This window comes from Rhyacophila brunnea, unplaced genomic scaffold (genome assembly GCF_057557595.1).
Source record: "Rhyacophila brunnea isolate RB1 unplaced genomic scaffold, BYU_Rbru_1.0 scaffold_3, whole genome shotgun sequence".
In the NCBI taxonomy this organism is placed as follows: Eukaryota; Metazoa; Arthropoda; class Insecta; order Trichoptera; family Rhyacophilidae; genus Rhyacophila; species Rhyacophila brunnea.
In genome coordinates, this window is record NW_028232965.1 from 6,103,627 (window position 1) to 6,175,715 (window position 72,089).

Sequence of the window (72,089 nt, forward strand, 5' to 3'; positions counted from 1 at the left end):
CTTCCACTCTTGCATGTTGCGAGTTATGACTGTCAATATTATTATAAATTACGTTCCCGTTTCGAGTAGCCTTAGAAATACATTAAATTTGATAGGTAGGTTCCTGTATTAGTGTCCATCTCTGAAGTTAGTGTGACGTGATGGGTTGGAATAATTTAAAATTCGGCAAAAATTATATGTTTCCAATGACGTGTTCTAACAAGAGATGGATCGGGAGAATGGTGTTATTGGGTGTTATCAAGATTGGAAAAGGGAAAATAAATAATATTACTATATTGCCGACTGATAATATAAAATATTTAATAGCTATAAAATAATTTGAAAGTGTAATGAAATATTATTTTTTCATCTGGCAATACCATTTCCATGCTTTGCTTTGACTGAGTGACGCCATGTTGCGTCCATTTTCGGCGAGCAATTCTATTAATTGATATTCGTCAAAATATTGAGTATTAATCTGATTTTATTGAGCATTTATTATGTTCAATCATTACACCGTTGAGTAGACTGCATAATCCGCCGTTTCAAAGCATTGAAGTGACTGTGACACTTCTCACTCTTTATTTTATTGATTGCGCGCTAAGCGCAAAGCTTCATCATTATGTATACGGTCAGTATATTTCTAAATTATAACACTTCATTGTCGCAAATTGGAAGATCGTGTGTTATATTTTATAATGCATCTTGTTCAATTTTATTTACCTACAGGGGACCACCGCGGAGCAGGATAATCGCTTCAGCGACAAAGAAAAAAAGCTGCTGAAGCAGATGAAGTTTGGTGATTGTTTAACACAGCAAGTAAGAATTATTATAACAAACGTTTCCGTTATTATACCGTTTCACGATTTTTGGTGCGCTATGTTATCTTAAATTATTTTACTTTGGTGCATACCTAATGTGGGCTTTATTGTCTAAAAATAACTTCCAACTGCTTGGTTGAAAAATGACTGCATTTCATTTATTGAGAGGTATATCGGTAAATCATTCAACACTAATGGCACCAAGGGCGATTCACGGTTCTCATAGTATCGTTTGTTACAATCCCTGTTTCACTGCTAGCAGGCAATACCGATACAACTGTGAATCACTTTTACCATACCTATGGTAGCACTGTAGAATAGTTCACCTACGTAGCACTGTAGAATAGTTCACCTACATGAGCTTGATTAATAAAATCGGCGCAGAAATTTAGGAAAACGTTGTCTACTAGACAGTCTAAATATATAGAATTGAAAGAGATTGCTATTATGACAACTATAACTAAACTTGAGGTGCCGCAGTTTGGAGACCTTCCTGATGCTACAACCCTATGTCTTGACCTCATTCAGCATCTCCCAAAATATTAATTAGATCACTAAACATTATAATGCAAATGTAACCTGTGTTAAGGACATAAATATTATACGTAGACATGCGGCAAGTGCGCAACTAATTACAGGCGGCCCTCAACTTTCGTATGTAATTGTTTCATGAAAATGACGTTGAATAGAAAAAAATATCGAAAAGTGTATTTTTATAAAATATTTTTTTATCATGTGTATTAAATCCAGTGTTTTCTTTATAAACATGTCAAGAGAGAGTTGAATAGAGTATCCGCCACGTAACTTTGCAATTGTACACAGTGACAAGATTTGTGTGTTTATTCACTACGTATTAGTGTATTAGTAAATGCCAGGTGCCTGATTGGCTGATTTCATCAAATAATTCAAAAAAATCTATTCCAAATTGCAAGGTTACATGGAGGGTAGTATATACCACCCTTTTTTTCCTTTTCATGGTAAAGAATTTTATAACTAGCTGTCTTTATCCATTGCGATTGCATGGAAGTACAAGTCGAGGGCCGCCTGTATATAGAATATTTAGATGAACAACCACAAAATCGTACCTACATGTTATACTGTGTGTGAATTAAAAGATACAGATAATCGCTTTTAAATAAGCTTCAATGGGCCAACTTACAAACTAAAAAAATATGGCTCTCGATTCAGCCACACTAAAAACATACCAGAAATGCCATTGAGTGCTGTAATACTAAAAATTCTTAAGGCGCCTTCTAGTATTTATAAAGGTACATCATGGTTTTGTCAGTTTGAGTGAAAAAATCTTTTTTACAGGTTGACATGTCAAAGGTGAAACTGGACGTGCTGAAGCCGTGGATCACGCAGAAGATAACGGAGATACTCAAGATAGAAGACGACGTGGTGGTGGATTACGTCAACAACCAACTCGAGGAAAAGGTAACCTCTTGTGCCGCCCTCTCTCATGCTACACTGGCTACGTTGACCCTTCAGCTGTTATGTTTCTCTTGACATTCCGAAAGCGAAATGGTTCAGTTTTAATCTGTTTGAAATATTCCCAGCGCTCTTGGAAGGGTCAACGTAGACGATCATTAAATGCATATACCTCTGGAAATAATAAAATAATCCGAGAGGAGCGTCCGGCGCCCGCCATAAGTGTCTAATGATTGAGTGTGTGAATTGTTTCTGTACCCCGATTAGCTCTGTATGCTATTTGGTCGAGAAGCGAAGCGGAGCCGCGCCCCGCCGCCGCCCTGCCGTCGCCTGCTGCCGCCCGCGATGCCGCCCACCCCGACACGCAACGGTATTTCCGGGACACATTCTTAAGGGACCCCGACGTCGGGAAACTGTTCTCTCGCATTCCAGACGTCACTGTAGATAGTGTAATTTTTTTGAATCTGTCACAGTTGCCTATATCAATTTCAGTAAATGTCACGTGCCAACGGTGAAAACCTAGTAAACGTGCCGACGGGCCGATCCGAGGCGGTGCCCGGCGCCGTCGACCCAATGATTCGGGAGCCGCCGTCGAAGGGCACACCTTCCAAATTACTCGGGCCGACAATGCCAACCTTGCAGATCTGGCGGGCGACGTACCGCAGTCTCCGTGGGACACGTCGACCGTCGCGGGCCGCTGCCTTCTGTCGCCGACCGTCTCGCCGCCTGCTGCCGGACACATAAGCTGCCACCGTTGCCGTCGCCCGTCTTCTGCTGTACATCGGCGCTTCTCTCCGACTCCGCCCTCCTCGTTCCTCGACGCCTTCCTCTCGACGACCGGCTCTAGATTTCTTCGACGGCTCCCGAACTAGTCGACGGCTCGGCACTCTTGACTCACGTCAGTTTTTAAATGTATTCTGAACAACCGCTCGCCCGTACGTCGCCTCGATCGGTTCGTTGCGCTCTCGGCTTTTTTATTTTTGTTTTTATTTTTTTAACATCGGAATTGACAATAAATAATTTATACCCCCGTAAGTACCCTTCACTGTGATATGAATTGTGCGCCAATGTAAACTGATAATTTACATCAAAGTATATTATAATAAACATCATTTCGTCTTGCAAAAACTCATACTGATGATGATCATTCAGATTCAGCGAGTATTAAATGTATCAGCGTATAGTGTACAACTGTACGTGTTAGAGTGATCATTGCTGAAATTGGCGTGCATCTTTCCCACGAGCTCAAGCAATAGATGTATGCTTTCATATCGTAGCAATTTGATCAATTGTTGCAGTTATAAATAAACACAAAAAGTCTACTCTAATAAATAATCGTCTACCTACAGAAAAGCTTAGTATTAAATGGTTTTATAAATATTCAATCTTGATTGTTTTTTCATATAACAACTCGTCCATACAAATTGGATTTTATATATTTTTGTCTTATGTTCGATAAAAAAAAGGATTTTTTAAAATAACAATAGTAATATAATAATAATAATAATAGTGTCTCAAAATTGTGTTATCGACACAGCAGCACTCGCATTAATTCTTGATTTATCAAAAAATGGAAAAACATATCTAACCAATTCATTCAGAATGAAAAGTTCACTTTTTAACTATACTATTTCTTAGTTTTATTAATTACTCAAATTATTTCAGTTTCTGTCTTCACGTTTTACAAAACTTCTACTAAAGATATGAAGTAAATGAATGTAACAAAATGTTACGACTTTTCTCATCCACCCGTTTTTCTTTTAATCAACAAGCATAACAATTTTCATCACTAACACTGCAGCCTTTTAACTGTTTAACTGCCGAAAGCGCGTTAACGCGCAGTAATTACACCAATTAACTAATTGCGGAATAGAAAGGATTAAGAATCGTTTGCCAGTCTTCAGAAACCCAATCTGTTTTAAAGAAAACTTCACCCATATGTATATGAAGTGTAGAATGTCAATGCGAGTGTTGCTGTGTGAGGAACAGATTCAGTGAATTAATTAATTTTAAACATTGCAGTGAAGGGTAAACGAATACCACAGGAATAATTCTTACGCGAGATGAATGATTCATCGATTTCAAAGAATATCACGAGCATGTTATCCCGGTCGATTTCCGTTGTGCAATTTCCATACACGGATGCTAATTCTTTTTTGTCTTGTGCGTGTGTTTAGTTTCCATGTCCGAAGAAAATGCAGATAAATCTAACGGGTTTCTTAAATGGGAAAAATGCACGTTTGTTCATGGGGGAACTGTGGGACCACCTGCTCAGCGCCCAGGCGTCGGACTCGGGCATCCCTGAGACCTTCATGCAGCAGAAAAAAGATGAAATCAAGAAGAGAATGGTAAGCGCATTCCCTTAATTAAATCAAATATTCAGACTTGATTACACATTTTTTTTATGAGAAGCCAATCACGATATGTAGTATATTAATAAATTCGGGTGAAATTTTTCATTTCGAGCCATTTCACATGTGACACGTGTGTCGAGAGGTTGCATTTGCCTCGTGTGTCGTGCCACGGATACACTGTCCTGTCGGTGCCTCACTCGAGGTGCCAAAACTTTATTTATTACTGCTGCCAGTTTTTATTTTTTTTATTTCGCTACTGCGGCGTTCATTTATATAAAACAATGAAGGAAAGGTGACTTATGCAAAAACGTGGACATGTAACTTTAGCTATTTGGTTGCGTCGAGTGGCTGGATACTTCGGTGTCTAGACACAGGCATCCCGTGTGAAACGGGCCTTAGGTGTTTACTAAAAATATTTGAAAATTCGATGAAATTTTTAATGGATGGTGCAGCATTGATTAATGTGGTTGTAAGAAAAATGTGATTATATGTATAGGAGGACGAAGAAAAATCCAAAGAGAGCTCTCGGGGCAGCGGCAGAGATCGCCGGCGAGATCATCATCGCAGCCGATCCAGATCGCGAGATCGACGTTCCAGAGACAACCACAGGAGGTAACGCCGCCCATTCACTCGATAATTACTCTTTTGTGCAATATGTGAATGAATTGAGTTTGCACTATATTCAACTAATCATTGGCAGCTTGAAGTTAGAAGCCCTGCTGTTAAGATGAAATATTTGGAATTGTTACAAATCTCCTTTGCCTGGTTCCTTTGTTCATCGCTCTTAATATTATTTTTGTGTCGTCAAAATTAGGATAATATACATTATAGAAACACCAGTGTGCCAAGAATTATATGTTTCGAATTATATAACTGTCTGATTTTTAAATTTAAATCTGCACAGGTCCAGATCCAGGGGTCGACGAGATTCCAGAAGTAAGAGTCCGGGATTCGGCAAGAACGAGAGGCCCCACAACAACGTTCATCGGAGCCCACATGCCGACTCACCCGACTTGGCCAAGCATTCCAAGGGAGACGACAAAAGAGGTTTGCATCTCATTGATCTTCACTTTCTTATCATTTTATCATGGATGTAAACCGATGAATCACCCATCGAAAAAGTTAATGGTGTACAAGCAGTGGATGGAACATCTGTTGCATGGAAAAAATGTTAATCTGTACAAATGTAGGTATATGGAAACCTCAAGTGAAGTTACTATAAGAATAGATTAGTAAAGATCATTATTGTTGTTTTAGAAAATGGAAACAAAACGCCGGATGACTCAGGTGAGAAAATCAATGATGAAAACAAAAATGGGGATGAGGTTCAAACTGACGGCGTCAACAACAAAACTGGACCGCTTTCACATCTGCAGAGCAAACTCATGAATCTGGCTGGGGCCAAAGATGACAAAGTCAATTCCAGCAGAGATGCTTCCCCACATAAGTCTCCATCCGGAAGGTGATTCTCTCATGATTGAACATGTTTTCATATAAATAATTATATATTTATCCAATATTACAACGTTGCATGATCATGGACAGATAAGTATTGCATATTTTTGGCGATCTACACGAAATAAAGTTGTTATTAAAAATATTTTTCGCATTTTCAAATCATTCGTTATATTCAAGATCTAATACACACATATGCGAATGATGAATTAGAATAGTCACATCAGCGGCAATATTTGCTCCATAACTACCTGAAGATTTTGGTGAAAACAAAGAAAAAAGAAACAAAATAAACATCATATTGTAAACTTTGTAAAATCCATAATTAACTAATGTAGCATTGCTAAAAATCCGATGACATTTTATGGGACGAGGAAAATAACATACATAACATACGAAAAAATTAAATAAAAGGGTCAAATCATTATATTGAAATTTGAGGTAAATTTGTTTAGGAACGATAACTTTGTTGTTTACCCGATCGGCGCGTAAAGTTTCCATACAAAAGATGTACTGTCCGTGGTCGGTTTTTCGAAATGTTATTCTTTGCTGTATTATAATAAATATGGCAGTTAAAAATTGTGGCTACAACTGTTATCATGCCTAGATACATAAGGATCCAAGTGCCACACTAAAACACATAATGGAGTGTTGAATTTAGCCATGTTTACTTTAACAAAACTACCGTATTGCTTTGTTAAACTCTGTAGCCATTTTCGATGACATAACACTCGACTTCAAAACAAGATGAAGACAATTAATCACTGACTAATTTTATTTTACTCATGTTAAAAACACTTAAAAATGCCATAAAAATTATTGAAAATAATAGCTTTTATTGGTGACTTATGAATTATTGTTAATTAGTGTAAGTTTTATTGATGACAAATCCATTAAAATTGGATGGTAGTCCCCAGTTTTATTTCGTGGCATAGATTGTGTCAGCATTTTACATGTTTTATGGGCCATTCTAATTTAAGCATAAAGGTGAGTCCACACTGGTTGAAAATATTATAATAATTTTTTTGTTATTTTTTTTTTTAGTTACACTTGGATTTTGTAGATTACTTTTCAGTTTTATTGAGTATTGTGTTATGTTAGTGATTGTCATTTTATGTTTTGTAAAAAAAACAATATTTATTTTTTAAATTGCGTAAATTTTGCTTCTGCTATAAAAACTTTTTTTTGGGTAAGGTTTTAAAAATTTACAAGCATTAAATTGTACGCGAAGATAATATGTAATATAGTTGAAAAGTCAATATTCCATGATTTATATTTTATATTATATTGTATACCTACCCGTGTGTGTTTTTTTATCAAAAATTTATACGTTTTATATATTCCTTCATAGTAATTCGTAATTTATTGGTAAAACTTGCAATCCTCTAAAATATAATAATATATATTTTTTCATTCCGTGTGGAGGCATCTTTACTAAATATTTACGACTTTCAATAATGAGCTCGATTTATGACTTTGAAACAATTAGGGAGACACATGAGTAATAAATGACATAATCCAGAACACAAGTTCAAGTACATTTTTAGAAATATTACGACAAATTTCTTTTCGTTTTTTGGTTGTCTTTTTCGTATTCCCGCACATGATGTAAAAATCGCGGTGAATTCAACTTTACACGGTAAATACTCGGCGCACACTCAACTCGAATGAAATATATTTTGTATACCTACTGCGCAGCCGCGAAAAACACCGCGTAGATTTGAACTGATGCAATCGTACCGGCGAATCTCGAGGGGGTTCGAAAGATCGATGTTTATGAAATTAAAACAACATATTTTTGACAAAGTTATTGATATGGCGGTACGAACATGAATCGGAGCATCTTTCAATACAAAAATCAATACTATGCGTGAAGTATTTCCTACTTTACCGACATTTCAATTTTCGATATCAACAGTTGCGACATCCGCCCAGTATCAGAGCTTATGTAGAAAACAACATATGTCCCATCCGCGGCGATCGCGTTAAACTTGTCTATTTGGTTAAAATTTAAAAAAAAAATGAGTGAATAAATCAATGCAAGGAGTAAGGACCACTAATGCATTCACTGATTTAAAAAAACAAAGTGAAGGTATTCATGAAAAAATGGAGCTATGGAAATCAAAAATACAAAAAAAATAAGTTCGTCATCTTTCCACTTTTAACCTATTCCTCGCGCGCGTCATGTAGAGATGCCGGTGATCGCCGTATATGTGAGCCGCGAGCGTCGCCTAGAGGTGACAGTAAGTTTCTACTGCTGTATTTTCGTTATTTGGTAAGCAACAGAGACGAAATTTGTTTTACGAACTTGCTTCATTATTATTCTACTGACATCTGTTGATTTTTGTCATCCAAACATTATGAAATAGTTCGTAATATAGCAAAGACTCGACCCATATCGACTTCCTTCAAAATACAAATAATCAGTTTTGTCGATTCAAATATCTCCGCTAGTTGGTTGCGCAATATGCGCAGGCGTGTGATGTCATTTCCGACTTCGGCTTTGTTTGGAATAGTGCGGTGATACTATTTCAACAGTGTGTGTCTGGTTTCGTACGGTTATCGATACCATTCAGTTTCGGCTTTTATAAAATTACTTTGAATACGCGATTCTGTGATTAAGTGTAATTATTTTAATCATAATATTGGAGATTTCATACATTTTACCCATTGAAATTAGTGGAAAATGTGTGTAAAAGTAGTATTTTAAATTTCAATAATATAATTTCGAGTTCACAGATTCTTCATATATATTTTTATATACATTTGTAATAGTGACAATAAGTTCGTGTAGGTACATTGTGTAGTGAAATATTTAAAGTTAATTTTTGTACATTGCGATCAAAATGTCTGCGCGTGATAGTGTATCCGATGAGGAAGCCCAAGAATCCATTGAATACTTGGATTCCGATTATGAAATGGAAACTGATGATGAAGGAGAAACAGGGCTGGCAGAACCACACAATATTGACGACCCTTCTGATGTTGACCATAATGTGGGAGAGGCTTCCACTTCCACCTCTGGACATGAAGCACCAGAGGTTTCCACTTCCACCTCTGGACATGAAGCACCAGAGGCTCCACGTCAACCGTGGACCGCGGGACCATTTGTGCCAATTGTGTATGACTTTGACAGTTTTAACACTGGTGTTAATCCAAGTGTAGGCTTGAATGAGAATTCAAGTGAAATGGAGTTTTTCACACACTTTTTAAATGAAGATATAATGGGTAAAATAGTGAACTTTACCAACGGCTATCACGATCATCTGACCAACACACAAGTCCACACACCTAACGCCCGAATTCATAACTGGTATGATACTTCCATAAGCGAATTGTACATATTTTACGCTGTTACCCTATTGATGACGAGAAACCGCCGTCTTACAATAGAGGAACACTGGAGTACCGACCCTTTGTTAAATGCAAAAATTTTTAGCCAAACAATGGTCAGAGATCGTTATGAGCTAATTTTGCAAATGCTTCACTACTCTGACAGTGAAACCCCTGCCGGTGATAGACTTTACAAAATTAGAACACTTCTCGACCACTGCAGAAATTTGTTCAAAGACTCGATGTTGCCGAATGAAAACCTCTGTATAGATGAAAGTATTATAGTATTTAAAGGACGACTTATATTTAAGCAGTTTATACCTTCAAAAAGACATAGGTTTGGGATTAAGTTATTTGTTATTTGTGATGTTGAAACTGGATATATTTTAGATTTTATAATTTATTGTGGCGACGGAACTGAAATTACCGATAGTGAAAAGTTGGGTGTGTCTGGGGCTGTTGTGACCACATTGATGAGGGATTATTTTGGCAAAGGCCATAAACTTTTTTGCGACAATTGGTACAGCAGCCCAGAATTATTTGAACATTTGTTTAAACAAAAAACAAATGCGTGCGGGACAGTTCGCAGCAATCGGAAGCAAATGCCGAAAATTCAAAAATTAAAAAAGGGTGAAATAAAATCTTTAAACCGACACCCTTTGCTTGTGTTGAAATGGCATGACAAAAGGGAGGTACACATGATAACTACCATGCACGACGACTCAATGGTGCCCACACATAAAACCAATAGAGCCACGGGACTACCCATTATAAAACCGAAGTGCGTTGTTGATTACAACAAAAACATGGGCTCTGTCGATAAAGTTGACATGATGTTGAGTAGTCTGTCGTGCATGCGAAAAACAATTAAGTGGTACAAAAAAGTTGGTTTCCACATCATTGATTTATTTTTATTAAATGCTAGTATTATTTACACAGTCATAACCGGTAAAAAAACTTCTTTGGCCGATTTTCAGATTAAAGTAATTCGTCAATTAATAGAAAAATATGGTAGTGCCTCAAAACCTTCAACATCATTAAATATACCTTCTTCCAGTAATAATCCAAAAAGAATGTTAAAAACCGAACTTTTAAAACATTTGCCACGTCAAGTTCCCCCAACTGAGAAAAAAGTCAAAGCATTTAGGCGGTGTCGGGTATGTTCCCAATCTACCATTAAAAATACAAAAAGAAAAATGACAAATATTATGTGTCGAGAATGTGATGTAGCTTTGTGCCCTCAGCCCTGTTTTTACGATTACCATGAAACTATTAAATTTTAAATTCTTGTCCGATAAAATTTTATGTTAAGTGTTTTGAAATAACCCCTCAATAATAAATAAAGTGATTTCGTAATATTTTTTATGTGCTCTGTAAAATATTAATGTGTTCTGTGTTTGAAGTGGGGTTCCCACGTATCGTATCGTGCCCTAATAAACTTGTCATCGGCGCAAGTGTCCATGCCACTTGAAGTACGACAGTGGCCGCCTGGTATGTACCTATGCATGGTTTTTTTACTATGGGACGTGTTTGTTCAAGCTATATCGCCCCATTTAAGTCGTATTTGTTTATTTTTAGATGTCGTAAAATTATTAGGAATGTATATTTATCGGTTCTACTGCTTCTCGGATTTTTAATGACAGTTTTTAACGAGTTATGATATGATTTATGATTCGTAAAAATCACGCCGCTGACAAATGATATACATTGGGGCGACCATTGGCGCGACGAAAAGGTTAAATGATTTCTGCGCCAGATTTATTGAAGCAAACAAAAATCTATTTACTGAACACTTCAATAGTTTGCTAATGCACTTTTCACATTAATTTAAATAAAAGATCTCGGTTTTGCAAAGTTCGTATAGATATAGAATCCATGGGCCCCACAAGGGGGTTCATAGGCTCGGGCTTGGGGGCCCGGCGAGTGAGATTAACAAATCACAAATTTACTCTTAATTGTTAAAAAAAAGTTGCCTGCGGGCGCTACTATGTTTCAAGGCTATTAAATATTTTAAATATGTGGTTTTGCGTTGCAATTTGATGTGATACCCATATAATGATAGATATACTTAAATGATAATTCCCGTGTATAATTTAGGAAACACTACTTTAGAGCACCACGCTGCCCTTAACCTCAGCGATAGGTAGGTGGGCCAGCTTCAGGATGTGGGGCCATGATAGAATCTATTTGTCAATGAACGATGATGAATTTGGATTGACTACTATTGAAAAGGAAACATTGATATAACTATCATGCGACAATTCATTGAAACAAAAAACCTAGTTCAAAATTTGTTGAATCGAAGTGAAGAATAATATAATAAATAAGTTGTCAACAAAAGTAATCAAGTTGTAAGTAAAGTACTGCTACCATTCGTAACATCATATTTATGCGAAACGGGATTTTCTGCATTAGCTGCAATGAGATCGAAATATTGATCCCGTTTAGTAGAAAAAGAGCACTTTGTGCTAATAAACAAGCACATCCATTGTACGAAAAACAAAACCTTATTTTTATATTAGTACATTTTTGACTATTTTAACCTTTCTAACGCGGCAACTGACTTTAGTCAGCCTATACGCGCGAGTCATCCGCGCGTCAGCCGACTAAAGTCATTTCGATTTTCGTTTGCCTAGTACTCCTTTCGGCCAGGCGCGAATAATTCGAACATTGATTTAATTTATTCAGAAATCATCCTTCTCTTGACATCTGTCAATGGATAGCCTAAACTTTTGTTCTATCTAATTTAAATAAATATTTTTCGGGAGCGTGTCTTGAATAAAAAAATATCAGTCATCGGGCCAATTCAAATTTGCCGCGTATATAGTGTCTTATCGCTTCTTAGTGCATGTGCGTCGAAGACATTTGACTGACGTGTTTGTAACGATACGAGTTTGCGATATAATAAGTTATATTGTTTTTTAATGATTGAAAAACTATTTGGTGCGTAAACTGTTAAATAGAATATTCGAAATTTACATTGATCAAAGTGAATTTACAAAATATTTTTACAAAAGGAATGCTTTTGGAGATTGCATTCATTCGCCTATCTGCTATTATATTATCCGCGAGTAAATAGTTTCGGAAAATAATTTGAACAAGGTGTCATTTAAATATACCTAGGAGTCCGCGATTCAATATGTCTCTTTGTTTATCATTGATTAACATTTTTAAATACTATTTTCTGGTTATAGAATTAGGTGAAACAGACAAAAATTATTTATTTACCCTAGTTATCAGCCATTTATAAAGAAAAGACACGAACAATCAGATGCCCGTTCCCGCATAAATGCGGAAATTGTCGTATTACGCTACACCAGGTCCCGCGCTACTGAATTTTTATACACTGCGCGGCAAATCATCGTCTGCTGGTGTGAGACAGACACTTGAGAATTATTTTTTTCGTAACACTATTCAAAAGGGTTTGATTCATGACTACTATTTTTTTTTATGGAGAATTCTTCTTATATTTATAGTCGAAAATAACTCGAGTTACTTACTATCATGTCATTATAATAAAATAAGAGATTACCTATTCTAGTACCAGTGGGTCTATTCTATACTTATCGACCGCTAAAGTGATAAAGTAATAAATATTATCATACTTAGGGTAGGTTTGTATCAAAATGTTAGCACTTATTGTAACAATTACACGAAGTTGGTTTTTATTGTTGCAATAAGTGCTATATTTTAACAGCACCTATCTTGCTGCTGTTGAAATATCGCACTTATTGCAACAATAAAAACCAACTTCGTGTAATTGTTACAATAAGTGCTAATATTTTGATACAAACCTACCCTAAGTTTGATACTATTTATCACTTTAGTGTTCGATAAGTATAGAATAGACCCACAGGTTATTGAAGTAATATAATAAAAAAAAAAACAAATGAACTTGAAAATAAAATTGTGGTGACTATAAAGCATTTAGAAGTGCAAAAAGTGTTTGAAATTTAATATTTTACGAATTGTAATAGCCTAATAGGTATTCGAAAAATAAACCGTTTTGTTATAAACTATGTGTCATTCGATTCCATTCAGTTCGGAGTCAATGGTAGGTACAAACCAGGCACTGGTGGTAAGTACATTACTCTCAAATAGCCAGTAGTTCTCAAGGATGATTTATTTATACTCGACCTGCAGTGCTGCAATGTGTATGGGAGTTCAAATAAAAGTTACACAGTTTGAGATGTCCTGGATGCTATAAAAATGAGCTATTTATGACTGATATTTTTTTAACACACTCAACAAAAATGCTCATAAAAGTCATAAACCATATTATTATTCATTATGTGTATGACATATTTGTCGAAATCGTAGCCGTAGACTATAATACTGAACTGTTCTTACACTTGTTAATCTGTCATCGACGCATTAGTCCAGCACCATTTCGTAAGTGTCATGGCGCCGCTCGAGTAAGCCGGCATTTTTTCAATGAAGAAATCTTGTTCGTGATTTCTTATCAGTTTTAGGCGACGAATGTTTATTTTTAGAGTCACATAAAATATTAGGTTCTGTCATAATCATTTTTGAACTTGACTCCGATTTTTTACTACTCTATTTGTGTATGTTTGACTGACATTTATTACGATTTATTGATGCTTGAAATAACAACGCGCACTGTTGTACTAAGTCGGGATTCGTTACGCTTAGAAAGGGTTAAAAGGTCTGTATTATTAATTTATGAATTAAGGGGGGGAGGCGCCAGGATTGGATTTTTCTTAAAGGGAGGCGTAGTAATATAAAGTTTAGAAACTACTGTGGTAACCCATAAAATATCTGAAAACTATTGACAAATGCATTTCTAGCAATAAGTTAATTTCGCCAACTTTTTCTGAAATTTCAGAAGATACGAATTTTTGTTCCGAAATTTCAAAATAAAAATGATAATGTGTAATAAAACTGTTCCTTGTATAATCCTTGTATCTAAAATCGCTTCTAAGGTTTGTAAATATTTTAACAGATGTTCATTCTTAACGCCTATAAAAAAAGTGACCCATATTTTTAAGTGTTTTACATCACGGAAACATTAATACATCATTTTATTCTGTGCAGTGACTGAGCTGTTTTATTAAATATTAGACTAAAGATTCAATCAACAGATCTCACAAACGGAAAATTTAAAAAAAAATATTTAAAATGGTGTACTATTGTTTTGTATGCTATTTTTAAAATTCAATATTGGGTTAACCTGGTCGGTAAGAATCCCTGTTATCTAATGTATTCACCCTGTAGCGAATATATTTCTAAACATATTTATGTTAATACTAGAAATTTTCAATTGATGCCGTAATAGTGTAAAAAAAAACATTACTAAGTACCTGTTTTAACATGAGAATTTCTTGTGTTTGGCACAATGGGTTAAAATGCTGTCTTTTTCATACGTTTGATAATTAGTAAAATATGAGTTGATGTTGAATTGTATAAAGTCTGGTGTTTTTTTGTCGCATGCAGGTCAGCAAAAGGTAAATCGGATTCGCAAGAGAATGGAAAAGAAAAGAGAGGCTCCCGACAAAGCAGTTCTTCATCGTCTGCGTCTTCACGTCCCACTTCTCCCAAGCGGTCTGCCGCTAAGCGCCACTCCTCTTCAGATTCTAGTAAAAGTGGTCAGTTCCATTGCCTGTTTAAAAGTGGTGGTTGTATCAACTTCTGAATTTGAGTAATTTTATGTATTTCACGTGATTATTAGTTACTTTTTAGACGAAATGACCATCCATGAGAAGTCCATGGACACAACACTATTATTCTTACTAATATTATCTGACCATCTTGTGTGAGAACGCTCGTCTGAGTTTACACCCTCTAGAGACAACAGCAAATTAGAATACTACTAAGGATGATATACAAGTTTTCTCACGGGTCTAGGTAATCATTGTGTCACCGTTGTGAGAGATTACATTTCAATACTATACATCAATTATAATCACTTTTTTGTCTTTATGAAATGTCATTTGAATTCTCAGGACGAAGCCGCAAAGACGGTTCCGAGATTAGAAAATCTTCAACGTCAGTGCAAAAGAAGAGGCACTATCGCAACAATAAGGATTCATCAGCTAGTCCCAGCCCTCATCGTAGATCACGCAGAGACAGGTGAATTTCTTCTTTTGGCGTCTACACTTTGCTGGCAACTGATATCATATTATTATGTATCTAATTAAACAGATTTTAATTTTATTCATATTCACACACTTTAATGCTATTGTGGCTTTCAGTAGCAGACGCTCTCGTAGACGGTCGACGGATCGTGAAAGAGAGAGGGAACGTGAACGTGAGAGGGAAAGAGAAAGAAGACGACGAGAAGTAGACAGGGAGCGGGAGAGAGAACGGGAAAGGGAACGTGAAAGAGAGAGGGAAAGGGAAAGACGCCGTCGAGATCGAGAGAGAAGGTTAGCGATATTCAGTGGGGTTCAGTGATGCCAACCGTACTATAATTATAGTACAATACTATAATTTTGATTTCGCGAAAAATGTAAAATACTATAATTTTACGCCAAATATACCAAAATACTATAATTTTAAAGAATTCAAGACGAAAAATGTTCCTGTACTATATATTTTTCAGAAATACTATAATTTTTACGCCTTTGTACTATAATCAGCGTAGAATAATATGGCAACACTGGTGGGGTTTGAGATTTTTTACACTGCTCTGATTGATGGCGACTTCTTAATGCGCAAAAATAATAGAGCCTGCTAGCACCATGTGTGGCGTAGCGGGGACAGAGTGTTTGCGGTTGGTGTCCTTGGAGCTAAACCACACAGGCGCTGTGTCGCGAGACCGCTGTATTCCGACTGCGAGTGGGAGTGAGTACGCAACAGTGGTGTGTTCTCACTTCCGCTCGCGACGAAGCGTGTATGCAGCGCCCGTGTGGCTTCGCTCTTAGGAGCACGCGTGACCCTATACATTTTCAAACCCTAAATTTTTCTTGCAAAATATGGTCATTATAAAATGTTGAAAATCCACAATTTTTATAACATAGTACGCTGAGTATTTATATTACATTTACACCCCTCTTATGTCAATTTACTGACTGCATGGCCACTTCTGACTGACTTAATTTTAAAATTCTTTGATATATCATCGACTAAAACTAGAGACTCCGATAATTGTGTATGAAATACATAATTTTTTGCATTTATGTACAATGATTATTATATAACAGTTGATCATGATTACAATGGTTCTGTGATATTATTTTCAGTCAACGTAATATAATTGCGGTAATCTCAATGTGGTGAAATTGAAATAAAACAACAATTTTGTGAGATTTTAGTTTTCGGTAGGACTTTAACAATAATTATTTCTTTTCTTTGCAGGTCTAGAGAGCGAAGGCGCACTTTGGAGAGGAAAGAAAGAGACCGCCGTAGGTCACGAAGCAAGTCCAGGCCCAGAAGATCAAGAGAGAGGTGAGCATTGGATCAAAGTTAACAGTCAAAATGACGAATGATTAGCTACCTCAATAAAAAATGATTACGGCATAATTCCTTATAAGTCAAACCATGCCATGTCAGATGTTTTCTCAATTTTAACCTGTGACGATTGTTTTTAAATATTAATTAAATAATGTGTTATGAAAAAAACATCTATAACTAGATTTTTACTAGTAAATATCACGTAACATCATTTTTATAACTATCTAGTCCCCACACAAATTTAATTTATTTTGGTTCCATTTTTTAAATTAATTTTACTAATCAATGGACATATCCATTAATTTTAAATTTTGTGTCTTCATTTTGCAGACGTTCTCCCGATCGCAGAGTGTCTAGCCGAGATCAGCGATCCAAAGAAAGAGAAAGAGAAAAAGAGAGACGCTGGAGTCGTGACAGACGACCCAGTAGAGAGCGGCGAGACAGACTCAGTCGAGACAAGCGCAACAGCAGAGATCGCCGGAACGTCTCACCCAGCCGAGATAGGAGGACCAGCAGAGACAGGAGAGGTGATTTACTTAGCCGTATTAGTTCATTCAGAAATTGATCAGGAAGTATCCGCTGATTCAGTGAATGCTGTCATGCTGTCCTATGTTATCATTTCTGGAGTAGTTAAAAGTAATTACGTTTCATCATGAAACATACAGCTACAGGGTTTGTCATGAAATAAAGTAGATTGCCGATATTTAATAAATTGTAATTTTAGGATCGAGAGACGGCAAGGGATCACGGGAGAAACGCTCATCCAACGAGAGGAAAATGTCACCGGAGAGAGACGTCAGAGTGAAGAAGGGCCGGGAGTCCCGCAGCTCCAGCCGAACATCATCCCGCCGCGCCCCTGACAAGTCTTCCGATCGTGAGGGCCCTGCCTCGAAGGCCGCCTCCCTCTACTCAGACGAGGAAACCCGTACTAAACCGCGCCGTTACTCCCGCAGCCTCTCTCGCACGCCCTCACCCTTTCTCAAGAAACACGAGATGGCTTCCCTGAAAGACACCACCGAGAGAGCTGAACCCGACAAGCAGAGGGACACCCCGCGCGCCCCCGACAAGAATCCGCCCAAACCTAAGAGGAAGGCTGATGAGAGCGACTCAGAAAGTGATGGTTCTGATGACAGCGGGAAAGCTGATGCCAAGGCTGCTCGCTCTGACAAGAAGAAACCTAAGAAGGCCAAGAGGTCCTCCTCTTCTGGGGACAGCGACTCAGACGCCTCTTCGTCCGGAGACTCTGATGATGATAGGAAGGAAAAGAAGACACGCAAGAGGACCGGGCGTAAGAAAGTTGTTAAGAAGACCAAGAAGTCTAAACGGGACCGGTCATCATCCTCCGAAGACTCCTCCTCTGAGGAAGAAGCTAAACCCAAGACCAAACCCAAAGTTGTCAAAGTGAAGGGTGGGGGCGGGCGCAGCACTGACTCAAGCAAGGTAGCCAAGGAGGCTCCGGATAAAACCAAAAAGGCGGCAGCTGAAGACGCCTCGGATAAGACTAAAACCAAGAAGGGCAAGGACACAGCCAAGACTGGAAGGGACTCCCCATCCGGCGACGAAGGGGACAAGTCACCCACTCGGGATGAGCCCTCTGCCTCTGGCTCTGGAGATAGCTCGGAACCTGATGCCAAAAAGAAAAAGAGGACTGATGGAGATGCCGCCCCGCCGAAGAGGGGCGCCTCCCCTGCCGACGACAGACTCAAGGGCTCCAAGGCAACTAAGCGTTCAGAAGCTGATGGTAAGACCAGAGCGAAGGCTGCTCCCATCGCGGCGGGAGATGCCGATTCGAAGGTGACGAAAGTCATTGACAAAAAATCTAAGAAGAGGGAGAAGGAAGAGTCGTCATCCGACAGTGACAAGCTCTCCAAGAAGAAGTCCCGCCGGGACAAGAACGCATCCGCTTCCTCTGATTCGGATAGCGATGAGCCTAAGAAGTCCAAGAAGCACGCTAAAAAGCACAAGAAGCACTCTAAGAAGCACAAGAAACATAAGAAGCACAAGCGAGCCAACAAATCTAAAAGGGACAGCTCCGACAGCGAGCCCGAGGAGAGCGGCAAGGCTAGTAACGAGGATCTCGAAAAGAAGCTCAGGGAGCGAGCTCTCAAGTCAATGAAGCGACAGACTAGCGTCTCAGCGTCCGAGTAACCCTGCTCTACTCATCGAATCAGCGAGGTTTCGTTTGCTGCATAGTAAGAAAGCGTTGTTGAAATTCAATGACTAGTTTGTGGTGTTTTATCATTCGTATAAATAACCTATCCATGTATATGTCAAATCAAATAAAAGATTAATCATGGATTTGTTCAATCGTTTATTCGTCATTCCTCCGGTATAATAAGGACATTCTTAATTATTACATTGCTTAAATTATAGGCACTAGTGTGACAGTATTCATTTATAATTTTAACTCTAATTTAATAAAATGAATATCATCACATGAGGAAGAGTAGAGTTATTATTTATAATCAATCGATTGTCAATATTGTTATGAAATTGCACTATTTACAGTCTGGAGCGATTATTACATTACAATTTTTAATAAAAATTGTTTAAAATCTTTCATAGGTACATAAAATAACTGTACAGAGTTAAAAATTCACCGAGTAGTGAAATCGATTACATGATAAGTACACGATAACATAATTTAAATTTTTAATAAGAAACATTATTGACTGGATTAAGTAGTAACATAATAGGAGCATAAAAATACATTTGAGTAATAATTTGATTTGAACATAATAAAATGTAGATATAATAATATTAGTGAAGAAATGAAATTTGAATTTCTTATCAATATCGGTATGTTAATAATACTGATTTATTTTTTGAACAGTAGTTAATTGTTTTCCAAAATCTATGGACAAATTATGTATGAACAGAAATCTACCTAAATTAAAGGTTTTGTGAAATAAGTAAACTCATGGCCCCCACATCCTGAAGCGGGCCCCCTACCTATCGCTAAGGATAGAGGTAGTGTGACACTACAGTAGCATTTTGCAAATGGTGTACGTGGTAAAATTAATGTGTACATGTAGTGTTTTTTTTTGTATATTTTAATACATTTGAATTGTGGAGTTAAGCATTGATACACAATTAAAAATTGTATCATACAATCACATAATTTTAAATAATATTATTGGAAGGAAAATAGTGCCGCAGGCGAATTTTTTACTATTAAAGTAAGTTTGTGAGTGTTTATCTCACTTATCTGGTCGACTCGCCTCACCGGGCCCCCGGGCTACAGGCCTGTCAGCCCCCACTTGTGGGGGCCATGAGTACACTACTCAAACATGGATCAAAAAGATTCAGAGTGTTCATGAAAAACATTGAAAAATGTATTCTAAGCAAAAAACAATTCAATTTCAAATAAACGTAAGTAAATTTATAAGAAAAAATATTTATCATTTCAGAACCTTTCCCAAAACTTAACTGAGACTATAGGAAAAAAAAAACAAATGGGGTGAAATCAATGTTCCAAAGCCATAAATGTTCACAAAATTTTCATGAAACAAACAAAAAAAAAACATTTCAAATAGAATAATTTTGGTAATAGTTATTTTTGAGATGATTTATTTTGAAGTGTTGGGAGTCACTAAAAAGTTATCTTTGTTAAAGGAGATGGTGAGTGAGGAACCTCGGTTTCTGAATGTAGAAGAGACCACAAAGAAGCTTGATTCTCATCTCAAAAAAAAGTTTTGTTCATAGGATACGCCATTGTATATGGGGCTCCAAAGAGTGGAGGTTATATTGAGACCTGTGCAGGATGATTGTTAGCCATTCACCCAACCCATCTTTGACAATATCTTTTAGATTTAAATCTTGAAAATCCAAGACAACCTTTTTTAGGAGGCCGTAAAAACAGTCCAGTTTTTGTTTTATGTAAATAGAAGTTTGAAATTCATAAATTATAATTGCAAGATGATTTTTGGTATTCGGGGTTTGCAAATTTTTCCTTTTAAGTTTTCGGGGACTGGAATCTATCTAATCTGGACACGAAGATAATCATTTTTTTTTTTTATTTTAGACCAAAATGAGATTTGTGAGTTTTATACAACATTTGACACATGGCTTCAGAGGCACACTTGGCCGCTATATCGTTATAAAATACATGAATGGAATTTTCAATGATTTGGACAGTAATGACAGAAGTATCATTATAAAAGGTTAAAACATCAATTTTATTTTGAAATGATGTTTGAAAACTAAATATATTAATTACTAGATCCTAATATAAATAATATTATGTACATCTAATGGCTAACACAATATTGTTGGATGATTTACCGTCCATCCGAGCATATAAACATTATGCAAGTACACAATGAATGGTTTCAGGGGTTTTTATCACTCATTACTATAATTTTGCACTGAGACTTCTTCATTTAATGATCAAATTGATAAATTAATTACTTAAGAAAAATCTTAGTGGTGCAAGATACAAAGTTGTTAAAAATATCTTATTCCAAATATTTCTTTTAACATCTGTGTGCCTCTATGATTTTTCAATTAAGATGTGACAGCAACAAAAGTAGTCATTGTTGTGCATTTTCGCAGATTTGGTATTCATTACAAATAAGTCTTAGAAAAAGATTTAAAAGAAAAAATCGCTTCAGACTTGTATTTTTGCTATTAATAAATTAGCTGCCATGGAATTATTGTATAAATAAATTATACCATACATATCAACCAAAACAGCAATACACGCCAGCTATTTTTAGAAGTAAAAATTCACTATGTTCTACACCTTACGGGGATGATCACACGATTTACTTACAGTACTCGCATGGCTATAAAATAGTGGTTGATCTTTAAGTAGGTACATACACGGTTGAGAATAAATCAGTCTTTAACCTGTTATTCAGTCTTACACTGCATAAAAATAGGGTTATCGAAATGTTTATTTATAGAAATAGTTAATTTTATGTTCCACTTAATTTCAAAAATGATTCATAAGATTTTTTAATTTCATAAATGTTTTAATAATTAATGAAAGCAAAATAAGGCTAAACTCACATGTACTAAATGTTTACAACTATTTTGCAGTTATTGTGTGATTGTGCTTTCAACAGAACCAACAACACACAAACCTCTTCTTAGTGGTTTGAAGTCCATAACAAAAATGAGAGTAAATTTTACTTGCTTTATTATCCATTGAGAATGTATGACAAATTCGAAATCGTTTCAGAATGAGCAAAAATACATTGATTGAATTAAGATGCTATGAGAAAAGCCATTGCAGCTGAGGAACATGCTGTGCTCACTAAGCTCAATAAGCTAAATTATTGTAGCTATTTATGACAGAATGTTGGCTTGTCGTTTATGTGAGTTGCGCTCGATCATCGAATGCAACTATTTTGTGGGTGATACTGTTCACTTATTGAGACGCATGTCGAAATAAACCTCAGTTAGTAGTCTGTGTAAGGAAAATCACGTGTTTCCATATAAAATCATAGTTGCCCATAAGTCATGTAGTGTGCTTATGCTGGGGTTCATGTGAGTTTAGCCTGAATTGATTGGACGCATTCAAATTTTGATATCAAGAACAACGGAGATCCACCCAACATTGAATTGATAACAATGAATATTAATTGTACATTACGTTAAAAAAATTGGTTAATTTTCTATGAAGGCTTTTCATCATGAATTGATATAGAACACTATTAAAGCAACTGTAAGTAATAACATATTTCTTTTTTGATGATTGGTTGATAGTAACGATATTTTAATAGAAAACAACTGTTTTAAGAAGACAGAATTTAATTAATATTAACATGTTCTAATGATGAGTTGTCTAGGTATCTCATGACAAATGAATATAATATTTTATTATATAATAGCAGAAATTTATTTTAGTCGATCATTGTATTGAGTGATTTGACATGGTAGTATATAATGCATTCTGAATGATTTGAATGGGTTTATCAAAAAAAAAATCTTTAAACATCAAATCCTGCAGTCAGATGTTAAAGGTGTATATATATATAGATTTATTCGGTTTGATAATAAGGCACAGATATTATACATAATACACAAATAGATGTAATATTCATCAAATGTAATCAGGTTCAATGTGATGAATATTTAATAACGGTTATAATTTTATGATACATTTTATCAGATGACTAATATCTAACAATACTTATAGAGGAATTTTACATATTTATAAGTACATTGTTGTGTACATGAATTATCTATGAATATTATGATATAGGTACAAGAATATAGTGAAGTCAAATATTGCTGTTAACAAAGTTATTTGATGGAATGTAGATACCTATTATACAGATTAGAATAATGGTACTGATAATAAATGAAGAATTTTATTAAAATAAATTAATAGTTATTATTAAACCAAGCACAGTCGATCATTTCTGTTTTTAAAACATTACATTAGTAGATCCTAACCTTTTTAGCATTTACCCAAGTAGATTTAAAAATCCTAAGTTACAGTTCCCCATGTCATACACCAGACCACATTACTTTTGACCAATAAACACATCTCGGAAATTATACAAATGCTACATATTTTGAGGAATACATTTCCAACTTCCTATTTATGTGAATCGGGTTGTTCGACAATGGCTGTCTAAAACAAGGAAATATATTTACTATTAATCTCCAACTTGTGATTAAAGATAACCAATAGAGCAGGTCATGGGTTTCAGATACACAGGAGTAGTAGTACACACGGTAGATCTGCTTGGTTACCAAGGTCTCAAGTAAAAATTAAATGGCAAGTGAATAAAGTTACAGCTAACTCAAGATATCATTTTTTTTATTATGTCCTTAACCATGTCAGCTGTGACACCCTATTTATCTAACCTCTGAAAACGCACTAGTGGCGATTGTGGCCCTTCTGTTGGGTAAATATCCTGCACTAATAAAAAGACTTGATTCTATATAAAGGGCAGTTGCAATTTTTTTGTTGCATTGTGTGATTGAAAACATGCTAGGTATAATATAATAATTACATGCCACTTAAATAAAACAGTTTCAACCAAAAAATTTTTTCTAGCATGACAATAAAATTCGAAAAAAAAATAGTTTTGTAAGATTTGTAATACTGTTGTTGATAATATTATGTTATTTATAAGTAAGTACATACCTATTTAAAATTATTTCGATAGTAAATTCATAAAATTACATTACATAGTAATCGTTTATAAATAATATATATTTTCTTAAAAATAAGCACAGCACAAGCCAGCTACCCTAGGAATATAATAATATATAAACTCCATTAATTAAAAAGAACTTGATCTTATTCTTTGTAAAAGAAAGAATTTCGAGCTGGGCTATTAGTTGGTAACTAGCTGCGTCCCAGTACAATAAAATATAATTATTTAAGTATGTGTATAAAAATCATTCAATTCATGTATCAAGCTTGCAGATTCAATTAAAAAATATACCTATGAACTAATACCGATATAATATTAAGTATATTGCATGAAAAATTTAAAATTTTGGTCCCATAGAAGGCAATTTTTGAAAGTTCTTTTAAAAAGATGAACTATCACATATAAAAGGTATCAAAAAGCAAAGAACCTCGATTATCTGGACTATTTTGGAGATGAATATAGTCCGGATAACGATAAATTTGGATTCATAATCGAAAAAATAATAAAATACATAGGTATATTATTTCCCGAATACTTATTATGTACGAATCATATGAAACTGGTGATCAAAAGAAATCTGAATAATCGAGATCCGGATAACCGAGGTTCTACTGCATATAGGAACATATCTTAGAGGCCGAGTGAAGTCAATATGAGCTAAATAAAAACATTGCACTCGGTCGGAATGAAGTAATAATTTAAAAATATGTTCATATGGGGAAACGAATGCTACATAATCGGTATGGCCGGAATCATCGAAGTCTTGAATTCTTGAAACTTCACTAATGTTTTACAGTAATATATGCATGAATACAAAAATGCGATCAATATACTTGCTTATATTAATAATATGAGGATCAACTATTGTGGGCGGAAATCCTGATTATCAAATTATAGAATTCTATTGAAGAATCGTTCGTATTGTGTTACACAATGGGTATGTCATATGTATTTTCTTTAAAGAGGATCATGCATCACGCAATATAACTTAAGACATCTAAAATATACAAAAATGGCACTATATTATAATAACAAAATATAATAATATACTGTAGGTATATTGTGGTAAGTTATGTAAGTATATTCATTATATAAATAGATTACCACCTAAAAATTTTTAACTCAAGTAACCTCAATAGAAGGATGAAAAAACTTCTTCGTATATTATATTCTTTTAAAACCTAACTCGCGCGAAATGGAATGTATTCGCATCTATTTCAAACGGGGCAAGACACATTCACATTATGGACGGAATGTTTACAAGTAGCCGGAGAGAAAAACACTGGTTCTTAAAATGCATCGAAAGAAAAGATACCGACCCTCGGTTGATAAAATCACAGCTGCGTGGTGATGACTGACTTTCTGTGAATGATTGTTATGTCTTTCTCACCGGTGGCTGCGGGCGAACTGGGCTCCGAGGTGACTAGCCACGGTGAGAGCTGTGTGATGGACTGATTGATTGCTTTATCCCGCTGTGCCGGCGGCGAGTTCGGCGCGTCAGGCGGTTCGACCACCACTATCGACACGTACTGGGAGGCATTGGATAGGGGCGTTTCTGAGACATCGGCGGGAGGTACAGCTGCGTTTGTCGTCTGCGGCTCATTCAAGACTTTGGGCGAGGGGGATGATGGGGATGGTAGGCTTGCCTGGCAGCTGTCATTGAAAAATTTGAATTCGCTGTCCTTGGCCTTGAGGATGTTGCACTTGAGCTGACCGGGAGGCAACGGCTTACCGCCCGAATTAAAGAACTTGTGCCGGTTATTGGGCACCTCCACGGAAGCCGAGGAGGTGTCTATCAGAAGTTCGTTTCGCACTTCGTTGCGGGAGTCATCCACATTGAGCCGATCCTTCACCAGGCTTTTGAGCAGATCGCTGAGGGGATTAACGACGGCTTCACTCGTCGACGCACAGTTGCATGATGAACCCTGGTTGACAGTGACGCTCTGGAGGAAAGAGTCTTTTCTGACGGTGTCCTTGTTGAATAGTACCTTGTTGGAGATTGAGTCCTCCTTGGAGACGCTGTCGGGATCGGTGACATCCAGCAAATCGACGGCTTTGGGGCGGTCGTCGTTCGTCTTGGCGGGCGGGTCACCCTCGCTCCGGTCTAGGCCGCTGGAATGCTGGGAGCGCTCGCTGCAGTTCCGTGACAACGTTTTGACGGTGCCAGAGTTGAAGGGAGGTACAGGAGAGGGGGCGGCCTCTGCTGTTTCCCCAGGAGGATCAATAGGGACGCTCTCGGGCTTAGGCGCGACAGTTTTCTCCCTCTCCCGCAGCACATGCGACTGTCGGCGAGCAAACCTTTGGCTAGGGCGTCGCTCAAACTGCACTGTGCGCCGTGCCCGGTTCTGCTGCGTCGTTTGGTACTCAGTCTTTCCTGAGTACTGGAAACGGGATCCCATTCTGAAGAAGTTCTGCCTGGCGGAGGGGCCCTTGACGGGTGCCCTGAGCCGGAAGAAGGTGTGATGCTCTACGGCGCACTTCCACAGATGCTTACACGCCTTCTCGTTGTGTAGCCGGAACACAAAGGTGTGCTCTTGCTCTCGTCCCCGATCGTCGTCTTCGACGACGACGAGGGTCAACTTTTTTCGCTTGAAATCTAGCTTGCTAATTTTGGGCCAGAAGAACAGGCCGATCTTCTGCGGCCCCTCAAAGACCAATATTCCGGTGGGAGTGAGGCCCAGATGGTATTCACAGCCGTCCTTGCCGAGGACAATGTGCATATCCACCCCGTACATCTCGAGCCACTTGGCTCTGTTCAGATAGTTAACTTCGGCCTGGGCCGGAGTGAGGCCTTTGCACTTTTTGAATTCGTCAAGGATCAGTATCTCCGTGTCCTCTGTCTGGTTCGGCACGAATCTGAATTCTGAAACAGCGGCCGGGTTGTGGACCGCCTCGTCGTAATCGCCCAGTTCGGACTGGAGGGCGAGGGCCGACAGCTCGACGACGGTGCTCGGCGTGCATTCTAGCCTCCCTTCCAAGATGTCCTTCTTAAGCTGCAGGAAAAATTGATAGCGCGTGAGCTCCTCGCGCAGCGTGTTCGGCTCGGAAGAGTAGAACTTCACCCGCAGGCGCAGCGTGAACGGCGGGCCAATCTTGACCTGCTTCTTGATGGCTTTCGTCGGGTCGAGCCAATGTTTGACGTTATTCGTGTCGGTATATTGGAGGCCGAAGTAATCTTTCTCTATCAAGTCCAGAGAGTAGAAAACTTGCTCGTACAGATCTGCCGCGCTGGCCTTCTTCGACAGATTGATCGTCAGATCGGTGTCGTCCAGAAGAATCACTCTGCATTGTATTATGTGTTTGTTTTGATTACCTTTATGCGAGGATTGCTTTCCTCCTCTCACCTGATTCGAGGAACGGCCTCTTCTACTTAAAAACCGTAGCATTTTAACGATAACACTACATTCGATATTATTTTATAACAATACTGAAACAATCAAAACACAGTAAGCGCTGTCATGTCGAATTGAAACGATTTATATGGTATGTAGGTAACTATACCGGTCGATTTGTCTAATTTCGTTACACAAATATATAATTTAATATTATAGTATCTTCTATTTCATACTGACAATAGGTTCATCGACAGTTAATTAAACTTTAAGGAAAAATTAAAAGCAAATATTACAATCCTTCGTTCCGCACATTTCAATCAATATTTTTGATTGGATTGAATTATTCGATCTTAATGTTCAATAATGAACGTAGTTGCGTTATTGTGACGTGTCGACATTTCGTTAAAATTGTGAACATCCTGTTTTTTTTAAATATTACGGTACTTTTGACATTATTATGGCAATACTTATTCTGTTGACGTTTATTCAGTGAGAGAGCAGTTGATACAGGAAGTGTACTGTTAATTTTATTGTGACATCGTCAATATTATGCGATGCATTAATTAGAATACGGTATATTCAAGAAAAAAGTGATTCTAAATATTCTTTCTCTTAAACAGAATGTCAGTTTCAAACTGGACGGTTCAAGACGTTGATGAATGGCTTATCAAAGAGAATGTGTCAAAAAGTGTCAGAGACCTTTTAGTAAATCAATCCGTAGATGGACCCTGTATATTAAGTTTAAACAGTCATGATTTTAGTGAAAATCCTTTGAATACTTTGACCCTCGGAGACAGAAAGAAGCTATTTTTAAAAATAAAGTTAATTCAACGGGACAATCATCCGGCGATGATAGATCTCGGTTTAATTGAAACTAGTTTAACTCCGACGAACGAAAGCTTTATTACTGCAAGTCCATCTAATTTAAGCTGCGAGGTCGGAAAAGGTGGCAGTGAATTCCAAGAACGGTTAAATAATAACGACTACGAAAGTGAATTACATTCAAGGCCCGGTTCGGAGGATGGAAGAGCTTCTAGACTCAAACCTGAAGTTTGGAAGGCATTTCTCAGTCTTTGTAAGTAAACAACGCAAGGATTAGTTGTCATCCTTCAAATTTAAGTTATTTGTTTATATTTATTACAGAGGGTACACATCATATTATATGGGTCCCATATAAACATGTGTGTTTTACTTATGTAATAGAATAATGACACATTGATATTAATTTGAATCATTTAACATAAATAAGTAAGAAATCCTTCTTTCGTATTAAAAAAATAAATAATTGATAGATAAACATTCAATTTCATTGCATAACTAGGTACCCACCTAAATTTAACCAATAAGTAGGTTGGTCCTTGATACATTTTGTATTTAATTGTAAGAATATTTGCATAATTATATATTTTGTGATTAGATTATTCGTTATTTATTATTAACCCATAAGGGATACATATTAATTCTTCACATAGGTATTTTATAACCTTAAAATAACATACCTTTAAATTCCATTCAATATGTTTTTCAAACTAAACTCACACAAGATTCTTTATAGGTATCTAAATGAAGAAGAAAATTTGCACAATTGGAATATGCTGTATTAAAGAACAGATTTGTTGTTGTGTGGTGTTGGTAGTTAACTTTCTAGTTTCTAGATGGCCAAATATAAAATATGAAACGATTCTTTGCAAAAAAGAGGCAGAAGAGGCCTTCATTTATGACAAACTAGAGATGGTGATGAAATACTTTTCATAAATAAATATTCAAGTGTTTTGAAATAAAACAACTAAACTAAATAAACCAATGTTACTATAGAGTGTAAAAATTATTACCCGACCCATTTTTCTGTAAACTGGTTACTGGCCATAAATGCTAAGGCACATGCCATCAGTCCTGCATCCATATACATTGTGAATTTTATGGTCAGTGGGATTTAAATCTGTGGCCCACTGGAGGACAGAATAATTTAGATCCCTCCTTAGATTCATCACTTTAAACTCCTGACTCCTCTGTTTCGGCAGAGTTTCAGAATATGGGTATAGAGGACACTTCATCCCACTAAAGATAAATGACCGCCGAGCAAGTCAAGATTATTTTTTTATTTTCTAAACTCTTTTTTTAAGCACCGAGGTGCATGGTTACTAGATCAGTCCTGTGAAACCTCGTTTTGGGACAAGGTAGTGTGGAACTAAAACCTTTCCATTCTGACACATTTATAGCATCATGGAAGGCGGCCGTACACAAAGCGCAGCTGCATATACACATCTGGAGGAGATGGGGGTAACTCAAATCATTGATCAGAAGTCAATCTAACCCTCCAATTTGTGAATGTTTTATTTGAATTGTCATCAACGCTGTGATAACCCAGGGTGGCTTCCTCCAACAACTCTATCTACATGTCTTTATCCAAAATGGCCACTTACCAAGTCGGTAGGTATCCCGGGCAAACGGCAGTCATCAGTAACTCTTTCATCTAGTCAATGAATTTTTAGCGTACTTCTTTTATGTGCTATTGGAGTGCTCAATATTACTTGTTCATACTGTTAATATGGTACGTATACACAGAACAAATTAATAAATAGAAATGTAAAAGCCATCGCCATGGACCAAAGTTCTGAAACAAGGTAGTTTATGGCCTGACCGCCATAATACCCAAGTAAAAAAAAAACGCATCAACCGTTCCTAAAGATTGAAAGCATATTACATTAACATGACAAAGTAAGGTACATATTATTACCTATTGAAAATAGCATATTCTTAAACACTTTCTTAAGTTTATCCCATATTTTTCCACACTCGAGATATTTAGCCTGTTATACCACACCCAGTAGGGTGAGCTAGTTAATTTTGTGTTCCCTGTACACATGACATAGGTAGCCAGCGCATTCTCTGAGTGTTCTTTCTACAAATATTTGAGTCACTGGAATATCGTAATCGATAGCAGTTTGTGTGTAGAGTTTTTGTATACTATTAATAAAATAATTAAATAAAAAAAATTGTGTAGGAATTTGAAACAATTATAATATTATTAAGTAAGTAACATCTCCAATATGATAGCAATTAGTCACAAATAAATGATAATCATTTTACTGGGATGATAGGAAAAACTGTATTTCATTGAACTTTGCTTAGCTGACACATATCATAATATGTTTTCACTTTAGTGCAGTTGTGTAAGCAAATTATGAGTAAGTGTGGGAAAAAATTTAATAAACAACAAATCTCATCACTAGATATTGTGACAGAGCAAACTATTTTCAATTTTCGTGCAAGCAAAAACATTTTGTTTACCACATACAATATACTTTAATGTGTAGGGCTGAAATATTTTTCCGGCAATTTAGTATCAGAAAGAGTTTTAATAATCCTCTTTTTCAAGTAAATTCTCCTAGCAGAGCTACTTGTTGCCTCCCTGAACGTAATGTAGTAAACCAATCCGATTAGATTGGACATATCCTTACCCCAGTACTGGTTACAGTTGGTCACAAAGAGCATGTGGTAATATGCTTTTGTCGGCTAGCTTTATATTTATTTATTTTAATTAAGATAGGTAGGTATGTTAATTCAAAAAGCATTACAAATTTATATACTTACCTAGCTTAAATTTCGATAGCCTTAAAAAAGTCATGGCGTAAAGTTGTATGATTTCCAAAATTGATTGACTTAATTATTCTCATTGTGAAGATCTAAGACTTAAGGCTATACCTCAGTTGAGGTACGGTCTAAAAAGATCGTGGCTAGGTGATGCGCGGATTGCGGGTCGCAGGTGCAAATGACACATGCCAAACGAAATATAATTTGTCATATAAATCCAACATGCGTCCATTTAATGTTCTGTTTATTGTTCTATTAGTAACAATAATAATATATTCATTGACACGTTTTTTTTTCAAGTAAATGGGTAACGTTTTTAGTCATCTTTACACGATTTAAGAATTAATACCCCCGTCGCCATCACGAAACAAATTGACGTGTTTCTAGCTCGACGTTCTCTCTCCGAATGCCAGCGAGTCCAAAATTTCGTCGCGCCTATAGTTGAAAATTATTTGCCGTTTCACTGATGTATCGTCTTTGTTTAAATTTATATGACTGAAATGATTTATTGTTTTAAAATGTACAAAATTTCTGTATACAGTACTCTCTCAGTAATCCGCCACCTCAAAAACCAGATAAGTGTCCAATTAGTGAAAGCGGCAAATTATAGTGCATAGGTACATACAAAATATAGTAAAAATTAAAACAGGTATTTCGTAAAAATAGTTTTTTTGAGAAATTTATACCAGTAAATTACAGTTTTATTTATAATCAAAATCAAGTATTTACTTAATTATACATATTTATAAACCAGTGGCGAAGACTCCATACAAGGCGATTACTTAAAGCCTACCTTCTTAAGAAAAATATTTTTTAATTTTATATTGACATATGAGAATAATAATTATAATAATATATTCAATATGTCCAACGACATCTATCGTATAATTGTCATAATAATTTTACGATCTTTTCCACTATTTCAATAAGCACCATTTATGGCATGTCTCAATGGTTTAAAAAAATAAGCGACATCTCGTTTCGCTTCACATATTGTATGGATTACGTTCGCGTGAATGGAAAACTTTTTTTGTATGAAGTTTGTTTCTCATAATTTCAAGACGTCTGCGGCGGCCCATATAAATTGGTAAGCTATTTAAGGAGCGCTTACATTTTACGTAAGTGCACATTTATTCAAAATAAATTATAAGATAATTTAAAAAAATAATTTCTAGGGATTCAATCACATATAAATATTGATTGTTGTTGAAAATAATAAATAATTTATCTCGTGATTTTTATTTGTTGGTTAGTTTATTCATAGACTAAGACAATTTATTCAGCCAATTATGTAAGTTGAAATCTGATATTGTATGTAAGTCTGTGTTTTAAATATAGAAGTATTTTAAAATATCTAGTTTACGGGTTAAATTATATATTGTTATGGAACAGATTCACAACAACGGATATTTTCAATATATTTTGAGCGTATCTTGCGTTTATATTTAAGAAAATACATAATTCAAATTAATTGCTAGAATTTATACCATCAGTGAGCTTTTGAAATTTCATCAGTTTTTTTGTACTTACCTATTCATCAGTAGTTATGTCGGATTATCTTCTTATTTCCAGTAAATACATCTAACAAGTGTGCTTTCTCCACAGCCTACCCATTTCCAACCCTTCACCCTTCGCCACTGTTATAAACTAGGTTTATTAAATAAATATTAAATAGTAAATCACTTGACACAACCAATTGTTCAGTGAGGCAGATATTCTTGAATGGCTTAGGATTCCTGGCTTTCCCTATGACCAAAAGCTTCATTTAGTGTGTCCCGGTTGCATTGGAGCACGGCATAATTGTGATGCGATCCTTGGACACTTTCCTCCCTGGTACAATACTTTCTTCGCGATGAATGTACGTTTTACGAAGGAGAAGTTTCCAAAATAAGCCTGTCTCATATGCGTTGTATACTTGAACGTGGCGGACTACTGAATTTGACAATCGAATACCGGCGACTTATAAAGCTTGATTTTGTGCTTTCAACTAGTAAAAATAACGGCGGATTATAGTAGTTGTCGGATAATCGAGCAGCGGATTACTGAGAGTGTACTGTATTGTAAAACATGGTAACATATATAAGTATATATTAGGAAGACTTATTCAATAAAATTATATAATATTTTGGTCTTAATGCGATCATCATCATCAGCCGGGGTTGATCCACTGCTGGATGTAGACCTCCCCTTGCTCTCTCCACTCTTCTTGGTCCCTAGTTCTTTGCTGTCACATACATCCACCGAACTTTGTGAGCTTATTGCGTAATGGTATAAAAATAAGATAGAACACATCGATGTTGCTAAGCCAAACCATTACAGTGACAGACATTTTACCGAAAATGAGTTATATATGGGTTAGATTATTTAGAATGTCATCTTCAGTATCCCTAAAGTGTGTCCACAAGAGTTATTCTGTTACGAAGTTACTAACTATTTTTTGTCAGGGTAGTTAGTGAACCCGCGATGGCCAAGCAGTAACTTGTCAGCTTATGAACTCATGTGTCTCGGGTTTGAATTTCGCACGTGGCAAAGGCATATGATGTTTTTTCAATGTCTGTTTGGATCCCAAGCATGGACTTAATAAGTTGAGCAAGTGGCTAACATCTATTTCTCATAGAACAAAAATCTGTTATGAAACCTCTTTGTGAGGTGGCCAGGATCCACATTGGATTATAGAGGCAATTAATGCAATCAAAAATCTTCATTTACTGCGAACAGGTTACTTGCATTAGAAGATAATCGATAACTAGCACTAACATTGTAACTCGCAATTCAGTGCTACTGCCTAACTGTAGTCAACCTTGGTCGCTGTTGAACATTCTTGACAACGTTCCCATGTTTAACTCCAAAATAATTCCATCCAAAAAGACCTGTCATTCCAGATTGTATTATGGTTGTTCATCGACTGTTGTGTACTGTACAGGTTTCTTTTCATAAAAGATATCTAATAAAACCACAGACAAAGTCGAATCTCAAATTATAAAATGTTTTCTGTAACCTCATTGTAATCTTATCTCTTTAAAATATTGTATTTTAAGGAGTATCAAAGTATAAATATTTATTCAATTGAATCAACTCTTTTCGTAGGTAACCTTTGTACGAAAATCTAATATGATCATTTGTTTGTAATAATGATACTCTCTGATAAGTACTTACTCAACCATTATTTATCTAAAGTAAGTAAGTACTTAAATATTTCCTGTATTTTATTTTATGTATATTTTTTTTACCGAGATGAAGGTTAGTTATCCATTTAATCATCATAATCAATTCAAAATTGTTTCGAATAACTACATTGAGCATCTTATTACAGAAAATTTACTTTTATTGTTGCTGTCATTGTCTGTGAGATCATGTACCTATATCAGGTATCGCAAAGTCAACAGGTTGATCTCAAAGCAAATTCTGTAATTTAAGATCTATTGAATTATAAAATCTAATTTTCAATGTAAAACAGGGTTCTCTCCTGCAAACAAACAAAAAGCAATATACAAATTATAAACATACCCCGTTAAGTTTGATAGTGTTGACAGAAAACATGACACGGTCGTAGCGGTACCAAGCATAGAAAGCATTGCATTTCAATAGGCTTGATGTAAGAGCAGCCGTAACAATAATTATACTTAACCTTTTTACTGCCAGTAGGTGTATGTATGGCGGTACCTTGCACACCGCGAATATTATTGCAAAAAAAAAAATCAATTTAAGTACGTTTCAAGTGGTAAAAACGAATTCTGTTTCAATTCTGAGTATGTGACGATATTCCCAATATAATGTCGTGTGTTCAACATATTTGTATGTATAAAATAATTGATTTACGTTAGTAAAATCCCGTTTAAAGCGGGACGTCCAAAGACGGTCATTTTTGCATGAGCGGCGTTCCGATCACGGAAAAGTTCGCGTCTTAAGATGTCATTGGCAGCCACCCTGCGTAATTCCTGCGCACTAGAAGAAATCGCCTCTGCACATGTTCAACTATAATTTTCAGATATACACTGAACTCCCTTTTTACACGGTTTTTTTTTTTTACATGATTTCGAAATAGCACAGTGCAAAGCCATCAACTCTGAATGCACGTTGGAGACCAATTTGGCCAGAATGTGTTAAAACATAGTAAATAATTTTTGTTACCTTTAATTTTTAAAGTATTTTAGTGTATACTTTTTTTACACGTTTTTTTAACATGGTATCCCGTGGAACGTATCTACCGTGTAAATGGGGTGTTCAGTGTATAGGTCTATACAAACACCCTGCGTGTCATGTGATAAGATAGTGTTTTCAATCAGTTTCTAATTTATGGTGATAACTGATAACTTATAGTTTCCTTCCTTCAATCAATCAAAATAATTTAAACAAATGAATCACAAAGAATGGGAGCATGGTCATTTTTTTTACAATGTTGAAAGAAAAATGTTATCTCTAAATAATGTCATTCATTTGTAACCAATATAATAACTTTAACTTTAATAACCATAAAGTAATATGAAAGATACTTTAACATTATATTCTAAATGTTTGTATGCTTTTTTTAACATGTCATTTTTATGTAAATTTCATGAATAATAATTGATAGCTTGCAATTATTTTTTTATTCTAAAATGTTATAACAACAACAATTTTGCCAACCCTGATGCATATGACTAAATATGAATGATTTTATTTTGATTGATGAGAAATAAAAAATATTCATATTTTCTTTTTTAGACAAATTTTGTATGCCTACTGTTCAGATAATAGATAATTTAAAACTTACCTTTTTTGAAGATAGTATTAGATTCAATATTTTTTTATAGTTTTCGAAACTCTACTTTACTAAACAAAATATAATTAAGATTTACTGGCCGTCGAGTCATTAAGTACTTCTACAGATTATTATCCTCCAAGCAGTGCCAAAATATTACAAGAACTCAAACTTTTGCTGGCAGTGTCAAAACTCTTTCAAAACTTTTATTGTCCTATGAATTAATAACAGCTGTAAGAACTCCCCAAGCAATAATTTAAAGAAGTTGTGGAATGTAAATATTTTTTAATAAACTATTTTTTTTATTCATCGAATAATTCACAAGATTTGGGAATATAATACTCTTTTTCGACTAATACTTAATACATAATAGACACAATTCAGAAACACCTTAGTGTAAGGCCTTAGTGGACAGCGTTCGGCGGGACGTGAGCAGTGTGCGCAACACAAACGTACGTATAAGCGTGTGTGAAAATGTTTGTAGACAATGTCTTTTTTTGGTCATACGTTTATACGGTTATTCGCTTGAGTTGCGAATGCCGCTCACGCCCCGACAACTGCTGTCCACTCAGGCCTTACACTTAGAAACACACCTATTCAAAAATATCTTATGGCCATTTCTAATGGATACCAACTTGCCTCCATAGCTTAGTGGATAAAACACTCGCCTGGCAAGTGCAAGTTGTGTGTTTGAATCCCAACTGGTCCAAGAATTTTTATGGGATGTTTCTAATGGGTTTGTTTCTGAGGTTGTTCCAAGTTATGTATTTTCAATAAAAATATGTATACTTATAATCAGTATTGAAAAAAATACAAACAACATTTTTTTTTTTTTTTTTAGGTTATGTCTTTCTAGTTACGTGGGTGACAGCCGTTGTGATGGTGATTGTCCATGACAAGGTGCCCGACATGAAAAAGTATCCGCCGTTACCTGATTTATTTTTAGACAATGTGCCTCACATTCCATGGGCTTTTGACATGTGTGAAATAACCGGATCAGTTTTAATGGCTATCTGGATTGGTGTACTTCTTTTCCATAAACACAGGTATTTATTTCACATTAATGCATTCGTTATTGCAGAAATGATTCAAATAAAGGGCAACTGTGTCCCATTCGAAAGTATCATGACATATAAGTGAGTTTCTAAACCGTGGTGTCCCAAGTAAACTTGCACACCATGGGACCTGAATTTTGCAGATGTTTGTTTTAGATCAATGATACTCAACCTTTTTTTTCTTCGGGCCAAATACATATATTTGTAAAGTAACGCGGGCTGCATCACTACTGGTGTGACGAAAAAAATCATGAAACCCCCCCTTTTTTACAAAACATTTTTGAGATTTTAAAAATTATAAACTAAAACAGAATAATAATATACATATCTGTTCGTCAAAAATTACAATAGTGAAAAAAGTAAATGTGTATCCAAGCGTTTATTTCAAAATTAATGTGATTTTTGACATTGAGATAAATTTTCAACAATTTTAGACAAATCGGGTTTATAATTGCTGCATGCTACCCTCAATACGTTATCAAGGTGAGAATCAGTAAGTCGATTCGTGTATACGTTTTTTGCATATTTCATTTTGGAATACGATGATTGACAAAGATATTTTGATGCAAACAATGTGAGGAGTAGGAAGGCACAATTTTGTAGTCTTGTATTTTTCCGGAATCGATGTAATCCTAACCCTCTCTTTTTTCTTCAAAAATAGCTTTCAGATTAGTATCGTTCTTAAATACGATAAATTCAACAAAAAGCTCTGCATAATCATATCCCAATGCAGCTAATTGTGTTATAGTTGCTGTTTCTAGGTGCCAGGGATTTTCTATAAGTAACAAACAATTCTTGATAAAACGTAAGTCCTGAAATCTGCTCTTAAATTCTTTAAGAGCAAAAAAATTAAATGCGCGCGTTCTTGTCTGTCAAATATTTGTTTTTTGGGAATAAATCTAGCGTGTGCAATAGCAACACTCTTATACCAGATCTGATGTGGACCATAATGACAATCCTCTTCGGGTGTCACTATCTGTGCGTCAAATTCGAAACGAATCTCAAGATATACGAAATTTAGAAAGCCAGATTTTTAAAAATCATGTTCCTGATAATAAATGTGTTTCGGGCCGCACATAAAAGCTTAAAGGGCCGCATGTGGCCCGCGGGCCGTAGGTTGAGTATCGCTGTTTTAGAACTATTTCTTTATACCAAAAGTGTAGATTTTTAAAATTAAATTAGTATTTTTTATTCAATACTGAATATCCAATTTTATCATTACCATGTTGTAATAATTCTTCTAGATTTATTCTTCTACGTCGGTTTTTTGCCCTATCCGGAACCGTATTCTTATTGAGATGCATCACTATGCTCATAACATCGTTGAGTGTGCCCGGCGGTCATCTCAAATGTGCTCCGCGCCATTACCCCTCGGACGCGGAGATGTACTCCAATTGGAGCAGACGCTTGAACCAAGCTTATGCTATCTGGACAGGCGCTGGCATGTCGGTGAGGGGCGTTAGGACTTGCGGGGACTACATGTTTTCTGGACATACAGTGGCCTTGACGCTGCTGAACTTTTTCATCACAGAATGTGAGTTTTTCAATTAAGTATTATATGATTATTTTTCAGACTAAAATTAATAATACCTGGGTTATTTGAATTTTCGATTATTTAGATTGCAATATGATGATCTTCATGACCAAAAGGACCATGACTATATTGACATCAAGAGTGGGCCCTCGTTCCTCTGACAATTTTTTCCACCTGTCCACTTTCCAGTTCAGTACTCCAAATAATTGGCCAGTGTGCTTGATTCTGAGCAAGGAGTTGAGCTAATTGACAACGATTCCTCGCCAAAACTCTGTTACAATATCTGCCACTATGTGAGATGCCGATAAGAGAAAATACGGTCCACTTATTAATGTATGTAAATAGTAAATTTACATTTTTTTAAATATTGAATTGACGGGTCATTTTATCGAATGAAAGCTATATTTATTTATTATAAATAAATTAAAATAACATCAATTTACACTTAAGTTGTTTAAAATATTTTATTTATAATTAATATTCATATCTCTTTTGCCAAGGTTGTGTTTATAGTAATAATTACATATAAATGAAAATGTTGAAAAAAAACTTCTCACCTTTTTTTGTCAATGAAACTGTTATTTCCGTATTGAACAATATTTATAATTCATATTAATAACTTATTGTAAGAAAAAAATGTTTGAAATTCTGCCCAAAAATTGCAAACTGTGCTGTAAATGGTACGTCATGTTGCATAAAGAGTATGTTTTTTTTGTATATTTTGATATCATTTATCAGTTTCTTGGGAGATATTTTAGTCTTACATCAAAATATTATGAGTTTTTTTATTGAGATAATTATTATTTATTAAAAACAGTTTTATTAAATTATGATATTTTTAGTAGTGATTGGCGTAGTGACGCTCGATTTTTGTATACAAAACAATGTTAAATGTGTCAAACCCCTTCTGACAACAATATTATTCAATAAAAGAACAACATTCTTTTCAAATAAACAGATCCAAGTGATATAAATATTATTAATATAATTAATGACCATGAATTTTTATCATAACTTACTTTTAACGTTTCAGATACTTCCAGAAGTCTTTATCTCCTTCATATTGTGACGTGGCTGATGAATATGTTTGGTATATTCTTTATTCTTGCCGCCCATGAGCATTATTCTATTGATGTATTCATCGCTTTTTACATCACTTCCCGCCTGTTTCTTTATTATCATACACTCTCTAATAACCAGGCACTTATGCAAGGAGATTCTATGAGGTAAATAACACTAAATACAGTATAATATTATTATCTATAGCCCATAGAATTTTAATATTGTTTTATTTCATTATATGTATGTATATCGGAGCTTGTGCTCAGATATTAATTGTCCATCTTTTATGTGATAAGATGATAATGTTTCATTCTAATCTATACTAATAATATAATTAAAGTGTCTGTCGGCGTTTTCTAAATATTTGCTTTCAGAGATCAACATTTTGACGTATTTCCATGATAATGTATCAAAGCACAAATTACAATTTTTTTTGTCTGTCCGTTTGCTTGTTTTGTTATAATTTAAAAAATAGTGAACCACGCACAGCCTAGATTACACTGATGGTAACAATTTAGTAAATTTTGTTTGCCTCAAAAATAACAGTGAGTATGGGGTAAATAGAGGTGGGGTGGTGAAGTGAGGTGCGGGTAGTACACCTAAATGTAATTATTGTCGAATGCGCAAATGCAGTCAGCTAATAATAAAATTTAATCACAAGTACTAGTGATCAGATAGAAGCGGTGGAATGGTGAGGTGAGATCTATGTAGAGGTGTGCGTGCCCACATCCAACCGTTGTCTATCTCATTGATTTGAAAAAAAAATCAAATTGAATATGTGTATGTCTCGATTCTGTATATCTGTCTACTTTTTACTTCCGTATTTCACGCGAATGAGCTCATGGGATATCGTTAGTACATAATATCAACTTCAATTTTCAATCAATATAAATTTTTAAAATTTAATTATTTCAAAGCAGACAAAATTGGACATAGTACAACATCTGTGCATTAATCTGTCGATATATAATTTAGAAACATTTCTCTGAAATTTCTCCTAAATACTATTAACACAAAACATTCCTCATTCTAAAGGTGCATTTTTATCAGTTGGACAAGGCCACCCTGGAAAAACGGAGGTACGTTTACATGATAAACGGTTTATGAGAATAAAGAGTAGTGAACGAATACTATCGTGTCCAGGCTCACTTGTTTGTTCAGTTCCACAAGTGAAAATGCACCTTTATGTTGGCCATACTACTCACAACACTCAATCTCATAGTAATCTATTATCAAGAAACATGATATTATTTTATTTGCGTCACACTTTTTAATTATTGTTTATTAAATACAATATAAAGTTTAGTATCAGGAAATTTTGTGAAATGATATAAATATTATATTTAAAAAAAATACTAAATACATTCTTTTTTGAAAATCGATCTGGATGGACCCGAGTGGTAAAGAGGTTTATAATTAAAATGTCAGTTGACGTAAAATATGAAATTGTGTCATTGTCCGCTAATCACATATTTAACTGTATTATAAATACGTTTCTACATACTGTTTGTTTCGACATGATATGCTGCGCATTTTAATTAAAATCGTATGCACTTTGTGTGGTAATTTACTTTTATGACATGACTGGAATAAGAATCGATCTTAGATTAATTCACTTTACTTCCATGGTAATGTATTCTAACATACTGTTATTTGGATTATTATGTGTTAAATCTGCTTATTGATCTGATTCAACAACTGCATGCGCACTTGTATTTTTAACTGTTTGAATGAATTATTGGTAATCCATATGTCAAAAATTCATGTCACGGAGTATTTTTTTTATTTGAATTCTGCTACATATTGCGGTCTGGTAAAGATATGGCTAAAGTTAAATTATGAAGCTCAGTCCCTACATAGTTTCTTATAATGAACCTTTGTAGTAGTATAATATACGAAGGGTACACGGCAAAAACAGGCTCATCGACAAAATGATAATTTTGCAGGAGAGCAAAAAGAAGAATGTATTCATTATTGGTTGGAAAATGGGTTTAATATTAAATAAAAGAATTTATATTATATTGATTTCTCATTTATTTTGAAATATAATAAAAGTGGAATAAAGTAATAAAAACATATCCTACGTTTTTGTGCAGTTTCATACACAATGAGCTTATTTTTTCCTTGACTACACTTTCTATTCCTTTCATTTATGAAGCGAAATCGATTTTGGTAGTTTTAATGATACCGTTCTTGAACACTTCCTCTGTTTAACAAATTGGCATTTAAATATTAAAAATGAAAAATATGCGATGAGCCTGTTTTTGCATACTCTTCATATTTTTTAACGGTTATTTATGACTCCTATATAACTTCACACGAAAGTCACAAAAATGTAGTCTAAAAAGTATCATATGTAGGGGCTTATGGTAATTACTACATTACGATATACATAATTGAGAATGTTACTTGCTTATAAGCATAAGAGGTAATGCAAATAATCTGATGAAATAGCGAGAAACGTGCATAATAGCATAATATAGTTTCATTATAAATAGAGAACGCGAAATATAGGTAGTCACATACATAGTAAATTATTGATTATCGATAAGCAACATTATTGCAAGTTACTTATTATTAATACACATAAACAGATTCAAAGTGGATTAATTAATTACCCATAGAAAATGTTACATGAATGGTATTGTAATATATATTATACAGTGCGAAAATGATATGTTGAAGCGTCATGGCCGCCGTCGTGGCGCTGCGATCTATGCCAGTATTGTAGTTCGTGAAACGGCCACGCTTCACGTTAAACTTGCTGCAGACTACTATAATGTTTTTACATTATCTATGAAATTCTGACAGCACGGCTGGCTCTTTTTTTGAAAACTAAAATATTATGCACGAAAAATAAACAAAATCCTCACAGTCTGCGAATCATGGATCGTCAAAGTAAACTATATTATAAAGGTCAGTACTGAATTGAGCAAATTTGCGCGCACAAATGATTTACGTGTACGAACGTTTGTGCGGATTAAAATTTTTGTACGAAAAGCGTATGCGCACGCAAATTTGACCTTGTACTGACATGAGCAAATTTCTGCGCGCAGTATTCAAGCGCGCAAATTTGCTCAAGTCAGTACCGACCTTTAAGTGGAGAGAGAGGTAGATCATAAATGCAGTATTATAATATGGATTTCCAAAGTTGTTCGCCCTACAATAATTATTGTGTGCCAACGTCCTCTTATTGGTTTCCAAGAATTTTATAAAACATTTGGAAGAAACAAAGCATGTTATAAAATGTTATAAGCGTTGTGAACATAAATTTTTACAGCATGAGTAAAATGTGAAACCTGCCAAATTGTAGGAAAGCAGATTAACATGAAATCTCTGGAAGTATCAGATTGCTGAAAAATTGCACAATTCATTTCGGAAATGTATAAAATGACGTAAAAGTGTAAAAAATCAACAGCTGTTTTAAGATAGGAAATTATTTGTACCAAAACTTTTTTGTGATACTGCGTACCTACCTAATATTTAAATGTATTGAAAATTTATTCAGACAAAATATTCTTAGTATAAATAACCAATACAATTTACCTAGCCTCACAAAATACATATAATGTTTATTAGTACATAGAATAATAATTAATTATGTAATTAAGCTTTTTAAGCAGGATTTTAAATATCACATGTAGTTTTTTCAATGTGTTGGGATCCAGAGAATTAATTTAATAGGTTAATTGAATAGCTAACAACTATTTCATTGTTCAGAAGTGTCTTTGGGCAGTATCCAAGGTGATGATGAATACTTACTTGACAATGATAAATACTAAAAGATTATTTTCTCTTATTACAGGACTAGGATTTGGTTTCCGTTGTTATCATTTTTCGAGAGTGAAGTCGATGGAATCGTACCGAACGAGTTCGAAAGTCCACTGACTCTTTTTGTTGTCTTAAAAAAATGGATATTGAGGTTGTTCCATGATCTCAGTGAAACGTCGCTGGCGAAGATGGCGGGCAGCTCGATAGCCCAGCAAGCGGATATCTCCATGGCCAGATTGGTGGATAATTTCAAGAGGAATGTCTTGGCGCCCGACGGAACAGACCGCCGGCCCAGGAACCTCAGATCGCAGTCCTCCGATAAGACTGTTCAGGCTTCCATGATGAGCGACGCCGATGCCTGCCAACTGCAGCACTGCATCGGGGCGATGTGTCAGCATGAGAGCATTTTACCTCGCCCCGCCGACCCCCTAAACAGTATATCCAAAAAAGATAATTGATAGATTTTAGTTAGTTAATTATTAATATTTATTCTGTACAAAGTTAAATAAGTTATGATACAGATTTAGAGGATATCTTATGTTTATGCATCATTACTAGTTTTTGATTTAACATATTATTTCAATATCACGGTATCATGTAAATAGTTCTCTTTCTTTCTACTAACATTATAGTCTATTGTAGCTCAATTTAAAATATTCGGTCCAAATGGTTAATGATTAATTACCTATGGTCATATTTATTTTTATAAAAAATATGTTATTTTGGTTTCTAACAATTCGGTATTATAATTATGGTTTTTGAATTATTTTATTGAGGTGTGTAGAAAATCTGTTTACTTCCAAAGTCGATAGCATGTAATTAGTTTTATTAAATATAGTATAGTAATTTTAGTAATAAATGCTAGATTTTATATATTTAAAAACTAAATTATTATAGATTTAAAATGAATGAAAATACAAAAGTTTAGGTCAGCACCATGCGGAATTATTTGAAATAATTTTAAATATTGCTTGCTACTTTCTTTATCAAAATGTGTGTTGGTATGATATGTAATAGTGCTGCGTAGCATCGTTGGTACTGAAATAGGTTGTGTGTCTAAAAAATCGTAATTGATAATATAATGAGCAGCTAAAATACTTGTATACATAACATCAAAGTATCATTTATGTTAACGAGTAGTGTGAACATGACTAAATATCATTATTCACTATGTCATTTCTCAAAATGACCACTCTGTTAACATTAGTCATGTTCCAGTGAACATGATCAATGTTAACTTACAATATGTCAGATGTCAAGAAATATCAATAATTAGAAGGTAGGTATAAACTGTAGTTTTCTGGTTTTGATATTATGCAGAGGTTCTGGGTCATTTCCTATTCATTTCAGTCAACATTATTTGTCACCCTGTAAGTCCAAGGAATTATGAGGATGCATTTATCTATACAGCCACATTTTGAAAGCCTCAACACTGTGATATCTACCAGTTTAGCGTCCATACCTTTATGTCATAGTAGCGAACCATACACAGTTTCAGATCTAAGTTAAGGTCTTGATTGCTAAGAAGACATCTAATTTTAAGAAAGACCCCTGTTATCTGAATTTTTGTTTTTATTTCCTAAGACTGGTCCCATTTATCATTGACTCATGTTCCTAAATATCTTAGAAAACTACAATACCTTGCCCACATTATGAGAGGAGAAAGGTATATCATTCCCCGACTCGTTATCTAAGGAAAGATCAACGGTAAATATAGGAGGACAACACTATTTCGTGGCTTAAGAATCCCCGTGATATCCTCGTCGCTCACCAGCGTTCTTGCGTCTTCCCAGGTCATGCCAGCATTCCGTAGTTTCACGGTAAACCTACACTCTTGTGGATGGTTTTTAATAGTATTATGGGATGCCAAAATGCGGTTGACTTGAATAACAGGCAGGCCGGGTTGAAAATCTCATGAGGTAACTGTACAATATGGGTACAAGTGCAGGTTCATTGTATCTGTAACGGGTGGCAGATGATAGAATCAAAATTACCCTGGTGGTGGCCGATCTCCGTTAAGGGATGAAGAAAAGAATATATATTCAATTAATATATTCGTATATAAAGAGCACTAACTAAACATCGCAATCATAAAAATGCATGTTTAATAAAAGAGAAATTTAATCTAGAGCTTGTGATTTCTTGTATATTTCGTTTCTTGAGATTCGAGATTTCGCGAATTCAACACATTTTTTGGGCTTTTCGTACCAAAAATTATTCATTAACAACCTTTAATTGCGATATTTTTCTTGCTTCCTGGTTACTTGATGTTTCTTGACATGCGTCATACAATTTATTTCAGTATCATCAACGATATTGAATGATTAATAATTCTTATTGATTGTGGTAGCTTTCGAACAAAATTAGTGATATGTTATTGCAGATCATGACAAATGAGGTTTTTTTTTTATATTGTCTAGGCACAAATTATTATCATTTGTGTCTCTTTATCAGAAGTCTCTACTGTAATAATTAAAAACATTTACAGCATGCCAATGATGCATAATATTATATTTTAATAACGTATAAATTTAATTTCACATTTCATTACAACAAATAGTGTTTTGAATCTACATCCAGTTTTTAGTTTAATTTCAGTTGTCATAATGAAAACATATAGTGAAACAAAAGATCAATCTAGAAATATGTATGAGAAATGTAGATACAAGGTTGGATCATGGATGATAGATACCCACTGGAATTTTCTAGGTAACTAATTTATTTATATAACTTGTATTTATTTTCAAAATACATACATTGTATACATACTACTTCAACCAGTGATAAATTTAAAGAATTAATATCCTTTACATAGCATCTAAAGCTATGAATTGATCGCATAAATTAAAAAATGACTTAACATGAAACAACCCAGAAATATAATTATTAGAAAACTCCTTTAAAAGTTTTGGGCTGACTAGAATTCGAACCCACATCTGTTCAGTTTTAATTAGTTTAATAAAAATCATTACATAGTAAATGCAAGGACAACGTAACAAAATTTTTGAGAAACTTTCAACGATAGCTTACTTGGTAAAGCTCTTACCTGGCATGGGATAGTTATGGGTTTTATCGACAGTCGGTCCAAGTATGTACCTATTTAAGGCTGTGAGGATGTATTTTCAATGAAAAGTATCACATTTTTAAATCTTGTGTATGTGTCTTTAACAACAAAAAAAAAACCAAAAGTATCTTTATTAATATTTACATAAACATTTTTTAAATGAAAAACTGACTTGAAATTGTTGCATGGTTGCTCTAAAGTGACATAATATACTCATTGAATAAAGACATTGTGCTGTTTTAGTTGTGTTTTCTCTTTTATCAACTATTTAGGATTTACACGTACATGTAGGATTAAGTTGAAAGAAATATTTTCCTTGTATTCTTTCAGATATATTAAACACTATTACATGTTTAAAACTGTGTAGTGCAATAATTATTAACAATATATTTCAGTCAAATTAGTTTGTGTTTAACATTATTTTTGATAAGATTTTTTGTAACAATTATACCGCATAACATGCATTCATAATTTTGTTACTTGGACGTAAAGTTTTCTTTAGAGTATGTTCATCTGTCTAGTACCTAATAGATATGAGATTTTCATAAGTCTGAGAATAAAATTGTCACTTGAAATTGACATGGTTATCTTGATTAAAGTTTCTCCTAGGTTTTAAATATCATTGTTTGTAATTGTGGTCAAGAAATAATATATGTATTACCTAAAATAATCATTCATAAACAATATTTGCAATCAATGTTCCCTCCGAGGCCGGAGTCCGTCACAAATAATCTGGGTTCATCGTATTGATTCTTTTGCCAAGCATTTTTTGTGTTACATTCATGAAACATGTGTAACTTAATGCAATGGCACTTACAGTCATTATTTTTTGGAAGAACAGCTGTTCACCTTTGCAATGAAATTGAAGGTGTTCAGCAATATAATCATTCTGCTATTATAATTTATATATTAGCGCAATGGCCACTGTATTTTTCTTTTCTAATTGATATATTTTTATTTTTTTTAAGTGCCAATACAAAATTACTATCTTCTTATATACATACACATATTTTTGGTCAATGACTTTAAACTGATTTGACTGTTTACAGTTGTGTTTATTGACATTTAGACTCCATTGAATAAAATAAAATGTGTGCTCGGGAATGTAATTTTGTTGAGGAGTTGTCTGAGGTCAGGGTTACTTATTTGTATTCATTCTTATTGCTTCTGAGATCAAATATATGCAGTTCCTACTTTAAAATTTTACCTTGATGATTTTTCTTTTCGTTGTATACCGATATATAAAAATTATCGCTGCTTTCAAAGCCTTTTCACCTTTTCACACCGTTGGAGAGTATGTGGAGATTTCAAACATGTTGAGACTGCGCATGGCATTGAGGGAACATTGTTTGTAATAATGAAAAAAAGACACAATATATTATATAATATAATATCAGAATAAGGGATGTGCTTATTCCATAAAATATTAAAGACATAAATTATTGGAAAAATTCGAAGATACGTATCATTGTTTTATTTATATTGAATTAGTTTTTAATTATGTAGCGATAATAATATAAATCTGATTTGCAATGAAATGTATCTTCATTTTAAAAATGTTTTAACTCATGCTCCTAAAATAGTTCTGGTTATTTATTTTAAGTAACATGTATTTTACATTTTCGAATGAGGCTAATCATTGTGATATGTTATCACATCATTTTTTGATTATTTTTATTTGTTTGGTACGCTTGTAAGTAGTATATCTGTGTGCGAAAAGAAAATAAGTATGAATAAGAATGATTTCAATGTGTCAAATTAGTCATAATGCAGATAGTAAGGTGTAAAGGATAATTGGGATGAATTATTGTGCTGATGCTGCAGAACTAGTAAATTTCACACGGACAAAGTTGTTCAAAACTCAATATTTTTTTGGCTCTCCTGAAAAGTATTGACTTATCTCCCCTTTTCTTTAGCATACAGGTATAATCACCCATAGTAATCAAATCAAACTGTGGAATTCGACTTCACAGATTACTGCAAACCAACTATCCCTAAAACAATTTAATTAAACAAAACATACATGTAGTATGTTGTTAATTTTTATGTTTGTTGTATTAAATGAAAATAATCAGGAACTACTCTGCATACTGTTTATTTTTCCCAAGTTCTTATGTTTTGAGCAAAATTTGAAATTTCTTACAACACAGTGGCTCTCTCCAGTCTTGGTGAATAGGGCAAACACACGGATGTACCACTTCTCTTGGATTAGTGTAATATCCACACGTGTTGCATAGGTTCGTTGTGGGGTGAGAAATGGACGGAAACCTCCGATACAAGAGAGTGAAGTGTTATACTCTACTCTCGGGTGACATCAAGAATATATTCTCTTAATTGATAAACATAATATATGATTTAAAATATTTCTACTCAGTCCCAATATTTTCAGTCATGTAAAATTTTACAGTATCGATATCATGGATATAATATCTTGGAGCTACTTTCGTATATGTTTCATAATTTTTAAATTTATGACCAATTTCGACTTTTTATATAAGGCAAACGGGGACGCCCATTGGTATGGTTCAGTGTACAGCCAGTGGGGTTTTATTTTGCTATTATACGTCTCACTTAAGTCAAGATCAAACTAATGGTGGTCGATGAACAATAGGACATCTCCAATAGCGATAGTGAAATAAAATCTCATCGGCCGATACATATTATGTCTGAAACAAAAAAGTTACTAGGTAGTCACACATTTTTTATTTATATTATTTGACAGTATCAAGCGTTAATTATTTAACAATGGCAAATATTTCTTTCATGTCATGTCATTATCGCACCTTAACTTTGTTTGAATTCTGAGTTATATTCGTTTTTTGAGATTTTTATAGCCTACAAAATAGGTACATACCTATATGGGAATGTACATCTTGAAATTATTGTTATTGAAATTATTAAAATTATGTAAAAAATATTTTTTTTAAATGTTTTCCACTAATACGCGCAAGTTAAAATTATTATGAGAAAATTCATTTTATTTGTTATTAGATGGTAATATGTAATCAGGTCTCGGTGAGAGATTTTATAGATTGTTTTATTAGCACATGCATACTATTATTATACACTGACAGTATTATTTTATAGTTAAAAAAAAAACACATTTATATGTTTATTTGATATTTTAGTTTATTTAATATTGTTAAAGATGAAACATTGACATGCTTTAATTTTTATCACTGTTCATAATATGTATTGCTTTAATCCTGTAAGCACAATTACATGTTGTATGAAATAAATTTACCAACTATTGTAAAGTTGGCAGAAACTTATTTTAATTAACTTTCTTGATAACGAGTGCCAGGTCCGGTGTGCCAGTAAAATTTGAGATACCCATGTACGTTTTCTTTTAAGTTTTTTTCCCCAACAATATAATAGTTTTTAAAACTTGTCTTGATCAGTGTATGTATACAATATGCCCCCTTTATATAATGAATCAGAGCTATACATCCAACAGAAAAACTCACCTTTTCTGATGATTTTAAATGTGTTTCCGAGTATAAAATTCAATCATAAATCTGTGTGCGAAAGGAAAAGAGATAGAATGAATTGAATATGCCAAATTAACCATAATGCACAATATGTGATATAGTGGTAGGTATCCAAGGGTCATAAAACGATAATAAGGCCATGTTAGAACCCTCTAGATCGATAAACTAACTCAAGTTCGGCGAATGCCCTTGACAGCGATGAACTAGGAACTGAGAAGAGTGGAATAAGCTAGGGAAGGCCTTCATCCACTAACAGAACGTCTCTGGCTGATGATATATGCGTAAAGGAGAAAATGGATGAGTAAAATTAGTTAATTTCACAAATTAACGATTTCATCACTTATAACGTTCATTCAATCTTCTTTTCGCTCTTCTGAAACATAGTGATTTTAAATTCGGCTCCTTTTTCCTTTTGCACACAGAAAATAGCTTAAAGTACAAGCTTTGTTTAATAGACAGTTCAAAATAATTTACTACCTATGTATAGTCCGATAACAGGAAGTCTCTGTAGTCGCATATAGAAGACTTCTCAGTGACGTACCTGTCATGGCGGCAACCCGCGCATGGCAGGGGGGTTTAAATAATGTATTTGCTCTCTTTTTAAATGCGACTCCTTTTCTTCTTCGCAATAGACCAAAAGTTTTCTAATAATAATTATAACATCACTCCTGATCATTTTAGACATATTTTTGTTATAAAAAGCGTCAAATTACGTAAATTGATAGATCCGTACACTGCGGCAGTGTAAAATGGAATGATAAATTTGGGGGCGTTCCTCATTTGAAAACGGAAATGCGTTTAGCTGGAGTGTAGGGGATTGTTGGTTCACAGTTTTAACACGTCGACAAGAAGTTCTTGTTTGACAATATGTATAAATATTATTTTTTATCCATCACTCACTTCTGTATATTTTTTAGTGAAGCAAATAGTTACCACAATATCAAATCTAAAGTTTAAATAGAACTCATAAATGATCCCAATAAAAAGTGTACCTTATTAAGTTTATCATAATATTCAGTGTAATGTGTAGCATGTTTTTTGTTGTGAATTTTTGTTAATTTCTTATATAGAAGTGACTAAGTCTGATAGCTATCTTATTATTTCCAAAGTGGCCAAAATGGTTTTTAGTAAAATTATCGTAATGATGCAATAATATATTTGTAATGTCAATTTATTCATTGTCAGCCTTCATTGTGTAAATATCGCATACTTATTTCCCTTTTCGTGTTCCTGTATACCCGCTCACCGCATATTACTGATATTAATCTCAATGTCATCGTTGTTTTAATAAAATCACGTCTCTGCACAAATTAAAAGTGTTACCTTCATGGCAATATAATTTATTTTAGTGTTGATAATTTTATATACTTACTTACCTCTTCATATTTTTCCATAATCTCCATGGAATACAATTTTTGCTAGATAATAATTTAAATAATATTATAAAGATTGGCACATTACATTGGTGATTTTATTAAATTTTCGAAGATATTATTTTCGTCATTTTATAATACAACCATATTTTACTTATAAACTTAGTACCTATACAATACATCAGCAAGTATTAAACCTAGTACAGATTTTATATACATTTCAGCAAACAAATAATACAATTTTTTTGGAACTCAAATGCATGTTGATACTTGCAAACATTGCTATAAAATTAAATAATTATTATAGCTTAAGCAGTTCACATCGTAAAAAATCACTCCATGAGAACATGCGTTAATACTTGCCATGAAAGAGTAAAAAAATCTGTCAAACATATCCATTTGTCAGTGCATTTGTACATGTTATCCATCCGCAGCCAACTTTTAAAGAGTTTTGATCCATATGTTGTTTATTTGTTTGCAGGCAGATTTATGTAGGGTCTGTACTAAAATTTAGAAGTCGATGGTATCTTAGAATCCACAGAGAGAAAGGTGAAATTTCTGTAATAAATTTATGTAGAGTGAATGTGAAACTGTTTTCGTTTATAATATTTGATTTATTTATTCTACCGACACCTACAAAATAGTCAAATGATATTTTTAGTACCTACCTATCAGGAAGATATTTCTGGCAAAGAATGAAAAAGACTTTCACTTTATTTGTGATGATGTACGATGTACACCAAAATGTTATATTTCGCGTTGTAAATAATAGCACTGAATTATTTTGTAAAATGAACATATTTTCATTAAATAAACATTCATAATTTCATAAATAGATATGTGTTTTATTTTCTATACTGAAATTCTATTTCATTATTGTGTAATTATAAAATACAACTGATAATTATATTTCACCCATGTTTTTGTTCCCTACGGTGGTGTACATAGTTGGCAGAGCGCCTGTGTTTCACAAAAATCATTCACACAAAATTAAGATTAAAAACAAAGTTTTAATATAACCTCCTCTCTGCCCAGGAACGATAATGGTAATAATAATCAATTAACACATTGATCGCCAACTAGTTTTACAAAAAATGATTGTTTTTAAGTATTATTTATTTTGATTTATTTTTTACGCGATTATCGATTTTTTTGATCTGATGGATCCGTAGTAACGCCAATAGAATGATTATTATATTGTCCCAGGCCGGTCACTTGTCTCGCTCTAACGAGCTTTCGTAAACTTGACCATATTCGTTTTGATTTCAGATTAGTCAATTAGTCAGTCATATTATTGGAGTTTGCGTATTGTGACACAGTGCATACATAATAATAGTAAAATAATAAATTAGAGAGTTGTTAATATTTTCAGGGAGGGTAGAGGCTCTGGCAGAGAGTCGGGGGGAGCCCCACTAGTATAATATAAACAAATTTTGTTTAAAGTAATTTATTAGCAGTATAAGTACAATAAAAACATATTTACGATTACATAATGAAAATACAAAATTAAAGTGGTTTATTGAGAGCTTCTTTTAATCATTATTTTCTACTGATGAAAGAGTAAACAGTTATGTTACATGGAGAAAAATTATATGTAAGCACACATAAAAAAATAGATTTAACATAAATATTCAGTTGATTGCTATACATTATCTACATTATGTTTTGTGGTTGTCAAGACTTTCATAAATTTATTTTATTTTAATACATGTCATGTCATATAGGCAGGTGGATGAAAGGGACTATAGGGGCCTGAAAAATAAATTATTTACCGAGGGGAAAGTCTCTGCCACAAATTAAAAATGCCATCATTGATCATGTTCACTTCCTCTAATATCACCACATTACCTACCCCACAAAATATGCCAATATCGCATTGTTTATATTATATCAATTGCTAAATTAAAAATTATATTATTTTTTAACCTACATAATTATTATTTAAATAAATTTTTCAGAAAATATTTAACATACATTATCTTATGCCATTTATTCATCATTCATTATTGGGTGAAGTCCATTGCATGAATTTTGTGATTTAAATCAGTTTAATTATGTTTAATAAGATTTTTATCCGCTGTTTCTACACTACGTATCAGTATCTACAATCAATAGTATATTGTTATTTCTGTGATAATATGTATGAATAAAATAAAACAAAACTTCAAATACAGATTATTAAGAAACATAATATGCCCAGTCATCGAAGACAATCCATTTTACGACCCACTTGACTTCACCAATGTTGAAACAATTTCTGATTGTACTAAAAAATTCAAACATCTGGCAGGTTGGTATAAACACATTGCAGTGATGCATCATTCATGCCCATCAAGTTTGATGGATAAAAATTTCTATGTGAGCGAAAAATATGTGAGTAAAGCCATATAAAACGAAATTCCAAAATTAATGGCATCAGGATGCTGAACATATTTTTCATTCACCTAGAATTTATTTGACATGGAAAAGTTACACATGTCTAAAGATGCCACTAGCATTATTAGTGGTTTGTAATACTTAACTACTATTATAAGATGTCACATTGGCGTGTGGTAGGTAATGTGTTAAATTAATAGTGTTATGCGTAATTTTTCTATAAAAGTAAAATTTTTTTTTAAAATTCTCTGTTTTAAAAAGTCATGTTTTAATATTCAGGGTAAATTCAGCCCTGAGCATGGTACATAATATTGCAATAAATATTACTAAGTACTGAACACATCAATGTTCAAAGGCACTTGTCACATTATGCGAACAGGCTTACATTAATACTGGACAGATTAATAATGAAATCTTTATAATAAAAAAAAATTCTTGTAGCCAAAAAAACAAACAAAATATCATTTTCCTAAGAGTAGGTAAAATAGATTACTTAATACTATTTCAGTGAACTATTCATAATAAATTCAACCTTATCGCGTAGATCTTTTCTACGTGATTTTTCTAAAGCTTCACACAAAGTGTTCATCCACATATTAGGGTCTGTCTTATGTTCAAATACACTTAGTACTTTAGAAATTTTCAACTTCAAGTCATTTCCATACGTGCATTCAATGTTGTCTATACTGCCTTCATTGATCGATAGTTGTCTCGCAATATTTTTCCAAGATTTTCCAATTTCCATAGACAACATTTTATAAACCTCAATTTGCCTCTTGGGAAGGTCATTTTGGTGTGGTCTGCCATTTCCCGGAATTTCTTTTATAAAAGCAGGAGGTTTGATGATCACTGCTAGAGGAAGAAAACATTGTGAATGACTAAAGGTAATTAATTATTGACTCTTTCCATCCGTAAGTCTTACTTCTAGGTGGATCACACTAGCCACGATGATGGGTATCTAAACATTCCTATAAACAAGTTTCAATTGTGGCGAAAGGCTAAATTGATGAGTTTTATTTATTTTTTAAGATGGGCGAATATTAAAAACTATAAGTTTATATTGTTCACAATATAACTTGAAAAATATATGACATTCTTAAAATGATTTTGAAAATTATATATAACAGGATACACAAAGTGAAAAAACCATCGAGTATACACAATTAGGCTTCAGAAATGGAAATGCTTAGTGTCTAGACTAGGCACTAAGTGTCTGTGGAACTGAACTGAATTTTCATTCCGGTGCAAGTAAAAAATATACAATCGAACTCGGTTATTACGATCACGGAAATAGCGAGATCTCGGATGTAATGAGTAGGGAGCGGATTTATATGCAACAAAAAACATGTTTATATGCATGCACATATGCACTGAAAGTCATTAAATTATGCACTAAAACCAAAGAAATATGCAGTTAAAAATTTTATTTTTATGGAAAAAAAATTTTAATACCCACTTCACCCAATATTACTGATAAAAAATCGAATAACAAATTAATAATCTCAATCAATATAATACAATAACAGAAAAACACAAATAATTAATATAAAGTTAATCAATTACAATTTTCAAAATAGTTTGTTTACAAGTACAAATAATTGAATAAGAAATGCAATGTAAACTATAGACAACTGTAAAAAACAAAAACGACACACTTAATTATTCCTAAATACTATTATTTACTGTTTTTTTTGTCCGAAAAAAGTTACAATATTTTTGTCAATATTGTGCTCTGGCATTAAAATTTTCCGCATATCTGTCAGTATTTTGTTCATATGCGGAAAACGACCTCTCAACGTCCACAGACCTGTGATTGCGCAAAATTTAAATAAAGGTGCCCGAGTTGACTTCAGTTTTCTGGTAAATCAACAGCTCGAGGATGCCATTAAAACATGCAATTGCATCTAAACTATCTACCTACCTAACTTAGTAATATTTCAATAAAATAATTTAAAAAAAATGAAAATTATAAATGCAAAAGCCTTAAAATATGCATTTATTTATGAAATATGCACTAATGTATTAAATCGTCAGTCCCTATTAAAAAAGTCGGATCTGCAAAATGCTATTTTTCAGTACGAGCAATCAAAGATGTTTCATCAAATATCTTTTGTGACCTATTGCTTGCCATAATGAATAAAAATACGGGTTATAGAAACGTTTATAAAAACATCCGTCTGTCCGGTGAACATAGCAGCAACTGTCAGATCCGACGCATCTTGCTCACCCACGCCCAGCCAACAATGTCGGTTGGTAAGAACCGACATTGTTATTCGGACACTCTCGGTAGATCCGTCATTTTTAACTTGAGTATCTCGAAATTTTTCAAACAAACAAAAAAAACTGTGATTGTGGTATAAATGTTTAAAGTGTTTAAATAACTTTTACGTAATAATTCGAAAATGACAAAATTTCAGATCCGACTTTTTTAATAGGAACCGACGAAATATGCTCTAACGTCTCAAATATGTATTTATATGCACAATAAAAGTTTATTTTTGGATTCTACGTCTTTCAAAACGGATTTCTGTGCAACTCTCATAACTGTGCATACACCCTAACAAAACATGCACTAGCATATAAATCCGGGCCCTAGTAATGAGGAAACATTCGTTGACATTGTAGTTTATGATTTTCTCCATACATTTATTCACTTTTATAAAGAGCTACTTATCGGGTATACCGAGCAAAAATATCGTCAAAATTTTTCTTAAAACTGTTAATGTGTCGATCGTTTAAAAACATTTTCGACCCTAAGCAATAAAATCCGACCGGGCAGGATACCGTCGGGATCGGATTACGTTTATGACACTAGTTAAGTATCTAAGTACCTAATTGGTGTTTTCACCGACAACATTGAAAAATTATCCACACATATGGTTGAAATTGCAAGTAAAAATCCAAGCTTTGTCAAGTCAGTAGGTACCTACCAGCATTCATTACAATTAACAACTTCTTTTGTAGTTTATGAATGCCATGCTTGTTTCGGGGATTTTTACGATGTTTTTCAGATTTTTTATGTTCTATGCTTAAATAGAATGTGGCGCGAAAAATCTTTTATAACGATATAACGAGTAATGCTAATAATGAGAAAATTCAGTAGGTCCCATCTTCCTCGTAATAACCAAGTTCGACTGTATATCGGTTCGGTTCCGGTTTAATGATTTTATTTGTATTAAAAATTAATTTTCTACCATAATTTAGAACATTTTATGGTACTTGTATGATAGCACCGCGCCACGCTCCGAAACCAATGGTTATGCTGCACCACATGATCGTAGCCATAAATTTTTAAAATAACATAATATTATAAATTATGAGAATTATGTCGAGATGCGACATACGATCGTGAATGATTTATTTGCGAATGGAATTTGACACATATATTTTAAATGAAATTGAGGAGTAAGATTATGTTAACGCGCATTTTTGAACATGTACCGAACCGAAAAAACTGATATATTTTTTTCAGTTTGGTTCCGGTTTTAGTTCTGACAATAATAATGGTTTCTCCGGCCCCGGTTCGAAGCCTGGTATTAGGCTGTTTACTTATTCACATGCAGTTATAAACAATTGTATAAGATTTTTCAACCAAATAGTAAGTAATATCAAAGTATCTACTCATCATGATGGATTGTCTTTTCATATTGCCTGTTCATCAATTTGATTTATTTAGGCTCCATCTATACCTATAGAAGAAAATTTTGTTATTGTGCCGCAGATGCCCGCATGAGCTTTTATAAATTTTTTTTTACGAAAACAGTTTATTCCATGTAGACAATAATTATTATATTAAATACCTTTTTCTGTCGGCGCAGATGCTCTTTGATCCAATAATTGTTAATTTAAAACATGATTTTTTCATACATTTTGATGCATTGTTATCACACAATAAGATTAGGTTAGATTAGGTTGGGTTTGGTCTAAAAAGAATATTATAAAAGCTCATGTGGGCATCTGCGGCAATATTACCGAACATTTTATTTAACATCTTTGGTAATACAATACTTTGACCTAAACACCAGTTATAATTTTGTGTAACAAAAACTTACTGTAATAATACTGCTGTTTGTTATTATTTCGGTTCAACAAAGTCTTTTCGCAATCATCAATTCTCGACAACAACAAAAGTGAATTCTCCAAGTGCCTGGCTATCTCTTTAAGAGGTTGTAAGTTTTCACATGATAGACAACCCCGCTTCTCTAATATATTTATTAAAGCGTATGGACTGTCCAAATGATCCATCAGTCGTAAAGAATTGATTTTATTTTTGTAATTATTTTTCAATCGGATCAAAGTAACATCTTTATTGCTGCTTTTGATCCATGAATTAATTACTTCATTCTTTATGTCAAGATAGGTTTTATAATTTGAATCCATTTTTATCTATCATCGTTTATTATTTCCAAATAATATGCATTTATTTATCAACAACATTAACTACGATTAGATCGATGTGAAAGCACACATATTAAATTAAATTGAGCACAGACTGACGAGTATCTTAGAAAAATGAAAATAGCCTTTTTTGACAGCTGTCAGAATGTCAGCAGTGCGACTGCGATGTGTACAGACACAAAATATTTTATAAAGTTTTCCCAACTTACCTACTTGTAATTATTTATCAATGATACTTCTAACTAGGAACCTACTGAATGTTGTGATTTATGAGAGAAACATGAAATTTTCCTACAATCGGCTGTAATTTTAGACCGACATATTCTCTTATAATAAAAAAAATGATGCACTCACCTTTACCTTTACCATTTCTCAATATTATTTGTTTGACGATGTATCCACTGAAAAATTGTAAATATTGATATGTTGTGGGATTAATAAATAAATAATGGTAAATTTAAAAAGTAATTACGGTACCTAGAACATTTTCAAAAAATTAAAAAGAGGGTACTTGTTTTGTGCAATTATTGAACATGATCTTCTATCCTTTAAAAAAAGGTGTAACCTCTCTCTTCTAAATGGCAGATTATGCAAAATATATTATCTCTCATTTGTTTCGTGCCACACAGTGAGTTAGAAAGAGACGCATACTCACTCTAGACAATTCAATTATTTTACTTTGTTTCAGAGAATCTTCTGCCAAGCCTTGTATGAGACGGAAATAAAAGTTTATTTTTTACTTGTTTTCTGTAGATTGTCGCTTTTTGATTCAAAAGAAAAAATAAAATGGTTGTAAAAGTGTATATCAGTGGTATATCTGGGAATAAGGAGGTAATATATTGTTAATCCAAGAATTATTCTGTGTATTTCCATGACGTTTCTTTTGGCCGGGGTTTATGCTTGGTTGCTTTAAGGCTAAACGTCAGCATAATAGTGGTAACCATTACTACATTATGATTCATGTTTCACAGTTTCCACAGTAATTGTTTTACATGTCACCGTCTGGTCATTTACCCTGTTTTCTTTTTATCATAGGTTTTGTTTACAATGCGAAGTCAGTGGCCGAACAAGTGCGTGAACACAATAAACAAGGAGCAATTTTCAACTATTTTTCAAAAAATAGGTCTATATCTTGCTTACATAAATTCTCTTATAATTTAGGTGAAGAAACGACAGCAGCGTGTCCTCATGATACTGGACTCCAAACAAATACCATATGAGGTGGTTGATATAACGGAACCAGGAAAAGAATCTGAAAAAGATAACATGCAAACGAAATCGACGTCTTCTGGGGCCACAGTAAACGATACAAACCCGAGACACCCTCTGCCACCCCAACTCTTCAATGACACAGACTACTGTGGGGTAATGACCAATCACATTATAAATACTCAATTAATTAATATTTTAGCGTTCATTTTGTCAGAATGTACAATTATTTATGGCAACATTGAATCTATCTATAAATAAAAATAGTCAATAACAAATAATCAAAATAAAAAATCAAGATCCCCTCTTCCCAGAATCTCATCATAATCAGCAAAAAAAAAAACACCACACTTTGGGTTAATATTCATATTTTTGACATACCTATTTACATTACGATCATGTTTGTATTTATCTAATGGTTTTTTCGTTGGCTCAACAGTCTCGTGGATCGTGGCGCCTCATAAAAAGGTTCCTCATCAGATTTTTTATGAGAAATGGATATTAGATTAGCCACCAGCTCAATCTATTAGGTCATGCTCTGGGCCCAGACACACATTGAAAAACAACATATTGTGAATTTACTAGACCTAGAATTCGAATCTTAACTGGCTGTATGCCACAAGCGTGTTTACATGCTCTACAAATCCGTGCATGCAAGGCCGGCCATAGAAAATGAGTGTGTATACACGCTGTACTTTACACTCACTACACTAGCCCCGGTCGGTTGTTTTAAATAAATTAATATTTTGTACACAATATACTTTTATCTCTTGTAATCATGGTAACATTCTTAACTCGTTCACTGCTGACCAGTTAATTACCACATAAAATTATATGTTAATTGCTACGTGCTAGGTGCAGTTGCAGTATTAAACGACCTAACAAGTCTTTATGATACACTTTTTCTTATTATATTTCTAAATAATGATGTTTCTAAGGTTTTATTTTTTCATAGAAATTTGTGGCCCGCCGGGTACCACCATTCTAATACCTTCCGATATTTAAAGGGTTAAATACCATAATAATAATATATTACTTTACATAGTAAAAAAATAAAAGAAGAAATTGTGTATTCTGTTATTATTAACCCAAGAATAAGGCAGTAAACATAATGTGTACTGAAATTTTTCTATTATGTAAATTGAATATTTTTTAAATGTGTTACTCTGATCCTAAACCCTCGATTTTGTAATGTAAAGTTTATCTTTCTCCAATTATTTTTGCATTTTTTGAATCGTAAAGAATATACCTCGAGATTATAAATATCTGATTATATATGATGATATCATGATAAATATACAATAAATATCATTGTAGAGCATGGATATTGTCACAAATTAGATCACAAAATGATACAATTTCTATAATACAATCGAATATTTTACCAAATATATTTAACAGCAATGTTGAGAATTTGCATTCGCCAGGGTCATAATTAACGAGGGGTTTTTAATAGAGTGATATATTACTTGATAGTCATAATAATATTCCTCATTTATATAATATTATTAGAACTAAAATTACTTTATTTTATTACTCTATTATGCACCGAATAGCTAGACAGTCCCACACCATAACATTTGTTTCCATAGGAAGTATTACCAGGCAGCTATTATTGATAAAATTATTTGGTATATTGACTGAAGTATGTTGTTTATCTATTACCGCATAGTTTTAATTAAGGTCAAAACCGGATCCCTTATGACTTCTTTCAGTAGTAAAGTTATTGATTAGGTATTTATTTTTTATTTGTCATTTATTACCAGATAATTATTTTTTTCTTATACATGCATTATGTCAAATATTGATTAGACAAAAAAAAAATAAGCATTCACTGTTAGAATTGAGTTTTAGTTGGTTTGTTTATGAATGAGTGACCTGTGTTGCCCTCGTCCTCCATTTTAGGAATTCCAAGTCTAGAATGTTGCGTTTTCAAAATAGAATGCATGAAAAGTGCGCAGATAGTCATAATAATTTTATATGCAACAATCTCTCATCGGATGTGGGCAGTTGCAAAATTGAAATATAAAAATGCTTCGCTTGGTTAAGAGTGCATAACGTGAGTGACTCTATGATGTAATGAATAACCATGATTTTGCTCCAATTTTTTTTATTGAAACAGTGAACTGCTAATCTAGTGCAGTGGTCTCAGACCACAGAGATGAATAATATTATTAATGCCATATACATTTTATACTTTGTGTGCTGATAATGAATGGATGATAATATTATACATAACAGTGAGTTTGAATATTCATTTTCAATTTTATCTGTATGCTGAATGTGCTCAGTATGGAGCATGTATGCCACAAGCGCGTAAACGTGCTCTACAAATCCATGCATCCTATGCCGGCCATAGAAAATGAGCATGTATACACGCTGTACTTTACACTCACTACACTAGCCCCGATCGGTTGTTTTAAATAAATTAATATATTGTGCACAATATACTGCCATCTTTAGTAATCATGATGACATTCTTAACCGATATACAAGATATACTTTTAATATATTTCTAAATAATGATGTTTCTAAGGTTTTATTTTTTGTAGAAATTCGTGGCCCGCCGGGTACCACCATTCTAATAACTCCTGGCATTTCTGTCTAAAGAGCTAAAGGGTGTCCGGCATTGCTTGTAGCGTTCATCTGTTTGTCCGGCATTTCACAGGGGAGACTTGGTTTATGATTTCTATGCAGTATCAAGAGTGTCAAGTCTGACATGAATGTAGACTATAGACAACCCTGAACGAAATGGATATTTCTTGTTTTTAGCCTGTATGATAATTTTCAATGCTCTATAATGCTTTTGACTATTACTGTAAATGCCAAACAAACCATCTTCGGTTTGATCTACGAGACTGCATTACCAGTTTTAAAAACATCAAAAATGTGACATAATTTATTTCACTATTGTTACTGGTGATATCTCTTTCCAGTTTTGTCATTCATGAAGTTAGCTGCGCAATAGTGAAATAAAAGGCACTGCCCGCAAACCGTCTCATACTAATGTGTGGTTCTGATGGCCTTACATGGAACATCGAAATCAGTTATATATCAAGTGACACCGCGACTGGGCATTAGATATAATAATTATGATATTTAACACATTCGTACTATCTAACGTATTCTAAAGATGTGTTTGCTGCCCGTAACAGCTGTCAACCTAAGTAAACCAATAATTATAGAAATTAACAAAAAAAAAAAAATCTGTTAATACAAACCTTTGTGGAGGCCTATATGATCTTACTGGAATCGGACGTGGTCAAAAGAAGAAAAGAAAGAATTGGTTTTTGAAAATTTGTTCACACTTTTTTTAATGTTTTTTTTTTCAGGATTATGATCAATTCGACTTGGCTAATGAATTAGATACATTGGAAGTATTTTTAAAAGTAGAATTACCCAAAGAAGAAGAAAATGGTACGACAAATGAGACCGAAAATTCAAAGGTTGGTTAAATTATTGTACGCTCAACATTTTAAAAATAATGCTAGTTAAAATAATTAAACTTTTTTCATATTGATAAGTATCAAGATCTATGCGTTGATAATGATAAACTTGTCGTCACTTTGTAACATGAAATAAATGGGCGCACACATTTTTATTTGCTCCGTAAATTGCAAACTCAAAAATTAGTATTACCTGAGGCAAATCTACATTCAACTCATATTCATATTAATGGAAAGAATGCTCTAAATATATTAATAATTTAATGGTTGAATTTCCTAATTTTTTTTTTAAATTAAATTTTCATTGTAGCTAATCCCGAGTTTGTGAAAATTATTTCTGTATATTATGCCTATTAAATGTATACCCTGCAGTTCTCCCTTTAATTGAATATTATATATGCACCCCTGCAGAATTGACTATAACAAAAGAAGATTAAGGAGAATTTATATTTAATATTCACCTTTCTTCCTAATTAATGCCTATGTAAAATTTGAAAGAAGGGCTAGAAAAATAAATACAATGTCGTGACTAACTAGTCAGATGCCAAGAGATATCCCATTGGGCATCATAGTGTGTACTGTAAAACATTCATCATTCATGTCACAACCCAATGCCTTCAATCTAGGATTTTTTCTGCCATCTAGGCAACACTGGCTGTGTGTTTTTCTACCACATTCCTAGGTCTTCTGACCCTTCTTTTCCCTTCTGGTCTATTGAAGAGGAGCCTCTTTGATGATTTACTGTTTTTCATTCTTAAGAGATGGCCTGACTGATCTTCCCATTGTCATGATATGTGTGAGACGACGGGATGATTATGGTATAATCTGTGTAGTTCGTGGTAGTACCTTCCTCGCTATGTGCTATCGTTCTCTCATACAGCTTGAAAGACTCTTGTCAATATCTACCTTTCAAATATTTTCAGCGAGTCATATGTACAATTTTGCAGAAAATGAATTTAGTACAAATTTTCTACCTAAAGTAACATGTCTTCATTCATAACAGAAATCTGATATTCCATAAACCAAAAAGTCAAAATGCTCTTTTTGTACCTATGATATACTAGCTCTAAGTACAGATGTAATATACATCGAATATCTGACAATTATGACCGGTTTCAACAGGTTTTTCTTTGATTGATTGTAATTCAGTATTGTAAAAATTGGTGAAAAATTTGAATTATCGGTGTTTAGGCCTTTTGCTCATGGAGAAACTAAAATCCGACGAACTGGTTGGTGATGGAACTCATAAACTGGCCATTGACTGATGCTTCGCACATGGTGCTACCGAAACCCACTTAAAATAATAATCTCATAACATCACACTGTTAAAAACCCATTGTATTTCCTACTTCATTCTAAGCCTTTTCCGTAATATCTTTACGGGAATATTCTGGCAGCCTGTAAGGGGTATTTTTCAACTTCTGCCACAAATTTTTAATTAAAAATCGGTTCGCCCATCTTTAACTTTTGATGTCTTGACTTGTTATTGCTTTTTCAGTTCAGTTCAGTGCTACCAATTTTGGTAAGAAAATTTGATTTTTCATAGAATCTACTGATATTGGCACCACTGTTTTATGGGCGACTGGAAACTGAGAGATTGGGAGACTAGCATGTCGCGTCTCTTTGGTTTCGGTCGCGAACGTTTTGAAACTTATAGATTCCAGTCTTGCTGTCAGCAAGTCGCCATTGAAATACATTAGTTAGATACTGGCTGGAATTTTAGTTTCAGTCTCGTCTTTTTTGAGTATTCTCGTGTGGGGGAAGACCTTATTGTATCAGATTTTATTGTATGTTGATTTTCACTTAATTTTTTATATCAAAATACAATGTCTTGCAGGAAGAACAACCTGCTAGTGAAAATATAACTGAAAATTCTACTGAAAAAGTCACTGAAGAGACCACCGAAAAATCCACAGAAGATTCCACAGAAAAGGTGTCTGAAAACGATACTGAAAAAACAAGCGAAACTGTAACCGAAGAAGTTATTGAAAAAGTTGAATCGAATGGAGTTGCGAGTTCACGAGAAGCGTCTGTCGAAAAAAAAAGTAACGGCGATGTGAAGGCAGAAGGCGAAGATGAAGAGGAAGAGGAGGAAGAAGACGAAACAGAAGAAGGTAAAGACAAAGTCGCAGATGCCGCTGACCTCAAGAAAGACTTGACGCTGTCCGAAGATCTCATTAAGAGTGAGCAAGCTGTTGCGGAATGAGTGAAGCATGACGTTTTTGGGATGCAGAAAAGTTTCAATTATATTCAAAAAAGTGGATGTTAATTTTTATTTTATATTTTTAAACTAATTTTTATATAGATTTATAAATTTTCTACACTGTAATAAAATTAAAATATTAATTGACCAACATTTATCAGAGTCTACATTCGGTAATTCAACATATGTACCTATAAGTTTTCTTTTATGATTACTACATATACATAATGTTGTATGTGAAGGCTTTACTATATTTTCTGCATCCCAAGTTTTCATCTATCAAGTCAAAGCTCAAACCTGCCCGTCAACATATTATAACTTAATGATTATACGCTATTTGACAAATTTAATTTTACTATCACTATGAATAAGGATCCATCTTAAACATGTCTTATTTCACTTCAAGACTACTTTTTGTTTTAAATAACATCAAATTTTATATTCAATAGCTCTTAAGGAGGTACCTACATTTAGCCACAGAACTATAATTTTACGTATTTTGACATGCAAATGCCAACGCTATGATATAATATTATTATATTGATGAGTGAGATAACATGAATGTTTTAGAAGTAAAATATTGATACGAAATTTAAATGAATTCAAAATAAAATGGCTTAGAACGGTTAGACAGAAATTTTCAGTTACACAAAATATTAAAATTATTTTATATTACTAACACAAATTGTGAATATCTTGCCATTTACTGAATTTGCAAATTACAAATGGAATATTTTTCGTACTTTGCAACGATAAACCTTTGTTGATTTATTTTTATTTTGTATACGTGACATACATTATATTATGATAACATAGTTTTTTTTTTTTAAATTTCATTCTGTTAATGATGATTTATCCAGCCGCGGCCAGGTTGGTGTTTCCTATTGGTGGAGAAACTTTATTGAATGGTTGTTATAATACATAATACACATTTTTTTTAATCAATGTTTATAAGTATACTATAATATTTAAGATACTTTGAAAATAAAATCGTATGCTTTAGCTGAAACCACGTTAATAATTTTATTTTGCAAGCATAGCAATGGTGCAAGTCGTATATTTAGTGCTATTACATATTACGTTAAGTAAATGTCACGAATTCATACAACTATTTTAGACAGATTACTAAATTCATTTTTCACAGTTTCAGTATTAAAAACTAGTTTTTAGTCCTGGAATGCTTTGTAAATACTATTCTTTTTACTTCAGTTTTAAAGTTTATTGCTAAATAGTATTTATGTTACTTTACAAACATGAAAATTATCTTTAAATAAAACTGAACTGACTATTTATAAAATTGTGTTTTATTTATCGCAAAATTCATCACCTTTTTATTATGATTTAAATTAAACATTTGAAAAAAATACATTACTGTGACTCCATAAAACATAATTAAAATATTCATTTACATAGGTAACTTTTATGTACAGCTATTTTCTATTGGTTTTTATTATCAGAATGTACATTCAAAACATTACGCTTTCATGAGAAAAAACAATGAGGAAGGATATCATTTTTATTAATAACTTTTGTTGCCACAATAGATCATTATTTTTAGAACTAAATTCAATATCACATCACAAGAAAGGTCACTCACTATATTTTGATTGACTGCCAAATTTTTAATTCATCTGTATAAATTACTAAATACTGTTTGCCTACCTATGTAGAATATGTATCACAATATCATCTAATTCTCGTTTAAGGCGAAGTCTTCACTGAGCCTTTTTTAAAGAGGCACCTAGCGGAAAAATACGAAGCTTGCAATTTGAGACATTTTTTTGATAATTTACAATTTCAACTGTATTAATGAATAAATATGTATCTGAAAACATTAAAAATAAAAATATTTTTTATTTTAAGTCAAAGACAAACTTACAATTGTAAAAAATGTAATAAAATGTGAATTTGTTCTATCGGACCGCACCCTATTATTGCATATATTTTATGGTCATATTTATTATTAAAATTTAGTTTATTAAGTTTTCTAAGCATCACCTAAGCGATTTTTGACTAATTCATAGTTTTAATATTTTTTATATCTATTTTAAAAAACATCGATTTTTATAAAAAATATAAATGTGTATAACTTGAAATCCTTTTTATTTATATCAAATCAATTATTCTTATAAATATAAATAAAATATTTATATTAATATAAATAAAAAGGATTTCAAGTTATACACATTTATATTTTTTATAAAAATCGATGTTTTTTAAAATACATATAAAAAATATTAAAACTATGAATTTGTCAAAAATCGCTTAGGTGATGCTTAGAAAACTTAATAAACTAAATTTTAATAATAAATATGACCATAAAATATATGTAATAATAGGGTGCGGACCGATAGAACAAATTCACATTTTATTACATTTTTTACAATTGTAAGTTTGTCTTTGACTTAAAATAAAAAATATTTTTATTTTTAATGTTTTCAGATACATATTTATTCATTAATACAGTTGAAATTGTAAATTATCAAAAAAATGTCTCAAATTGCAAGCTTCGTATTTTTCCGCTAGGTGCCTCTTTAAAAAAGGCTCAGTGAAGAATTCGCCTTAATAGAAATTTTCATTCCTGAAAATTATTAATATTATCCCCATATATTATCTAAATGTATGTCTGATTTTTCATTATCTTACAAACTGCCTAATTTTCGTATTAGAAATAGTCCATGAGTGTAATATTAATTCTGTATATCGAATTTTTAGAATTATTTTTTAATTCCAATTCAATTGCAAAATTCTGTATAACGAGTGTATTTTATACTGTTACAATGTAGTACAATATAACCGATTATCCAGATTAATTGAAACCAGCAATAGTCTCCTCACACCATTGTAATAAAGTTTCCAGTGTTCGGAAAGCTTAATTTTTGAATTCCTCATCTGACTCCTCATCAGCACCTTGTAAATTGCCAGTGATGAAAAGTTCATCTCTTCAGGCAGTGGTATTCAAACTGTGCATTATTACCATGGTCAGGGGTGCCGCATGCTGTTTGACAAATTTATAATTTCAGAGAGCTTTAATTAAATGTGCTGATACATGCCACACGGTCACAATGAAAGATCTTTTAAGGGGGGACATGCTCGTCGAAGGTCAAAATTGAGTTTTTATTGTATTTTCAAACCATGATCCTGGACACTCCTTAAACGTTGTAGATAATCTATTTATATAATTTTGAAGCCTTATTATCCTTTATAGTTATTTTAAACATTTGATGACTGCATTAAGTATTTTTGTTACATAAAATAGTATTCTTTTAAACCTCTCGCTCTAATGTTTTAGAATATAGTCATATTTCAGTACATAACTGTGCAGTGGTGTTAAAATTTTTTACATTTATTAATTTTTAAACGCATTTATAAAACCATTAGTATAATTTATTACGAGATAATTTTTGTAAAATATTCACGATAAAAAATTATATTGATAATCTCTGTGATCCCAAATTTGACAAGAATTAGGCATTTTATTATTCAAAAAATCGGCAAGATTAACACATTTGAAAATAATTCTAAAGATACTTATTATAAGCTATGTCTTTGACCATTCAAGTGTGATAAACATCTTATGAATAATGATTGCTTTATAATAATTATTGACCTAAAAATAAGGTAGTGTTTATTTGAAATACGCCATTTCTTTTGTCATTCCCCAGTAGTTAAGCTACAACATACGGCCGTAGCCATAAATTGACAAACTATAATTAAAGTAGGGAGTAAAATTATGTTAACGCGCGTGTTTGAACATGTACCTAACCGATTTTTTTTAAATTTTTTTTTAAACGGTACATGTTCAAACACGCGCGTTAATATTATTTTACTCCCTACTTCAATTATAGTTTGTCAATTTATGGCTACGGCCGTATGTTGTAGCTTAACCACTGGGGAATGACAAAAGAAATGGCGTATTTCAAAAAAACACTACCTTATTTTTAGGTCAATAATTATTATAAAGCAATCATTATTCATAAGATGTTTATCACACTTGAATGGTCAAAGACATAGCTTATAATAAGTATCTTTAGAATCATCTTCAAATGTGTTAATCTTGCCGATTTTTTGAATAATAAAATGCCTAATTCTTGTCAAATTTGGGATCACAGAGATTATCAATATAATTTTTTATCGTGAATATTTTACAAAAATTATCTCGTAATAAATTATACTAATGGTTTTATAAATGCGTTTAAAAATTAATAAATGTAAAAAATCTTAACACCACTGCACAGTTATGTACCGAAATATGACTATATTCTAAAACATTAGAGCGAGAGGTTTAAAAGAATACTATTTTATGTAACAAAAATACTTTATGCAGTCATCAAATGTTTAAAATAACTATAAAGGATAATAAGGCTTCAAAATTATATAAATAGATTATCTACAACGTTTAAGAAGTGTCCAGGATCATGGTTTGAAAATACAATAAAAACTCAATTTTGACCTACGACGAGCACGTGGGCCGTTAAGACTTAAAATCTGTAACCCTGGATCATTTTTGTCACGGTATACTAATTGATCCTTCACATTTTGGTTGTCACAGTGTTCACTGATACTTGTATGTAAGCTAACTCAATCAATTTTTAATGAACTGGTATGAATAAAATTATTAATACTCAGGCAGTGGATGCTGCACAATGTTTTCGAATAGAGACCTGTCAAGTGGAAAGCAGCCCATTGGCATGGAGGGTTTGTCAATGAGATTTTATAGGTATCGCTAAGTTGCAGGTAAGTCAAACCAGAAGGCAGGATCTACAATTTTTGTGCACACGGGTGTCCCGTCTCATCAGTGTAGTGAAAAGAATTCAAACCTTGGTCATATGTTATGTCCTTACACTCCAACATGCAGTACTCTAATCTTAATTTAAATCCAGAGGATCGGTGTTTGTGATGTGATGCCTCTTCACACTTCTTGAATAGGCAGATATATTGTGAAAAAAAGAATAACTGACATTTATAGGGTATTTGTATATTCCATTAATTCATTCTCAGGACTCAAGCGTGTCACAGCTGATCAGACGGTGTTGCTATAACGTTGAACTAGGTATTAAAATGGTAAATAGTTGTGACCTTTTGCTTGTCCTACTCTCCGATGCTGGAGCATGACTGCTATCAGATCCATGCTCTGGTTGCAAATACACATTGAAAAATATCATATGAATTTGTCAAATCCGAGACCCACGACTTCATAAGCTGACACGTTACCACTTGGCCATCATGGGCGCCGAGGAGCAGTCGTAATAATTCTCAGGACCAACATTTCCGAATTAAATTTAGTCATGAAACTCTTTTATGTTGTATAGAACTTAATGGGTACCCCAGAAAAGTACATTTTTTTTTTTTATTATTTAATTTATTATCTATTTTAATTTAATAACAGAATTTTAGTTTAATTTTTTTTTCTGCCTAAATTTAATTTAATTGGTAAAGTATTTAAAAATGAAGGTTTGTGAGTATCGCTGAACATTTCTTTTAAAGCAGATGATCATAATGCACAGATCGATTTGATACAATTAGTGTGCACACAACATGACCATGTTGCGGCTACTAGATTTACTGACCGAGGACCGAGGGAGGTCTCCGAGAACACAGAGCGTAACTCATTCTCAGCCGTTTGTGTCGTTTCCTAGTATTAAGGTTGGTAAATAATGTCTCATGCGCCAGATAGGTATTTTAAACAAAAATTCGCACCCATTTGAGACACTGCTCACATCAATTATTATTATAATTTTTATTTTTAAATATTCGTTTACAACTTAAACAAAGCAAAACACAATAATAATTAACAGTGCTGAGTAAGTACCTACTCAATATTTTTTTCTAATTGAAATGAATCACATTTCAATAAAATCAGCATTCTCAATACAACATAAATAATATTATAAAAGGTAAATATTATGTTGTCTAGATTCAAGCGTGTATGCTTAAAATTAATTATTTTTCCAATGTTTTGCATATTAAACTATTTAGTTTTAGGTAGGTAGGTAGATAGCAGGGAACATAGTGATAGATAGATATAGGAAGGTAGGTATCTACAGCTGCGATTGTCATGTTTTTTGTGAAGTTTTGTTTTCTTGCTATCTCTTTCTTAGACATACAAGTGAAAAAGAGACAAAACTACGGCCACTAAACTTGCTGATTATTTTGTGTTGACTTGTTGATTTTCGTATCTGACGTTAGTCGTAAGTCGTTACATTCACAATATAAATTCGCTGTGCATTGAGGTTGTGTGAATCGGCAAAGTGATACAATATTTTTTAGAGAATATACATCGTATTTTTATAGACTGATTTTGATTGATCGGCATTTTTCTTTTAATATTGATGCATGTTAGCGGCGATGGATGTCATAAGACCTCTAGGAATCATGGTCAAGGGCATTTACGAGAAGAACTTCTTGAAAAATGTGCAAACTACTTTTCTAATGACAATTTCGCGCGCGAGTCTTTCAAATGATATAAAACAGTCTCATGTAAAAAACCCCAACAAAGGCTGTCCTTACGACGTAAGTGAAGAAAATAGCCACGGAGATGAAAAAATAAATCAGAAATTGAAAGATTTCGGAGATATTCCGGGGCCCCTATCTTTGCCTTTAGTGGGGACTTTGTGGAAATATTTACCCATTGTTGGTAAGTAATAAAATTAACCACTAATATACTTTTTTCTAGTGCTTGATATGTAACACATACTGTAGGTACATATTTCACGATCGATCTAAAATTTATTACGAAACGTGATAATATATTTTTTTATGTATTGTATGGGTAGGTTACAGGTACCTACTTATCACAATTTAAGTGACAAAATTTGAATATTGGCGGTCAATGCGCAAGTCGCTGCGATTTTCTCAGACCTTGGTGTTTCTTTTACCACACATTATTGGTACCTACACTCTTGATATTTGTAATGCTTGTTTTTTAATCTTTAGACTGTGGCGAAAGCAAATAATTATAAGGAAACGGTTATAGGTTTGCCCCGTCCGCATGTCCAAAATGTGCACTGCAAAAGGGCAAAAGCAGGGGTTCAAAAATATAGGGCGGCCGAAAAATCACTTTTTTTTTTTTTTAATATTATGCCCTTTTAACTTGCCTTTCTACTTAGTATCTTCTCTGTGAATATCGCATTGCTTTTATTAAGCTCAACATAATAATATGTGAAAGGCTACGTTATAATATCAAAGTATGAAAAACGACTATCATTAATTATTGAAGATTTTTTGGAGATTTTCGAGCTCATCTGAGGTCTTAAGCTCCGAGGCGGGCGCATCTTCCACATATGCCCTATACCAGGGATGGCGAACCTATGGCACGCGAGATGATTTTGCATGGAACGCGAATGTTTCATTTTGAAGAGAAAATATATTACTACTATATAGGTAGATATTATATATTTTAAAAATAATGACGACATAGGTATGTGTATTTTCTTCGATTTTTCATATTATGTTTACTAATCGATGCGCAAACGGAAACGACATGCATAAATGCATTGTATAAAAAATAGCAGGCAAATCCTTTTCAAGATA

General features: G+C 33.6%; 6 protein-coding genes across 12 annotated transcripts in view; 4 read left to right on the plus strand and 2 right to left on the minus strand.

The window, feature by feature from the left end:
* Positions 1 to 368: 368 nt before the first annotated feature.
* On the plus strand, positions 369 to 20,274 carry LOC147067784 (uncharacterized). 6 transcript variants are annotated; one of them, XM_085952183.1, is made up of 14 exons: positions 369 to 610; positions 709 to 798; positions 2,115 to 2,237; positions 2,499 to 2,680; positions 4,409 to 4,579; positions 5,082 to 5,197; positions 5,490 to 5,632; positions 5,843 to 6,047; positions 14,828 to 14,979; positions 15,337 to 15,463; positions 15,586 to 15,759; positions 16,691 to 16,780; positions 17,117 to 17,313; positions 17,511 to 20,274. In XM_085952183.1, the coding sequence occupies exons 5-14, from the start codon at positions 4,427 to 4,429 to the stop codon at positions 18,932 to 18,934; spliced, it is 2,781 nt and encodes a 926-aa protein (XP_085808309.1). In that variant the 5' UTR covers positions 369 to 610; positions 709 to 798; positions 2,115 to 2,237; positions 2,499 to 2,680; positions 4,409 to 4,426; the 3' UTR covers positions 18,935 to 20,274. The 6 variants fall into 6 exon arrangements, with proteins under 6 accessions (XP_085808309.1, XP_085808311.1, XP_085808307.1 ...); XM_085952185.1 differs by having other exon boundaries at positions 15,589 to 15,759; XM_085952181.1 differs by lacking the exon at positions 2,499 to 2,680.
* A 4,183-nt stretch (positions 20,275 to 24,457) lies between these two features.
* Positions 24,458 to 27,408, minus strand: yrt (erythrocyte membrane protein band 4.1-like yurt). Its single transcript, XM_085952187.1, has one exon. It carries the CDS (start codon positions 27,288 to 27,290, stop codon positions 25,239 to 25,241), a length of 2,052 nt encoding a protein of 683 aa, XP_085808313.1. The 5' UTR covers positions 27,291 to 27,408; the 3' UTR covers positions 24,458 to 25,238.
* A 300-nt stretch (positions 27,409 to 27,708) lies between these two features.
* LOC147067786 (sphingomyelin synthase-related protein 1-like) lies at positions 27,709 to 43,544 on the plus strand. Its single transcript, XM_085952301.1, has 5 exons — positions 27,709 to 28,314; positions 36,416 to 36,620; positions 37,874 to 38,163; positions 39,197 to 39,389; positions 43,031 to 43,544. The coding sequence occupies exons 1-5, from the start codon at positions 27,861 to 27,863 to the stop codon at positions 43,452 to 43,454; spliced, it is 1,566 nt and encodes a 521-aa protein (XP_085808427.1). The 5' UTR covers positions 27,709 to 27,860; the 3' UTR covers positions 43,455 to 43,544.
* Positions 43,545 to 52,383: 8,839 nt separating this feature from the next.
* Positions 52,384 to 57,854, minus strand: Fadd (fas-associated death domain protein). 2 transcript variants are annotated; one of them, XM_085952252.1, is made up of 2 exons: positions 57,353 to 57,854; positions 52,384 to 54,149 (listed from the first exon to the last, which is right to left on the minus strand). In XM_085952252.1, exons 1-2 carry the CDS (start codon positions 57,678 to 57,680, stop codon positions 53,800 to 53,802), a joined length of 678 nt encoding a protein of 225 aa, XP_085808378.1. In that variant the 5' UTR covers positions 57,681 to 57,854; the 3' UTR covers positions 52,384 to 53,799. The 2 variants fall into 2 exon arrangements, with proteins under 2 accessions (XP_085808378.1, XP_085808377.1); XM_085952251.1 differs by having other exon boundaries at positions 52,384 to 54,152.
* A 479-nt stretch (positions 57,855 to 58,333) lies between these two features.
* Positions 58,334 to 64,678, plus strand: Sh3beta (SH3 domain binding glutamate rich protein Sh3beta). Its single transcript, XM_085952512.1, has 4 exons — positions 58,334 to 58,529; positions 58,860 to 59,063; positions 62,240 to 62,353; positions 64,191 to 64,678. Exons 1-4 carry the CDS (start codon positions 58,485 to 58,487, stop codon positions 64,557 to 64,559), a joined length of 732 nt encoding a protein of 243 aa, XP_085808638.1. The 5' UTR covers positions 58,334 to 58,484; the 3' UTR covers positions 64,560 to 64,678.
* Positions 64,679 to 70,763: 6,085 nt separating this feature from the next.
* Positions 70,764 to 72,089, plus strand: part of dib (Cytochrome P450 302a1, mitochondrial) — a 16,981-nt gene continuing 15,655 nt past the window's right edge. Inside the window, exon 1 of the mRNA XM_085952210.1 lies at positions 70,764 to 71,193. Coding sequence (XP_085808336.1) covers positions 70,893 to 71,193 — 301 coding nt within the window. The 5' untranslated portion in view covers positions 70,764 to 70,892. The remainder of the gene's footprint in view (positions 71,194 to 72,089) is intronic.

Excerpts from the sequence above, each read along its gene's own strand:
- LOC147067784 (XM_085952181.1), top strand. Across the intron at positions 2,238-4,408 it reads ACAACCAACTCGAGGAAAAG|TTTCCATGTCCGAAGAAAAT; the intron begins GTAACCTCTTGT and ends GCGTGTGTTTAG. Across the intron at positions 5,633-5,842 it reads CAAGGGAGACGACAAAAGAG|AAAATGGAAACAAAACGCCG; the intron begins GTTTGCATCTCA and ends TTGTTGTTTTAG.
- yrt (XM_085952187.1), bottom strand. The coding sequence starts at position 27,290 with ATGCTACGGTTTTTAAGTAGAAGAGGCCGTTCCTCGAATCAGGTGAGA.
- LOC147067786 (XM_085952301.1), top strand. The coding sequence starts at position 27,861 with ATGTCAGTTTCAAACTGGACGGTTCAAGACGTTGATGAATGGCTTATC. Across the intron at positions 28,315-36,415 it reads GAAGGCATTTCTCAGTCTTT|GTTATGTCTTTCTAGTTACG; the intron begins GTAAGTAAACAA and ends TTTTTTTTTTAG. Across the intron at positions 36,621-37,873 it reads CTTCTTTTCCATAAACACAG|ATTTATTCTTCTACGTCGGT; the intron begins GTATTTATTTCA and ends TAATTCTTCTAG.
- Fadd (XM_085952251.1), bottom strand. The coding sequence starts at position 57,680 with ATGGATTCAAATTATAAAACCTATCTTGACATAAAGAATGAAGTAATT. Across the intron at positions 54,153-57,352 it reads CAAACAGCAGTATTATTACA|CAGTGATCATCAAACCTCCT; the intron begins GTAAGTTTTTGT and ends TTCTTCCTCTAG.
- Sh3beta (XM_085952512.1), top strand. The coding sequence starts at position 58,485 with ATGGTTGTAAAAGTGTATATCAGTGGTATATCTGGGAATAAGGAG. Across the intron at positions 58,530-58,859 it reads GTATATCTGGGAATAAGGAG|GTGAAGAAACGACAGCAGCG; the intron begins GTAATATATTGT and ends CTTATAATTTAG. Across the intron at positions 62,354-64,190 it reads ATGAGACCGAAAATTCAAAG|GAAGAACAACCTGCTAGTGA; the intron begins GTTGGTTAAATT and ends AATGTCTTGCAG.